General features: G+C 46.5%; 3 pseudogenes; 2 read left to right on the top strand and 1 right to left on the bottom strand.

The window, feature by feature from the left end:
* The first annotated feature begins 257 nt into the window (after nucleotides 1-257).
* Nucleotides 258-1598, top strand: LOC100398732 (heterogeneous nuclear ribonucleoprotein A1 pseudogene; annotated as a pseudogene).
* A 23527-nt stretch (nucleotides 1599-25125) lies between these two features.
* Nucleotides 25126-27605, top strand: LOC100411167 (polyadenylate-binding protein 1 pseudogene; annotated as a pseudogene).
* Nucleotides 27606-28940: 1335 nt separating this feature from the next.
* LOC100396309 (zinc finger CCCH domain-containing protein 15-like) lies at nucleotides 28941-30941 on the bottom strand (annotated as a pseudogene).
* Between the last annotated feature and the right edge of the window lie 30007 nt (nucleotides 30942-60948).

The following is a 60948-nucleotide window of genomic DNA, read 5'->3' as shown; positions in this document are numbered from 1 at the left end:
CCATGCTGACAAAAATCCTGCAGCTTGCAAAGTAAGCCTGGACTCCCAAGTCATCTGCAATCGGTGGCTGAAACACCCTTTTACTTTGTGATGGGTAGAGTTACAGACCCAGGTCTTTTCCTGGGACAGATAAGGAGGAGTGGGGAATTTCACTTCCAGCATGTCAGAAGGCAGTTTTCATGGGGAAAATAGAAGTGCTTTTGTGGGAATTTTGAATGCATGGTGGAAACCATTGACAAAGTTGGATTAATGTACATATGACGTGAGAAACACAAACCAGAGGTGAGCAGGAGCTCTCAGCTTTAAGAAGAGGCTTTTATTGCTTTCTGCCTGTGGACGCCGTGGAAGCAGCATCGTCAAAGTCTGTCTTCTCCCTGTGATCATATCTAAGTCAGAGTCTCCTAAAGAGCTGGAACAGCTGAGAGAGCTCTTCATTGGAGGGTTGAGCTTTGAAACAACCGATGAGAGCCTGAGGAGTCATTGTGAGCAATGGGGAACGCTCACGGACTGTGTGGTCATGAGAGATCCAAACACCAAGTGCTCCAGGGGCTTTGGGTTCGTCATGTGGAGGAGGTGGATGCAGCCACGAATGCAAGGCCACACAAAATGGATGGTAGAGTTGTGGAACCAAAGAGAGCTGCCTCAAGAGAAGATTCTCGAAGACCAGGTGCCCACTTAACTGTGAAAAAAATATTTGTTGGTGATGTTAAAGAAGACACTGAAGAACATCACCTAAGAGATTATTTTGAACAGCATGGAAAAATTGAAGTGATTGAAAGCGTGACCGACTGAGGCAGTGGCAGGAAAAGGGGCTTTGCCTTTGTAACCTTTGAGGACCATGACTCCATGGATAAGATTGTCATTTGGAAATATCATACTGTGAATGGCCACGGCTGTGAAGTTAGGAAACCCTGTCAGAGCAAGAGATGGCGAGTGCTTCATCCAGCCAGAGGTCGAAGTGGTTCTGGAAACTTTGGTGGTGGTTGTGGAGGAAACTTCAGTGGTCGTGGTGGCTTTGGTGGCAGCCGTGGTGGTGGTGGATATGGTGGCAGTGGGGATGGCTACAATGGATTTGGTCATGAGGGAAGCAATTTTGGAGGTGGTGGAAGCTACAATAATTTTGTCAATTACAACAATCAGTCTTCAAAGTTTGGGCCCATGAAGGGAGGAAACTTTGAGGGCAGAAGCTCTGGTCCCTATGGTGGTGGCGGCCAATACTTTGCCAAACCACGAAACCAAGGTGGCTATGGCGGTTCCAGTGGCAGCAGTAGCTATGGCAGCAGCAGAAGATTTTAATTAGGAAACAAAGCTTAGCAGGAGAGGAGAGCCAGATAAGTGATAGGGAAGCTATGGGTTACAAAAGATTTGTGAACTCAGCCAGGCACAGTGATGGCAGGGCCTAGCTGCTACAAAGAAGACATGATTTAGACAAATACTCATGTGTATGGACAAAAAACTCGAGGACTGTATTTGTGACTAATTATATAACAGGTTATTTTAATTTCTGTTCTGTGGAAAGTGTAAAGCATTCCAGCAAAGGGTTTTAATGTAGATTTTTTTGCACCCATTCTGTTGATTGCTAAATGCAATAGTCTGATCATGACGCTGAATAAATGTCTTTTTTTTTTTAAAAGAAGCTTTTATTGCCTTCTACCATGTGTAGCAAATATTTAACAGTTGCCTATTACTGAGGTCCTTCACCACTGATACAGTTCTGTGCGTCCAAAGAGCTCAGACTCTGGGGTCTGACACAAGCTAATTTTGACCCATCTCCTGCTGAATTTCACCAGCTGCCCCAGGTGGAACAGGGTGTGGATTTTGCTTCTCAGGAGAGGTATGTGCATCTGGCAGTGGGAGAGTGGCCAGAGAACAAAGCCAGCAGCCGTTTTATTCTATTTAGATTATTTAAAGTGTTTTTCCTCTGGTGGAAAATAATCTGTTTCTGGTTTAACTTGATTTAAAATCACTGCCATGTTATTGTAAATAATGTGACACCTCACTTCTTGAAAGAAGCTTGGAATGTGGTTGTGGAATCCCAAGTATACGAATGACAAATTGGCTTTGTGAATTTAATTCTTCTCCATGACAAAAGATAATGTAATTTTTTGTATACTTTAAAAAGCAAAGTAATAGTTGGTATAGAGAACTTCTAGGAACCACCCACTAGGTGGCAGTATACCTTTAGGTTTTTAACATGCAGCCAGTAGTTCTCATAATGTGGTCCCTGGAAGAGCAGCACCCGGGGAATTTGCTAAAAACGTGAATTCTCTGGCCTCCATCCAGACGTACTGAGTCAGAAGCTCTGGGATTGAGGCCCAGCAATCTGTATTTTTTTCTTTTTTTGAGACAAGGTCTCACTCTGTCTTCTAGGCTGGAGTGCAGCGGCGCAATGTCGGCTCACTGCAACCTCTTCTCCCAGGTTCAAGCGATTCTCCTGCTTCAGCCTCCGAGTAGCTGGGATTATAGGCATGTGCCACCATGCCTGGCTAATTTTGTATTTTTAGTAGAGGTGGAGGTTTCACCACGTTGGCCATGCTGGTCTCGAACTCCTGACGTTGTGATCTGCCTGCCTTGGCTTCCCACAGTGCTGGGATTACAGGGGTGAGCCATCATGCCCGGCTTGTACATAAAATTTTATTGTCACACAGCCACACTTATTTGCACATTGTCTGTGGCTGCTTTCAGCTTACAGTGGCAGAGTTGACAGAGATGTCCTAAAATATTTACTATCTGGTCCTTTACAGAAAAAAGGTTAGATGGATGAGATTATTTAGCAACACCTTGAGGAATTGGGTCATTAGCTCCAGGACAGTTGAGGGACCCAAGATGGGTCAACCTTGAGTAGTGAAGTGGCCAAGAGCGTTTTTGGGGAGGTGGTGGAGAGAGTAGGAGCAGTGTGGGAGGGACAAGAGGCTTGGGTGAGGTATGGAGAGAGGGTATTGAGATGCTTTCCATTAATATGCTAATGCCCACAAACACAAATACCAACCAGCAAACCCGCTAATTAGAATCACCTTGACTCATCTGTAAATAACAACTATTTATCCATCTGTAATCAACAAAGATGAGTCCTGTTGGGATTTTAATTTACATCTGTTTTAAATTTTTATGCACTTGCTTTCAAAAGACTTGTGATGAGTGTGCAGATTAAAAGTTCAGAGAAAAAGAAGACATTTGCCAATAAAACAGGATGGAGCACATTCGACAAAGCTCCTTGCATTTATTCATTTATTTCCATCCTTAGGACCAGCTACTGCACTGAAATTTCTTCTTTTTTTTTTTTTTTTTTTTTTTTTGAGACAGGGTCTCACTCTTTTGTCCAGGCTGGAGTGCAGTGATGTGATCTTGGCTCACTGCAACCTCTGCCTCCTGGCATCAAATGATTCTCCTGCCTCAGCCTCCTCAGTAGTTGGGACTATGGGCATGCATCACCATTTTTGTATTTTTAATAGAGACAAAATTTTGCCTTGTTGGTAAGGCTGGTCTTGAACTTCTGATGTCAGGTGATCCGCCTGTCTCAGCCTCACAAAGTGCTGGGATTACAGGTGTGAGCCACTGCACCTGGTCTGGAATTTCTTAAGCAATATTTTCCAGCTGTTTTGAGCCTATTTTGTGCAGGGCAATTTTCATACATTGCATTTATCAAATTTCTACAACACCCTGGCAAATACACATTAATTCTTCTATCTATCAGAAGAAGGCAACAACTTGGAGAAGTCAGGTAACTCTCGGCTGGGTACAGTGGCTCATGCCTATAATCCCAGTGCTTTGGGAGGCCAAGGCGGGTGGATCACCTGAGGTTGGGAGTTAAATACCAACCTGACCAACACGGAGAAAACCTGTTTCTACTAAAATTAGCCAGGTGTGGTGGCGCTTACCTGTAATCCCAGCTACTTGGGAGGCTGAGGCAGCAGAATTGCTTGAAGTCGGGAAGTGAAGGTTGCAGTGAGTGAAGTTTGAGCCATTTCACTCCAGCCTGGGCAACAAGAGTGAAACTCCATCTTAAAAAAGAAAAGAGAGAAGTCGGGTAACTCTAAGGCAGGCCAGCTGGACCCTGAATTTGAACTCCATGAACCAAACTTGGCATTAGTCAGAGCTGAGTCTACTGCTCCTAGCTCCCTCGTCTTGCATGTCCTCCTAATGGTGCTATTCTTGGTGTTCTTTTTATAGACTAGCAGCTGGGCCTTGCAGTCTTACTTACGTTATCATATTGTTATCCTTCCTAGTTGGACCCTGATTAATTAATCATATAGAAATGGTTCCCTACTTAGTCCATTAAGTTAAATGGAGGCCTTGAGTGAGAGGAGCCAGAAGCCTCGGGCCAAGTGTAGCATCCCAGGCCGTGGGACTAAACATCTGAGAGACACCGGCAGAGTGACCAAGGTGGCGGGAGGCTGCGATTCAGAACAGATGAACCTGCAGCGTGCCATTGTCGGGCCATGGGAAGGAAACGAGACGAAAACAAACTGTGTCAGGACTTTTTTTCTGGGACGGAGTCTCACTGTGTTGCCCAGGCTGGAGTACAATGGTGTGATCTCAGCTCACTGCAACCTCTGCCTCCTGGGTTCAACCTATTCTCCTGCCTCAGCCTCCTGGGTAGCTGGGACTACAGGCATGCACCACCATGCCCAGCTAATTTTTTGGATTTTTAGTAGAGACGGGGTTTCACCAGGTTATCCAGGATGGTCTCGATCTCCTGACCTCGTGATCTGCCCACTTTGGCCTCCCAAAGTGCTGGGATTACAGGTGTGACGCACATCGCCTGGCCATGAACCTGTGTGAGTTTTTTCGTTTCTTTCTTTCTTTTTTTTTTTTTTTGAGATGGAGTCTCGCTCTGTAGCTCAGGCTGGAGTACAATGGCACGATCATAGCAATTCTCCTACCTCAGCTTCCCAAGTAGCTAGTATTACAGGCAGGAGCCACCATGCCCAGCTAATTTTTGTATTTTTTAGTAGAGACAGTGTTTCACCATATTGGCTAGTCTGGTCTCAAACTCCTGACCTCATGATCCACCTGCCTCGGCCTCCCAAAGTGCTGGGATTACAGGCATGAGCCACCACACCCAGCCTCCTGTGTGTTTTTATTTTTGTTTTTGTTTTTTTTTTGAGATGGAGTTTTGCTCTTGTTACCCAGGCTGGAGTGCAATGGCGCGATCTCGGCTCACTGCAACCTCCGCCTCCTGGGTTCAGGCAATTCTCCTGCCTCAGCGTCCTGAGTAGCTGGGATTACAGGCATGCGCCACTATGCCCAGCTAATTTTTTGTATTTTTTTTGGTAGAGACAGGGTTTCACCATGTTGACTGGGATGATCTCAATCTCTTGACCTCGTGATCCACCTGCCTCAGCCTCCAAAGTGCTGGGATTACAGGCGTGAGCCACCTCGCCCGGCCTGTGTGAGTTTTTAACTCTCAGTGTTGTCCTGTAGAGGAACACATTACCCTGTCTAGGAGTGGGCTCATGATTCCACCCCGAGAGTGACTTTGGCAGCTGGAAAAAGGTTCGTTTTGTAAGCAGAGTCACACTAGGGCTGGGGCACATTGATGTTTTATTCCCCAGCATTTTATGTTTGTTGTCTTGGGAGGTGTCGACAGGTGCACAAGGCGGAAATACAAGAAAAGTGTGTGTGGGTGCTCTGGGGGATGGGTGTGCTACGCCGTGTTTTCTTTGGAGACAGACTCTTGCTGTGTCGCTCAGGCTGGGGTGCAGTGGCGCGATCTTGGCTCACTGGAACCTCTGTCTCCCAGGTTCAAGCGATTCTCCTGCCTCAGCCTCCTGAGTAACTGGGATTACAGGTGGCTGCCACCATGCCTGGCTATTTTTTTTTTTGGATTTTTAGTAGAGATGGAGTTTTGCCATGTCGCCCAGGCTGGTCTCAAACTCCAGAGCTCAGGCAATCTGCTCGCCCTGGCCCCCCAAAGTGCTACAGGCATGAGCCACCGCACATGCCAGGCCAGCTGTTTTTGCATTGCTATAAATGAATCCTTGAGGGCGGGTCATTTATGAGAAGAGGTTTAATTGGTTCATGGTTGTGTGGGCTGTATGAGAAGCATGGTGCCAACATTTGCTTGGCTTCTGGTGAGGGCCTCAGGAGGCTTCCAATCATAGCGGAAGGTGAAGGGGGAGCAGGCATGAGAGTGGGAGCAAAAGAGTGAGGGGGTCCAGACTTTTTTTTTGGAACAGAGTCTTGCTCTGTTGCCCAGGCTGGAGTGCAATGGCTGAATCTTGGCTCATTGCAACCTCTGTCTCCCGTGTTCAACAATTGTCCTGCTGCAGCCTCCTGAGTAGCTGGGATTACAGGGACCCGCTACTGTAAGCCTGCCACCATATCTGGCTAATCTTTTGTATTTTTAGTAGAGACAGAGTTTCACTGTGTTGGCCAGGCTGGTCTTGAACTCTGACCTCATGATCTGCCCACCTCAGCCTCCCAAAGTGTTGAGACTATGGGCGTGAGCCACTGCGCCCGGCTGGTTCCAGACTTTTAAACAACCAGATCTCCTGTGAACTCACGGGCAAGAACTCACTTATCACCAAGGGGATGTGGTTCACCGGTTCATGAAGGATCTGGCCCCAGGGCTCAGTCATCTCCCACCAGGCCCCACCCTGGACATTAGGAATCATATTTCGGTTTGAGATTTGGGGGAACAAACATCCAAACGGTGTAGAAAGACATGCCTTGGGTCTCAACACCCCCACTCTCATTTTTGCAGGAAGCGCAGAAGGTGGTGTAGGGTCATGGCTTACGAGCATATGGTGTTGGGAATTAGATCCTTTCTTGGCCTGAAGTCCTCTCCATGTCTCAATTAGCCACACTGTGGGAGAACAAAGGTGTGGCACAGGCCCTTAGAATCACATTACCAAGGGGGAGGAGGCAGTTTCAGAGGACGCATTCCCTGGGATTTGTTTACCTGTTGATGGGATCTCTTGGAGGGCTCCAGAGAGCCTGTTCCCCACAGGCGGCCTCCAGCGCTGTGGGTGAAGGGTGAACGTGGAAGCGGACACCCTTGACTGTCAGGGGAGCTGTGGCGGCCCACGTCGGATGGAATGAAGCTCAAGGGAGTGGCAAGTCCAGAAACAACTGGAACACGGGATGGACTAACTACGATGGGGTGGGAGGACCAGGAAATGTAGAAAAGCTGCAGAGGGGCAAGGCATGGCAGCTCATACCTATAATCCCAGTGCTTTGGGAGGCTAAGGCAGGAGGATGGCGGGGATTACAGGCATGGGCCTCCACGCCTGGCTAGTTTTGTGTTTTCAGAAGAGATGGGGTTTTACCATGTTGGTCAGGCCGGTCTCGAACTCCCAACCTCAGGTGATCTGCCCCCCTTGGCCTCCCAAAGTGCTGGGATTACAGGCGTGAGCCACCACGCCCAGCCACCACACTTCTCAGCCCTGCCTGCTCATTAAGGTTCTTCTTGGAAGCCCCAGGCACCTGCATACCCTCTCCCAGTGCCCCTGACATCTGTCCTGACTTCCTGCCTGTCAGAGCTTAGATACCACGTGGTATTTGGCCTTCTCCTCTAGATGCTTATCCCCTACAGACCTGGCTCAGATTGGCAGACCTTTGTCAGCCTGGCCGTGCCCGGCTCGGGTGAACGTTGACTTGTGTCGTCCTGTGAACACGCTGTCCTGGGCACAGTGCTGGATGCCTCCGTAGAACAAAGAAACTGGGCCAGGGTCCTTGAGGGCTGGGACTGGAGCGGGGCCCTCACACCGCTGCTGCCTCCCAGCACTGTCTCCAAATGCCTGTCAGGTTGTAAAGGCGAAGAGTTGTGCATAACAGCTGCAGAAATTGAGCTGGCTCAGAAGGGCTCAGACAGCAGATAGAAGAAAACAACTTCAGCAAGAAACAGGCCGCAAGTAACCAGAGCCGGGCCCTGCCGTCTTTGCTCTGGGTTTGGTGAAATGTCTTCAGATAATTTTCCAAAGCCCTGGATTTGGCCAAACTGAAAACGTCCTTTGCCAAAGGCTTCCTTTGCCTTGATTGTTAAATCAAGACTGTTTGGAGGGCAATCTCCTTTGCCGTTTCACATTCATTTACTCTTGACACATCACAAGGAGCCTGCTGGGCAAGAGCTGTTTATAGGAGCAGATTTTAGGAATCAGAGGCTAGAGCAAGAAAGGTTTGGTCCATCCAGTCAAGCACACCTCCCCATCCTCCACGCGGGGAGGAAGCCCTGGAAACAAGCGACCCAGGCTTGGGATCCCTGGTGGAGGTCAGGGAGTGCCTCCTCTGTCACTGCTGGGCACCTCAGAGATGGCCAAAGGGGCACCTAAAGGGGCATCTCTGGTCCCCCAAAGCCTCCTCACTTTTCTCTTCTCTTGGATTCTAGAAATGCTGCAGAACCCAAAGCCACAGACCCCAGAGACCTACAAGGCAGTGTAGGTCTCATGAGCCTTGGTCTCACATTGCTGAGGGGGGTCTTCCCTTCCTCTGGGCTCCTCCCAGCTTCTCCTCCTGCACCGCCCCTTGGGAGGGCCTTGTGAGTGGCTTCTGTGGCACTGACCCAGGACCCCAGGCTCTGTAATTAGGCCCAGAGCTTCAGGTCTTTCAGCTCTGCCCAGGACGCAGAAATAAAATCCCGAAGGCTTTCTGCTCCCGATTTCTAGCCTGTCCCCGCCCAGGGCTCTGCCTCACCCTCTGCGGGGCTCTGAGGCCCTGGTGGAGGCGCAGACAGTGTGTGGCTGGCTACGCTACTCACTGCAATGGCTAGGAGGTGAGCATGGGGTCAACACTGCCAGGTTTGCTCCCTCCCAGTAATGCAGGGCTTGGAGAGCAGCGTTTTGGACACACCCAGCCTCTGTATTTTGGCTTCATGTTGGAAAATCTGCAGCAATGCCTTCTGAGTCAATTCCACTGGGGCTCTGGTGACAAACCACTTTGGTGGTGTCTGGTGGTTTACATGCTCCCCAGAGCCCTTTGATAGAATTACAGCTGCTCCTCTGTGCTGTTGCTGTCTCTCTGCCTCTGTCTCGCTCAGCCTCTGTTTCTCTTTCTCTCTGTCAACAGGGAAGGAGCTGGAACCAAACTGGAATGTGTGCTTGGGCAGCCTCGGTCCTGAGTGCCCGTGAGCTGCTGTGTCTTGGCAGCGGTGGCCCCCAGCGCCCTGGCAGAGACAAACAGATGAATGGGTCATTAAACCAAGTGTTTCCCTACTGATGCTTATTTCCCTGGTTCCAAATTTATTACTTAATTAAAGGGTATTCACAGCCTGCCAAGAGACGCCAGATCTTTCTTTCCTGTGCCAACAAATAGTTCCTATGATACCCCTCTTTTGCCCTCAATTCGGTCTGTCTCTTTTTGTCTATTTCTGTCGCTGTCTGTTTCTCTCTTTCTCTCGCACATACCCACATCCACACCCACACCCACAGAGTCTTAGATCAAATAAGAGCATTAGTTGCTGGTAATTTCCTTGGTTAAACTCTGACAGTTTTTGCCCCAGGACACAGCAAAGAGTTAGTCCCAGCTCTTTCCTCCCATGGCTGTTCAGTCCTGTGGGCTTGAGGTTTGGGTCCAGGGAGAGAGGAGTCGAAGGAGTGGCGGGCTGAGACCATGCTAAGGCTGGCAGGACTGGTGGGGACACGAGCGCTGCTGACATCCCTATCGTTGCTTCCAGGTGGGCACTGCCCCCGGATGGGCTTCTCTCCTTCTTTGCCCCCTCGGCCGCTGCTCCCCCGAGACTTCCCCATTCCTTCTGCTTTGCCCCATCTAAGAGGAGCCTGTGTGCTTTGGAACACAGCAGACTATTGTTCCTAAGACAATAAAAAAAGACTGAGAAATGAGTGGCTGTCACTCCCCAGTGCCCTCAAGTTAGAATTCAACGTGTGTGTTCAGAGGGCTGTGGTGAGATTGCGCCTGCCAAGGTACAACAAACACAAAGGCATAGGAGAGAAGAAAGACAGAAGCTGGGATTAAGCACCCCAAAAAGAAGATAAAATAAGCACCTCCTCCCTTAACCTCCCGGGACAGACTTAAAGCTTCATTAGTGGCCCACAAGGGGTTCTCAAGCAGCTACTGCCTCATCATCATGGCCATTAACTGGCGCGCAAATGACCCGCCCAGGGCCCTCGACCTGTCATGGCGCTGTCACTAGCGTGGTTTATGGCTTTTGAGCACCAGGTCCCCGATGCAACATGATGCTTTGCTTCCCTCATCGGAGCAAATCTGGACTTTGGAACTCGTAAATTCAGCAGGGTGTCCCAGAGCTGGCTGACATCTTGGAGGTGCCAGTGAGGATTTATGGGCCCAGTCATAGCTTTGGGGGAGCCACAGGTTACCAGCACAGGCATTAAAAGATGCAGAGTTAGCCGGACATGGTTGTGGGCACCTGAAATCTCAGCTACTCGAGAGGCTGAGGCAGGAGAATCACTTGAACCCAGGAGGTGGAGGTTGCAGTGAGCCAATATTGTGCCACTGCACTCCAGCCTAGGCGACAGGGACTCCGTGTCAAATAAATAAATAAATAAAAAAAGATACGAAGTCCCAACACAGCCAACGATGGCCACACTGGTGGCTCTAAGAGAGTGAGGCTTTGTCAGCATGAGAGAGGGTGTGTGGTCCCTTGATGGAACTGGTGGCCGCTGCTGTTGCCCTAGGCATCAGGCTGGGAGTGCTCTATGCACTGCTTTCCTGCCCTCCACACCCAGGCAGTGGGCTGAGTGGGGATCCTGATCTCCCGGGCTGACCAGCAGGGTGGAGCGAGTCCTCATTGCCAGAAGCTCTTCCCGGCTGTTCCATTCCTGGGCTGCCTCCACCTCCCCCCACACCCAACCCCAGCCCGGGCTGGCTTTGCCTACTTAGAACAACCTCAGGCTTGGTGCTGTTAGCAGAGACATGGATCTTTAGGGCTCCGAAACAGCAGATCTCAGGGCTGGGAGCAAAGGCACCACCTCTCCACCCAGATTCCACCTGCTCCATGGAAGCCTCTCAGGTGCCCTGGCTGGTCCCCACCACCAGCCCTCCAAATCCCCATCCCTGCTGGTGTTTATTCATCGTCTGGAGCCAGGCTGCCGGGTTCAGCTTCCTGCTCTGTCACTTACCCCTCTGTGCTCTTGGACACATGACTTAACCACCCTGGGGCTCAGTCTCTCATCTGTAAAAGACAGATTTTTATAGAAGTGCCTACATGAGATACCCCTTGTGAGTGCCTGGCCCGTAGCAAATGGTTAATACATGTGAACTTTTAATTGATGTTTTCACCACTGTGCCAGCTCATCAGACACTACCTGCCAGTCCTTTCAGTGAGATGGCCTGTCTGGTGTCACACTTAATGTGTGTGTCTAGCTCCTTCCTTCCTCCCTCCCTTCCTCCCCCTCCTCTCCCCTCCCCTCCTCTTCCTTTCCTTTCCTTTCTTTCCTTGATGGAGTCTTGCTCGCTGGAGTGCAGTGATGCAGTCTTGGCTCACTGCAACCTCTGCCTCCCGGGTTTAAGCAATTCTCCTGCCTCAGCCTCCCAAGTAATCTGGGATTATAGGCGCCTCCAATGTCACCTGGTTAATTTTTGTAATATCTGTAGAGATGGGGTTTTGCCGTTTTTGCCAGGTTGGTCTCGAACTCCTGGCCTCAAGTGATCCACCTGCTTCAGCCTCCCAAACTGCTTGGATTGCAGGTGTGAGCCACCGTGCCTGGCCATGTAGCTCATTTCTGGGAGCCCTTAAAGAACTTTGTGTTCCTTAGACATTGCATGTAGGAGGAGCACAGATAAGCCTTCAGTGTCAAATTGACCTGGGTGTTGGTCCCCACACCCCCAGGTCCCCAGGTTCCTGAGTCATGTAGCGTGGGAGGGGCAGGCAGGATTTCTTGGGGACTTGGGGCCGCATAGGAAAGGGTTTTCCTGGTACTCTTTCCTGGTTGTTTGCGGGTGGGAGGGCTGTGCCCTGGTGGTCTGAAAGGCGTCTCTCCGGCCTGTCCTTCTGGGGCACCTGGGTGTTTTCCCTGAGGCCTGTGCTCAATGCTGTCATGCTACCTGATATTACCACCTGCTTAGAACCTGCCCCTCCCCTGCCCCCACTGTCCGCAGGAATGAGTGTGGCTGCATGGCACCAGAGGTATGCCAAACTCTCTGGTTGGGGGTGGCCGGGTTGTGCCTTTGCTTCCGGCCTGCTTGCATGCATTGTTTATGTAGACAAAAGAGAATGGATTTCTGGTTTCAAGGTGTGATCCTGCCCAGCCCATCCATCAGGCCCGGCAGCCCCCTCTTTCTTCTTCTCCCCTTCTCATTTCCGCCCTGGGCTGTGGAGGGGAAACAGCAATTGTGAAAGGGCCACTTGTCAAGATAAAAATCACACTGCCCAACAATGCTGCTGCCCCTGCCGCTGACAGCCTCAGGGATGTGCCAGGGGGCAGTGCCAAGGCTTACCACCCAGGGCGGAGGACGGAGCTGCCCTGCCTGGCTGTAAAGCGCAGCCCTGCCTCCTGTTGGCTGTGCTACTTAATCATGCTGTGTGTCAGTTTCCTCATCTGTCAAATGGAGATGATAACAATTCCTACACTGCTGGGCTGTGAGGGGGCTCCAGTGAGTACTGTCACAGAAAGTGTCCAGGACCGTGCCTGGCATAGAGGAAGCCAGTACTGGATGTTTGCCTTTTTCTTAGGAATCCGGACAGGGGCTGGGTGGATGGGTCCCATTTTTGTGGGAGAGTCCAGTGCCCACTGGAAGCTTGGGCGGGACCATTTGCCATCTGGGATGGAAATTTCCTCTGAATCGCCCAGGGAACTTCAAAAAATGCATCCCACAGAAATTAATTGAGTGTCCACTCTCTCATCTGTAGGCAAGGTATAGAGCAGCTCGGGCATCGGGCAGGGCTGGCCCGCACCCAACTCCAGTCTCCACCTGCAGGCTGATTACTGGACAAGTGATTCCACTTCGCTGAGTCTCAGTTTCCTTATCTGCAAAATGGGAGCATTCCCAGCCCCTCCTCTTGCGGGTGCTGTTAGAATGAAATGAGAGGTTGCAGCTGAGCTCTGAGCCATGGTTCTTCCCTTGGCTCTTCCGCTGGGTGCAGAGGCTGCACCAGCACCTGCTCTGGAGCTGAGTGAGGACGGGCAGCTGGCAGGGCACCAGGACACAGCCCGGCCTCACTGCCTCCTGTGGAATGGAAGTTTTACTGGTGCTGTTTCTCTAGAGGCCTGACTAGGCCTGACCTTATGACATCTCATGAGGCTGGCATTTGTGTAGAGCTGCCGTGGCATTTGCTAAGTTGCCTTGACATTTCCCCCTACACAAGGAGCCAGCCCATGGCTCCTGCATTGCTCACTGACCACAGCAGCAGCCTGAGCTGTCACATGGCCACTGCAGCCCTGGGGTGGACGTCTGTGGGCATGTATATGAGTACATGCAGATGAGGGCATCTGTGGACACGCAGGGGCAGGGCCCTGGCTGACAGGACAGCTCCATTCCCTGTTGACATCCCTTTGTTCCCTGGCCAGACCTGACACAGATAGTGACTGAAATGTCAAATCAGGGTTCCTCGTTACGCCAGCAGGGATGCATCTGAACCAGGTTAGACCCAGGCAGGAGGGGCTGATTTGGGGCGCAGCTGGTGTAGCTGTGAGGATGTGCCTGGGGTGTCTTGGTGGAAAGACTTTGGAGTAGTGTGTGTGTGAATGTGAGTGTGGAGTGTACCTAATTGTGGGTGTAAGGGAGTGGGTGGGAGTGTGTGTGAGCATGGGGGTGTGTGCCATGGGTGCCTGAGTGTGTGTCAGTGAGTGTGGAGAGTGTGCACCTGATTGTGGGTGTGAGGGTGTGGGTGGGAGTGTGTATGAGTGTGGAGGTGTGTGCCATGGTGTCTGAGTGTGTCAGTATGAGTGTGTGTGGAGAGTGTACCTGACTGTGGGTGTGAGGGTGTTGGGAGTATGTATGAGCATGGGGGTGTGTGTCTAAGTGTGTGTCAGCGTGTGTGTGGAGACTGTGTGAATATATGAGTGAGAACGTGTCCCAAGACTGGGTGAATGAGTGTGACTGTGTGTTAGCATGAGAGTGTGCATATGAGTGAGAATGTGTTATATGACTAAGAATGTGTCCAATACGTGTGACTGAGTGTGTTGGCCAGGCGCAATGATTCACACCTGTGATCCCAGCACTTTGGGAGGCTGAGGTGGGTGGATCACTTGAGATCAGGGAATCGAGACCAGCCTGGCCAATATGCTGGAACCCCGTTTCTAGTAAAAAATACACAAATTAGTTGGGCATGGTGGTGGGTGCCTGCAGTCCCAGCTACTTGGGAGGCTGAGGCAGGAGAATCGCTTGAACCCAGGAAACAGAGGTTGCAGTGAGCCGAGATCGTGTCACTGCATTCCAGCCCGGGTGACAGAGTGAGATTCCACCAAAAAAAAAATTATTTTAAAAAAAAGATTTTCCAAAGGATCATAAAAAAAATGAAAAAATAAGTGAGCGTGAGAACGTGAGACTGTGAGTGTGTGCACCAGTGAGTGTGGCAGTGAGTGTGTGTGTACTGTGAGTGTATGAGTACATCAGTGTGTGTGTGAATATATGCATGAGGGTGTGTGATGAGAGTGAATATGAGTGGATATGTGTGTGCTTGTGTGAGTGTGTGTGCTTGTGTGTGGCAGTGTGTGTGAGCATTGTGTGCTGTGTGTGCATGAGTGCATCAGTGTGTATGTGAATATATGTGTGAGGGTGTGTTGAGTGTGAATATGAGTGGATGTGTATGTGTGCTTTTGTGTCAGTGTGCCAGTGTGTGAGTGTGTATAGTATATGTCAGTGTGTGCTAGTGTGAATGTGTGTGCTGGTATGTCAGTGTGTGTGTTTGTGTGCAGTGGGTGTATATGTGTGAATATATGTGTGAGGATGTGATATGAGTGTGAATATGAGAGTGGATGTGTGTGTCAGTGAGTGTGTGCCAGTGTGGAATGTGTGTGAATATGTCAGTGTGTGTGAGCATGTGTGTGAGTGTATGAGTGCATCAGTATGAATGTGTGACTATGCATGAGGGTGTGCTATGAGAGTGTGTGTGATTGTGTGCTGGTGAGTGTGTGCTAGTGTAAGGTGTCAGTAAGTGTGTTAGTATGTCAGTAGGTGTGCTTGTGTCAGTGAGTGTGCTTGTGTGTGCCAGTATGTGCTACTGTGTGTGTGCTACTGTGTGTATACTGTAGGTGTATGAGTGTGTCAGAGTGAGTGTGTGAATATGTGTGAGAATGTGTTGTTTGTGTGCATATGAGAGTACGTGTGTCAGTGTGAGTGGATATGAGTGAGAATGTGTGTGAGGAGTGTGAGCATGTGTGCTGTGGGTTTATGAGTGTGTCAGCGTGTGTGAATATATGCATGAGGGTGTGTTATGAATGTTCATATGAGTGTGTGTCAGTGTGTATGACTGTGAGTGAATATGAGTGAGAATGTGTGTGTGAGGAGTGTGTGTGCTGTAAATGTATGAGTGTGTCAGCGTGTGTGAATATATGCATGAGGGTGTGTTATGAATGTTCATATGAGAGTGTGTCAGTGTGTATGACTGTGAGTGAATATGAGTGAGAATGTGTGTGTGAGGAGTGTGTGTGCTGTAAATGTATGAGTGTGTCAGTGTGTGTGAATATATGCATGAGGGTGTGTTATGAATGTTCATATGAGTGTGTGTCAGTGTGTATGACTGTGAGTGAATATGAGTGAGAATGTGTGAGGAGTGTGTGTGTGTGCTGTGGATGTATGAGTGTGTCAGTGTGTGTGAATATATGCATGGGGGTGTGTTATGAGTGTGTGCATGGGAGGGTGGGTGTGAATGTGTCAGTGTGAGTGTGTGAACATACATGTGAGGGTGTGTTGTGACTGTGTGCATGAGGGTGTGTGAGTGTGTCTGTGTATGAGTGTGACAGTGGATATGAAAGTGTAGTGTGTGTGTGTGAGGAGTGTGAGCATGTGCACACATCTGAGAGTGTCTGAGGGGACGGTATGAGAAGGAGAGAGGAATTCTGTGTGCTCCCCCAGTTGGGGCGGAAGGCAAGCCCCTCTGTGGACCTTATCCCGGACTCCTGTGGACCCCAGAGCTGTCCTCCACCCTCCCTGGCCCCACTGCCTGGGTCCTGGCAGCAGCATCTACCTTGATCTCTTCCTCTCGCCCTTGTGCGGAGCTCTGGGAATGCAGGTTTTTAGGCCAAGCTCTCCAGAACACCCCCACCATGCAGTCCTTCCAGGGGGAAGCCCTACTTCTGCTTCCCCTGCCAGTGGCAGTGGGGCTCCTCTGGGCCAACCTGTCAGCTGGGCCCGCAGGGCGCCTACCGAGGAGCAAGGGTTCTGTCCTAGGTGGGTCAGTGGAGCCCCAGAGCTCTTTTACAAATGGGTCAGTGGTGGGGGATGGGAGTGATTCTCTTTGGAATTCTTGGGAGGGATGTGAGGCTGAGCCACCCCACAGTAGACACCGAAGAGGCAGGAGTCCTCCATGAGACCATCCCACTGGTGCCGGGACCTCAGTGGACTTTCAGGGAGGGTCCCAGCCAAGTCCCTGGCCTTTGGGCATTCACGGATTCGTAAAAATCCACCTTTCTCAATCTTGGGACAAGTTGAGGTGATATCCTGTTTATTTTGCCAGTTGAGGCATCATGTCATAAAAGGAAGGACATTAAAAAAAAAAAAAGGGCCAGGTGTGGCTCACGTCTGTAATCCCAGCACTTTGGGAGGCCAAGTCAGGCGGATCACCTGAGGTCAGGAGTTTGAGACCAGCCTGACCAACATGGGGAAACCCTGTCTCTACTAAAAATTCAAAAAATTAGCTGGGCATAGTGACGAATGCCTCTAATCCTAGTTACTCCAGAGGCTGAGGCAGGAGAATGACTTGAACCTCAGAGGTGGAGGTTGCAGTGAGCTGAGATTGTGCCACTGCACTCCGGCCTGGGCAACAAGAGTGAAACACTGTCTCAAAAAAAAAAAAAAAAAGCAAGCAAGCAACACATGCCAGGTTAAAGAACAGTATTTTCCAAGAAAGAAAAGTTGGTAATTTTTCTAGAACATTTTTTTGCCTTCAGCCAGTGAAAATGTTCTCAGGGCAGAGAGTCAGAGGAGGCATCACTCCGGGACCTAGGGATTGGGGGCCACGGTGGGGTGAGGTCAGCAATGGGGAGGGACCATCAGCACTGTGCTTTCCACACTGGGGGTGCTGGGACCCTGCGTGGAGCAGTGGGTACTGTTCTGGGGCAGGGGGAAGGGGATAGAAGCTGGGTGGGTGTGGTACCTGACATTGCTTCAGGAGGAGAGGATGTTGGGCTGGAGTCTGCTTCCCCTGCAGGTAAGTCCTGAGGACACCACTAAATTCCTTGCTGTGTGACTTTGAAAAGTGACTCAATCTCTCTTAGCCTTCATTTTTTTCATTTGCATAATGATAGTAGCTATCTCCCATGGTTGTTGAAATCATTCAGCATTTTAACACAGAGAGCCTCAAGAACAGTCGCTGGCACACTGGATTCATCTCTCGTAGTTATTATTACTATTATTATTTAGAGGGCTGCTTCCGTCCCTGGCACACAGGATTCCAGCTCCCTCTGTTAGTTATCATTACTATTATTATTTAGAGGGTTGCTCCACTTTTTGGAGGGATCACATGTACAGAAGGAACCACACTTTGTGTGGCTTTGAAGGGCAGAACAAGGCCCCTGACAACACTCACTGTGACCCAGACCCTGCTCCAGACATTGCTTTCTTTTTTTTGAGATGGTGCCTCATTCTGTTGCCCAGGCTGGAGCGCAGTGGTGCCATCTCTGCTCACTGCAACTTCCGCCTCCTGGGTTCAAGTGATTTTCTTGCCTCAGTCTCCCAAGTAGCTGGGACTACAGGTGCCACCATACCTGGCTAATTTTTTGTCTTTTTAGTAGAGATGGGGGTTTCTGCCATGTTGGCCAGGCTGGTCTCGATCTCCTGATCTCAGGTAATCTGCCCACCTCAGCATCCCGAAGTGCTGGGATTGCAGGTGTGAGCCACTGCGCCCGTCCCATACCAGCCATTTCTAACATTATTTGCAGCAGGGTCCATCAGCCTCCTTCCACAGGTGAAGACACAGATTCAGAAGGTGAGCGACTTCCCAGGGTTGCATAGCTAGGAGGAAATGGAGCTGAGAGACGGTCTGGGGTGACTCTGACTCTCCAGACCGCAGCGTCATTCTGTAACAGCTGGACGAGACTTTAAGTTTCCCTGTATGGAGGGTCACCACTCTCTGGTCAGTGCTAAGACAGTGCCTGGTGCAAGTGGGCACTTGAGAAATTCACTCAGAGAATGAATGATGGGAAGCAGTGAGGTCCCCAGCAGTGGAAGTTGGAAGTTTCCAAATGAAGAGCTACCAATAGACAGCACGCATGCATTAGGGACTCACTGGGCTGTCCTTGGAAGTCCCTGCCTGCCCCGGATTCTGTGAGTCTATGTCTAGATATGCAGAGAAACTTCCTGTGGCTGAGGGCATTTCTGAAGCACGTGTTCATCTGGGAGCCCCTGACTTAATCCTAAGAGGTTGCTGGTCTGTTGCTCTCTGAGAGCCCACTGAGCAGCTGACTAGCTGCACAGCCAGGGGCGCCTGCCTTAGTACCACGTACAGCACCATGTCCACCTGTGTCTAACAGGTGGCTTCTGTCACCTACCTTGCCACCCAGCTGGGATCGCCACATCCCACTACAGGACCCTGGGACATGTGGGGACCTTGGATTTGTCGACAGCCTCTAAGTTGGTGTGCCAGTGCTGGCTGGTAGTAGAGTATGAGATCCAATCGTTCAATCTTCAGGCATCTCATGAGCCACCAACATTACAAATCAATTATAGGCCAGGCACGGTGGCTTCACGCCTGTCATCCCAGCACTTTGGGAGGCTGAGGTGGTCAGATGGCTTGAGTCCAGGAGTTTGGGACCAGCTTGGGCAACAGGTCAAAACCCTGTCTCTACAAAAAAATACAAAAATAACCAGCCTTAGTTGGGTCCCAGCTACTCGGGAGGCTGAGGTGAGAGGATTGCTTGAGCCTGGGAGGTTGAGGCTGCAGTTAGCTGTGACAGTGACATTGTGTTCCAGTCTGGGTGACAGAGTGAGACCCTGTCTAGACAAAACAAAACAAAATAACCCCCAAAATCAAATTATGTAAGCTTACAATTGGATTATATTTAAAAAGACAACAAGTATTCAAAACTCCCCACTTCCTAATGGCTTTACTACATTTTGCTGTTATTATACTCTTGAGGTTATTTTACCTAGTGTTCAGTGACTGCACATAAATAGCTTGAAATTGGTTGTGGTGGGAGTATTTACACCACAGCGCCTGCACATCACCCCTCCACACCGTGACATTTACCAGCACGCCACAGCTTCTGCCTGCACTCAGTTTTAGGAATCTTGTTGACAATGGTGTGTACTATTCCGGGGAATTATGAGACCAACAGTCCCTGGCACACAGAATTCCTCATGTGTCTCACTGCTCGGGATTGGGCCTTCCTAAACAACTGACTTCATTTCTAGCTCCTGGACACCATGAATCGTGTTAATATCCCTCCTCTTCTTCGCCTTCACTGCCAGAAAACGTAGAAACAAATCTGAGTCCCACCTCTAGCAAGTAGCATGGCTTGCGTTCTGCATCGTGACTCCATTTCTAGCACCTTATTTTCCTCCTTGTGTTTCTTCTTTTACTTGTCATCCCCTCCCCTTTAAAATTCTTTTTGATTCTTTGGCTGTGACAGCAGAAGAGATGATTTAGTGTATATGTGTTATACTCAGCCCCCACTGAGAACAGAACTAGTCCAGGCTGTCCCAGGTCCAGGGCAGAGGACCGAAGGGACTGCTTTGGTGACCAAGGCAGATCTCTTAGAGATGCTCTTGGTGATCAGATGGCGATGGATGTTCTGGATCCATTGAAAGACACGTTGGAGCCAGTAGCACGCAGTCCAACGGTCATTCAGGGTCCCTAGCCTCTGGCTCTCCATGCTTCTGCTCCTCCTGTCTCCATGCACCTCTGCCCTGTCTTTCTTTTGCCCTTTAGCCTGTGTTTGGCTCTCATGGCACGGAGGTTTCTAAGAAAATGCCACTAAGACTAAGAGAACTTTTAAAACATTTTATTTATTTATTTATTTGAGAGAGAGAGTCTTACTCTGCCACCCAGGCTAGAGTGCAGTGGCGGAATCTTTGCTCACTGCAACCTCTGTCCCCCGGATAAGTGATTCTCCTGCCTCAGCCTCCCGAGTAGCTGGGACTACAGGTGCAAGCCACCATGCCCGGCTAATTTTTTGTATTTTTAGTAGAGATGGGGTTTTACCATGTTGCCCAGGCTTGTGTCAAACTCCTGAGCTCAGGTGATTCATCTGCCTCAGCCTCGCAAAGTGCTAGAATTACAGGCGTGGCCACTGTGCCTGGCCCTTTATTTTTATTTTGAGAGTTAGGGTCTCACTAAGTTGCCCAGGCTGGTCTCTCTTTGGCTCAAGCAATCCTCCCATCTCAGCCTCCCAAAGTGCTGGGATTACAGGTGTGAGCCACCACACCTGGGCTAATTCATTCTTTTTATTGCTGAATAGTATTCCAGCCTAGGAGTATATCCCAATTTGCTTATCCACTCACCTGTTGATGGATATTTGAGCTATTTTTAGTTTTTGGCTGTTATGGATAAAACTGCTATAAATATCTGGGTACAAGCCTTTATGGGCACATGTGCTTTCATTTATCTTGGATCAATAGCTAGGAGTGGGATGCCTGGGTTTCATGTTAGATGCACGTTTAACTTTTAAGAAACTGCCAATTTCAGTTTTTTTATAAATCATACAGTATGACCTTGGACAAAAGTGACCCAGCATGACCTTTAACCTCTCTGGGCCTCAACTTTGCTAGGAACTCAATGCTGTCGTTTCTGTGGTTCTGTAGTTTCTACCTTCACAGAACTGTCGCAGCACAAGTAAGACTGTCTTTGAGAACATGCCGAGGGCTCTCAGGAAGGACAGGGACCCCCAGAGAGCCAGGAGATAATTACTGCCACCATCATCGCACCTCAGAACCTTTTAATTAGATTGGTCGTTCTCCCCTGTGGACCTGAGGAGGGTGCTAGGGTGGGGTGGGGGCCACTCTAGATTCCCTCCAGAGGTTATGCTGTCCAACCTCCCTGGCTTCTGAACGGTGCTGACGCTGCCATGGGGGGTATGGCCTTTGAAAACAGACGTGAATACTTGCCAGCTGGCGCAGCCCTTGCTCAGCTGATCCGCTCCTCCTGTGGTATGTGAAATGTCCCAGTCAGGTTCCTATGCCCCCCAATCAGCTGGTGACCGCTGTCCCTGACCCAAAAGCAACAGGCAATGTGAAATGACAGAAACCACCCAGCGCCTTCCTTCAACACACCAAACCCCTCCGGCATCTAAACAACTTGCTTAGATAGTGAGCATTTTTTTTTGAGACGGAATCTTGCTCTGTGGCCGAGGCTAGATTGCAGTGTCACAATCTCGGCTCACTGCAACCTCTGCCTCCTGGGTTCAAGCGATTCTCCTGTCTTAGCCTCCCTAGTAGCTGGGATTACAGGTGTAAGCCGCCGTGCCCGGCCCCTATAGTGAGCATTTTTGCAGAGAACTTGAGACAGGGGATGGGGACTTTCTTGCTTTGAGAGGACTCTGTGGCTCCGTGGCTTTGCTCTGAGGTTTTGCTGCTTTTGACATTTCTGTGCCCTGGGTGATGGTGGGACTGTCCTCGGTGAGTCTGTGTGGGTGGAAGGAGACAGGGGAGCTTTCTCACTTGATGCGCAGCAAATGCATCTGACTCGGGTCATAGTGGGATTTGGGGAGAACGCAGTGGGGAAGGTGTGGGGAGGCTCCGTGGCCACGCGGGTTGTAGGGGATTCCACAGCAGGCTTTCACTCCTTAAGAAGGGCACAGGGCCTGCAGATTTTGTTTCACTCTGCTGAGCCTCTCAGAGCGAGTGATCCTGCTGGGTGCGGAGCAAAGGCAAGCCAGGCAGCTAGGAAATGCCTCCTCCTGCCCTTGACGTGTGATAAGCAATGTACGCACCACCGGGGCTGCAGCTTCAGAGAGAAGATTATGTTCAAGCTGAGTCAGTTTGTCTGATCTCTTTGCCTGAACGACTGCAACTTTTCAGTTTTGTACTGGTGATTGGGGTGGAAGGATGGGCGGGGAAGGAAGGCACCGTGGAGGGAGGAAGAACGGGGGAAAAAAAAGAAAAAAAGAAAAGAAAAAGATTTGTGTCAGCAAAATGACAGAGCCAAGTTTTTCATGTGTTTCTGTGGAAATATAATTTGCAGAGCTTACGCTTGACTGTAAATCAAGGCGTCTGCTCCAAGCTGCTGTCGGCTCTGTGTTTGCTCTGGGGGCGCTGGGACTTAGGTGGGACTCGGAGCCAGTGGGTCTGTCCTGGCACTGAGCTGTAGATGTGAAAACTGTCCCAGGTACAAGGCCTGAAAGAAAACAGAAACTGGCTAAAGAAAATCAGGCCAGAGGTGGGGGTTGTGGTGTAGGGCAAAGCTGTTTGCTAAACCTAGGTAGTCCCCTCTCACACCAAATCTAAACTCAAGTTCAATTTCTTTGCTGTAGGCTGCAAATGCTTGAGCCTCTGTGGGAAGAGGTTGGTGAAACCCGGGGGCTAGATGGAATGAAAGGCGGAGCAATTTTAGAGAGCACTGGTAGGGCCAGGGGAAATTTGGCAAGCAAAATTAGATTGCTGCAGGGCTTAATGAGTTTGGAAATGTTTCGCAGAGCTGCTCCAGTTGGAAGAGCTCTCCGGGAGGTGCTGAGATGGGAACTGGACAGCATCTTGCTTCTGTGGAGCAAGAGGTGGGGGCTTTCTAGCTTTCAATTGGATGAATTATCTTATCAAGTTTGACTGGAAGGAACTAGCAGCCTCTGCCCCACTTCTCTTACCTGATTAAAACTCCACCCATCCCGTCCTTGAGGGGTCCCTCCCCTCCCCTCCATGATATCAGAGATGTTTGGTGTCTGTCAGTACTGACATATGTATTTGGATTTCAGTCTGGCTTTCCAGACCAGCATGACCTTTAACCTCTCTGGGCCTCAACTTTGCTAGGAACTCAATGCTATAGTTTCTTTCTTATCTTTTTTTTGAGACAGAATCTCACTCTGTCGCCGAGGCTGGAGTGGAGTGCAGTGGTGAGATCTCGGCTCAGTGCACCCTCTGCCTCCCAGGTTCAAGTGATTCTCCTGCCTCAGCCTCCCAAGTAGCTGGGATTACAGGGGCCCACCACCATGCCCAGCTAATAGAGACGGGATTTTGCCGTGTTGTCTAGGCTGGTCTCAAACTCCTGATCTCAGGTGATCCATCTGCCTCGGCCTCCCAAGGTGCTGGAATTACAGGCGTGAGCCACCGCACGTGGCGTCATTTCTCAGTTCCCCTCAGGAAAGGGATGTCGTAGGATATCAGTACTTGGCACCCAGTCAGCACTGCATCACCTTTTAACCATCAATGATACTAAGACTAAGGACAAACTGAGTCCCAGAGCAGCTGAGGCCTTGCTCTAGGTCACACAGCAAGCTGCTATGTCCTGAGTCTCGGGCAGCCAGTCCATGGTGCCCAGGCACTGGAGGCCCAGGGGTGTGCACTGTGTGCTCAGGAGGGTGTGTGTGTGTGGAAGAGAGGCTAGGATGTAGCCCTCATTCTCCAGTTTCTCCATTTATCAAGTGAAGACAATGGGCTACGTCCACCTCCGACCCCGGGCCAGACACTGTTGACTGCTCAGGTGGGAAAGCAGACGTTTTCATGTTTAGGGGCCCTCCAGGTGGCCCTGGACCCTTTCAGAAGCAGCAGTAGAAGGAGCCTACCCCCATCATATCCCTCTTCTCGAATTGCTCTGGGCACAGCACCAGGAGGCCTTGGGAACCACACGCGCATGCACACACACACTTCTCCCTTTCTGGTTTCCATGAAACACATCTCTAATGGCACGGCTGGCTGAGGGTGTGTGGCTTCATCCCTGGGTCTGCCTCCCTAAGGGAACCTGCCAGGGAAAGGGACATGGCTCACCCTTGTGGCTGGGAGGCTTGAGGAGGCCGCTTGAGAGCCCAGAGCTTTTCCTTTGCTGGCTGGTTGTGGAGTGAGGGCAGCATGCTTGCTGGGCAGTCATTAGTAGCTAGGCTATGGATGAGAAAAGGCGCAGCACAGCCTGGACTGGGCAGAGAGGCAGGACAGGCCTGGGCTGGAGCAGGAGGCCCATGGGCAGGGCTGCGGGGCTGCGCTGCCTGTGAGGAGGCTGCAGCTTGGGTGAGGGCAGCCCTGACCACGTGAAGACCCTCGTGGAGAGCCCCGGCCCGGAAGCTGCCTCCAATAAAGCTGCTTTTGTGTTAAGATAACTGGAACCCTGTTTCGGGAGAGGAAGCTGACTCTGCGGCAGGAAAGGGTGGAGAGATGAAGGAGGGGTGCAGGAAGGCCCGGGAAGGCCTTTGCACGGTGAGGGTGGTGAGGGCGGTGAGGGCGGTGAGGACGGTGAGGACCATGGGAGCACGTTGTGCCTGCAGCTGGGGTGGCCCTCAGGGGCCTGCCAGGCTTTGAGGCCACATGCCCGTGGCCAAAGGCACTTCACTTCGCTGGGCCTCAGTTTCCTCTTTTGCAAAACAGGAAAATAAAATACTGACCTAATGCGGTGTTGTGAGGGTTCATGAAATGATGAGGGCCAAGACTTAGCTTGGTGCCTGGAGGGAGGAAACACCGCACCAGATCGGCCCCACGTGTGGAGACCGTGCAGTGCGGCAAGTCCTCCGCTGAGACCCAAACCTGGGTAATGGCATTACATCCTCACAGCAGCCCAGGGAGAACCATGTAATTATCACCAACTGTGCTTTACACATAAGGAAACTGAGGCATAGGTCACTGGCTCAGGGTCTTGTGAGGCCAGACAGAGATGGGCTCCTGACCTTGTCCTCTGCTGCTCCGTCTCCCTGGTGAGTGGTTGAAGGATGAAACTATTGTTTTTTTGCAAAGGCGAGAGGTGGAGGATCAGCTGGAATCGGTTCTCTGGCTTCAGTAGGTGTCCATATATCTTCCTCTTGTCACATCTCATTAGATGGCATATTTTACCGCCTTCTGGAAATGCGGTGAGGGCTTGAGGTCCCGTTTCCTTCTGCCAGTGAGCTCGGCCCTCAGCGGGAAGGGTGGGTAGATGACTGTGTTTTATACCAAGTGATGGTGGGTTGACCTCACTTGTGCTTAAAAATTTATAATGTCCCCCTTCTCCCCGGCGGTTAGTGCTGAGAGTGCGGAGTGTGTGCTCCGGGCTCGGAACACACATTTATTATTAAAAAATCCAAAAAAAATCTAAAAAAATCTTTTAAAAAACCCAAAAAAATTTACAAAAAATCCGCGTCTCCCCCGCCGGAGACTTTTATTTTTTTTTCTTCCTCTTTTATAAAATAACCCGGTGAAGCAGCGGAGACCGACCCGCCCGCCCGCGGCCCCGCAGCAGCTCCAAGAAGGAACCAAGAGACCGAGGCCTTCCCGCTGCCCGGACCCGACATCGCCACCCTCGCTCCCCGCCCGCAGCCGGCAGTCAGCGGCAGCGGATCGACCCCGTTCTGCGGCCATTGAGTAGTTTTCGATTCTGGTTGATTTTTGTCCCTCTGCGCTTGCCCCCGCTCCCCTCCCCCCGGCTCCGGCCCCCGGCCCCGGCACTCGCTCTCTTCTTCTCACGGAAAGGTCGCGGCCTGTGGCCCTGCGGGCAGCCGTGCCGAGATGAACCCCAGCGCCCCCAGCTACCCCATGGCCTCGCTCTACGTGGGGGACCTCCACCCCGACGTAACCGAGGCGATGCTCTACGAGAAGTTCAGCCCGGCCGGGCCCATCCTTTCCATCCGGGTCTGCAGGGACATGATCACCCGCCGCTCCTTGGGCTACGCGTATGTGAACTTCCAGCAGCCGGCTGACGCGGAGCGTGCTTTGGACACCATGAATTTTGATGTTATAAAGGGCAAGCCAGTACGCATCATGTGGTCTCAGCGTGATCCATCACTTCGAAAAAGTGGAGTGGGCAACATATTCATTAAAAATCTGGACAAATCCATTGATAATAAAGCATTGTATGATACATTTTCTGCTTTTGGTACCATCCTTTCATGTAAGGTGGTTTGTGATGAAAATGGTTCCAAGGGCTATGGATTTGTACACTTTGAGACGCAGGAAGCAGCTGAAAGAGCTATTGAAAAAATGAATGGAATGCTCCTAAATGATCGCAAAGTATTTGTTGACGATTTAAGTCTCGTAAAGAAAGAGAAGCTGAACTTGGAGCTAGGGCAAAAGAGTTCACCAATGTTTACATCAAGAATTTTGGAGAAGACATGGATGATGAGCGCCTTAAGGATCTCTTTGGCAAGTTTGGGCCTGCCTTAAGTGTGAAAGTAATGACTGATGAAAGTGGAAAATCCAAAGGATTTGGATTTGTAAGCTTTGAAAGGCATGAAGATGCACAGAAAGCTGTGGATGAGATGAATGGAAAGGAGCTCAATGGAAAACAAATTTATGTTGGTCGAGCTCAGAAAAAGGTGGAACGGCAGACGGAACTTAAACGCAAATTTGAACAGATGAAGCAAGATAGGATCACCAGATACCAGGGTGTTAATCTTTACGTGAAAAATCTTGATGATGGTATTGATGATGAACGTCTTCGTAAAGAATTTTCTCCATTTGGTACAATCACTAGTGCAAAGGTTATGATGGAGGGTGGTCGCAGCAAAGGGTTTGGTTTTGTATGTTTCTCCTCCCCAGAAGAAGCTACTAAAGCAGTTACAGAAATGAACGGTAGAATTGTGGCCACAAAGCCATTGTATGTAGCTTTAGCTCAGCGCAAAGAAGAGCGCCAGGCTCACCTCACTAACCAGTATATGCAGAGAATGGCAAGTGTACGAGCTGTGCCCAACCCTGTAATCAACCCCTACCAGCCAGCACCTCCTTCAGGTTACTTCATGGCAGCTATCCCACAGACTCAGAACCGTGCTGCATACTATCCTCCTAGCCAAATTGCTCAACTAAGACCAAGTCCTCGCTGGACTGCTCAGGGTGCCAGACCTCATCCATTCCAAAATATGCCCGGTGCTATCCGCCCAGCTGCCCCTAGACCACCATTTAGTACTATGAGACCAGCTTCTTCACAGGTTCCACGAGTCATGTCAACACAGCGTGTTGCTAACACATCAACACAGACAATGGGTCCACGTCCTGCAGCTGCAGCTGCTGCAGCTACTCCTGCTGTCCGCACCGTTCCACAGTATAAATATGCTGCGGGAGTTCGCAATCCTCAGCAACATCTTAATGCACAGCCACAAGTTACAATGCAACAGCCTGCTGTTCATGTACAAGGTCAAGAACCTTTGACTGCTTCCATGTTGGCATCTGCCCCTCCTCAAGAGCAAAAGCAAATGTTGGGTGAACGGCTGTTTCCTCTTATTCAAGCCATGCACCCTTCTCTTGCTGGTAAAATCACTGGTATGTTGTTGGAGATTGATAATTCAGAACTTCTTCATATGCTTGAGTCTCCAGAGTCACTCCGTTCTAAGGTTGATGAAGCTGTAGCTGTACTACAAGCCCACCAAGCTAAAGAGGCTGCCCAGAAAGCCGTTAACAGTGCCACCGGTGTTCCAACTGTTTAAAATTGATCAGGGACCATGAAAAGAAACTTGTGCTTCACCGAAGAAAAATATCTAAACATCGAAAAACTTAAATATTATGGAAAAAAAACATTGCAAAATATAAAATAAATAAAAAAAGGAAAGGAAACTTTGAACCTTATGTACCGAGCAATTGCCAGGTCTAGCAAACATAATGCTAGTCCTAGATTACTTATTGATTTAAAAACAAAACAAAAAAAAAAACAAAAAAAAAATAGTAAAATATAAAAACAAATTAATGTTTTATAGACCCTGGGAAAAAGAATTTTCAGCAAAGTACAAAAATTTAAAGCATTCCTTTCTTTAATTTTGTAATTCTTTACTGTGGAATAGCTCAAAATGTCAGTTCTGTTTTAAGTAACAGAATTGAAAACTGAGCAAGGAAACGTAATTTGGATTATAAAATTCTTGCTTTAATAAAAATTCCTTAAACAGTGAAAAAAAAAAAAAATTTATAATGTTCCCATCCAGATCTTTCCACCAGTGGCACATGCCTTCACTAGACACCGCAGTGTGGTTCTGTAAAAATGACTCTTGCTGCTTTCATGCGACAGGCGAGGAAAAATCTTCCTTAGGACTCCCAAGACCAGTAAGGAAGCAGGCGCAGCTGGGATGCGGCAGTGGGCCCAGCCCTGAGCAGTGGAGGATGCACGTTCCTGCAGATGACTCCTACCTAGCCACGGAGCCCTCTCCTGAGATGGCAGCGAGAGCCACTGGCTTTTCTCCTGCAGTTACCAAAGGGCAGCAGTGAGGCAGTGAAGTCTTTCTTTTCTGAAATGATGTTTTAGATCAAGAATAGAATACCCTAATAGTGGCTGGGCTCGGTGGCTCACGCCTGTAATCCTAGCACTTTGGGAGGCTGAGGCTGACAGATTGCCTGAGCTCAGGAGTTTGAGACCAGCCTGGGCAACACAGTGAAACCCCGTCTCTACTAGAAGACAAAAAAAAAAAAAAAAAAAAAAATTAGCTGGGAGTGGCAGCATGTGCCTGTCTGTAGTCCCAGCTACTCGGAAGGCTGAGGTAGGAGAATCACTTGAAACTGGGAGGCGGAGGTTGCAGGGAGCTGAGACTGTGCCATTGCAATCCAGCCTGGGTGACAAGAGTGAACCTCCATCTTCAAAACAAAACCAAACCACCTACTGGGCCCCTGCTGTGTGCCAGGCTGTAGTCCAAGTGCCTTATTATAAAAGGCATGTTCTATTATTATTATTTCCACTGTACAGATGAGGAAACTAAGGCACAGAGGGGTAAGGTACTCAATAAATGTTTGCTGAGTGAAGAAGTCTTGGAGGGGTCTGCCAGTCTTACAGTACTAGTGGCAATTGTTTGAGACGGCCCCCCCCCTTTTTTATGATAGTCTTTATTTACAACTTTATTGGCAAAAAAGAAAAGGGAAAACTTTTAAACAATTTAACACAGGGCATTGTAGCTGATCCTGTCAGATAAAAGAAGTTCCATTTTAAATGTCCATCTAATTGTCCAAAGATAAACAATACTGAATCTGCATATGCAGTTTCCTTTATGAAATACAGTGCTGATGTTTTAGGCAGTCTTCTAAACATACAAATACCAAGGAAATTAAATCACTCATTAAAAACTCTGTCAAATGAAGGGTATTTTAAATGTAAGTTTGTTGTTTCTGGTAATAGCACGTGCCCAAATGAAAACCAAAAGATGGAAAAGCAGATACACTTCTGACTTGGGTGGACAGTTACAATAATCAATCATTGTCTGCAATGACCATTGTATTTTCAATTTATCATGAACTAGTCTGAACTTACTATGAGAAGAAGCCAAAGTCAGAAGAGAAGATGTAGGAACAATATTCCCTTTTTGTAGGAGGGTAAGTCCTCCAGAATCAGCATGGGAAATAAACATCCTGTTGATTCTAGGTGGAAAAAATTAATGAAGTCAATTTCAACTCATGCTGAGCTGACTTGATTTTTTCATCGACTTGTTTGGTGTCATTCTTCTAAATCAAGTGTATTTAATTCTTCTTCTAGTTCATCCAAATCCTCTCAGTGAAAAGATTTTCATCAACAGGATCAGCATCAATAGCTCCATTTCTGGTCCCTCTCTTTCGTTGTCCTTTTCCAAGTCACTTCTTTCACCATTTTCAGCCCTGCCTCCAGAAGCTTCATTTAATTAGTTTTCATCTTTATCAGAAGTATATGTGCTGAATCTTTCAAGACTGGCTACAGTAATACCTGTTTCATCTACATCTCTTGGGATGTACTGGCTTAAATCTATGTCATTTATGCTCACTGAATCATCAACCTCATCACCACCTGGGTGTAGTGGGTGTCATCTGCTTCCTCATCATCATCATTGACCAGTTCAGGACGAAATTCAAACACTTCACGACCACTGATCGCTAGTGCTTTCCCTGCTTTGAAGTCAGCTTTCCTTCTTTCCATGTCTTGTTCAAGTTTATCAATCTTTTCTTGTCTTTTCCTTTTCTTCCATGCAAGAAAAGATTCTAGAGTGATTTTGGTAACCTTTGGACCTAGGGCAGAATGCTCTCTTTCAATTAGATCTTCTAATGAAATTTCATCTTCTTTCTCTTCTTCCTTTTTATCTTTTTTCAACACAGATCCAGGAGGAAGTGCATGATGATACATGCAAATATCACCCCTCCAGGGCATACCCCAAACCAGCCATACTTGTTGTTTTCAACAGCTTCAAGGAAATGCTTGCACACTATTTGAGCTTTTGGTTTTTTCTTCTCCGCCTCGCCGTGCTTCTTGTTCACTACTTCTTCCAGCTTTTTCTCATCCCAATTATCCACAGTATTTTTTTCAAGTTCTTCATCTCTTGCATCAATGTAAACACTTCGCTTTTCACATTTTCTCTCCAGAGTCAAGTCCGGAGAGAACGTACACTTATCTCCTTTAGCGCACTGTCCTTGCTTGAAGAATGCACACACCGCAGACTGGGGATCTGCACCTTTACTGATTTTTGAGCAGCAACAACAGGTCTGAACAGTTCATTCAGCTCCTGCAATTCTTCCTTCTTGTCATCCTTCTTCAATTTCTTTTCAGCTTCACTCTGTGCTACCTAATATGATTAGAGGATTCATCCAAACATTATATGTCAGGTCCTGACGTGGATTTTGTTGACCAAATTTAACCTGATGTGTAACAGCCTTGATAAACTTCTGTTGCTTTGCTCCTTTCTTATTCTTCAAACAAAAGTTTTGTCTTCGATAATCTTCTCCTTCTTTTTCTGCTCTCCTTTTTTGCTGCCCCTGGCCTGAGCCTGTTTCTTGGGGGGCATTGCGGAGACAGGTGACACTGGACAGACTTCAGTGCAGCTGTATACTGTCAGGGGTTCTGGCCCTGCGGCAGGAGGAGGAGGACCGGGGCCTCACTAGCCGCACTGCACGGAAAGTGAGTCCGGCCCCTTTTTTTTTTTTTTTGAGATGGAGTCTCGCTCTGTCGGCAGGCTGGAGTGCAGTGATGCAGCCTCAGCTCACTGCAACCTCCGCCTTCTGGGTTCAAGCAATTCTCCTGCCTCAGCCTCCTGAGTAGATGAGACTGCAGGTGTAAGCCACCATGCCCAGCTGATTTTTTTTTTTTTTTGTATTTTTAGTAGAGATGGGGTTTCACCATGTTGGCCAGGATGGCCTCAGTCTCTTGACCTCATGATCTGCCCACCTTGGCCTCCCAAAGTGCTGGTATTACAGCGTGGGCCACAGCGCCTGGCCTGAGACGTACCTTTTTCATAGCATGAATTTCCAGCTCCTCAGTGTTAGAAAAGAAATGCTGCTTATTGATCGCTTAAACGGTTCCCTGTCTTCTGGACGCACCATGTGAGAGTTAAAAGGACGGGGTCTAGAATCAAACTATGTGGGCCCAAACGCGGCTCAGCCATTTACTAGCTATGTGGCCTCAGGGGTAAAACCCTCTGGGCCCCAGTTTTTTTAAGCTGTAAAATGGGGATAGTAATAGTACCTTCCTGTGAGGGTTGCTGTGAAGATTTAACTATATGTGTAGTGCTTAAAGAAGGGCCTTGCAGTGTTCAGAGTAAAACACGGTGGCTTATAATTACACTCTCTGTGGAAGCTGAAGCACAGAGAAATGTGGTACTGATTAGTGGGTTATTTGCCCTGTTATAATTAAAATTCCTAGTTTACCCCAATGCCTTCAGACTTGAAGACTCTGGTCTCAGGATGAGAGGTCTGCTTGATCACGGTAACATTTATCTCGGGAGGGTGCTTCTAGCCAGTGGCTCCCTCTCCCTTCCCATCCTCCCATCATCATCTTCCTCTTTTTTTTTTTGAGATGGAGTCTCGCTCTGTCACCCAGGCTGGTGTGCAGTGGCGTGATCTCAGCTCATTGCGACATCTGCCTCCTGGGTTCAAGCAATTCTCCTGCCTCAGCCTCCCGAATAGCTGGAATTACAGGTGCACACCACCGCACCTGGCTAATTTTTGTATTTTTAGTAGAGACCGGGTTTCACCAGATTGGCCAGGCTGGTCTTGAACTCCTGACCTCAGGTGATTTGCCCGCCTCAGCCTCCCAAAGTACTGGGATTACAGGCATGAGCCACTGTGCCTGGCCCTTTCTCTTTTTCTTCCTTCCATAAAAATTTAGTGAGTGCTTGTTAGGCCCTGCAGTAGGACAGCTGGGGACGTGGCAGTGAAGAGAAAGTGGCCTGATCCCTGGCTGCAGGAGCTTGCCTTCCAGCAGGAAAGAGAGCCATTGTTTTCACAATCACACAACAGCAGTGACATCACAGATGCAGGGCTGCCATCAATGACACATGTTGGGGCAGTGGGAGTCCCCTCCCTGCCAGTTCTCTGCTTACCAAAGGAGTGAGGTGCACAGCCTGGAAGCTGGCAGCAGCAGCAGGGCCATCCTGGAGGCTATGCTGGGGAAAAGGCCGGGCTTACAGAGCAATGGTCAGAGCTGGCCCTTGGCCATGTGCCCAACTCTGTTCTAAGCAGTTTCTGTATATTTACTCATGTAGTCCTTACATTAAGCCTATGAGATTCCTGAGATTATCATGCCCATTTTACAGGTGAAGAAACTGAGGCCCACATTCAGCAACTTATTCTTACGGCCAGCAAATAGCAGAGCTCAGAGGCAAACACAGATAGGAGAGTGCCAGGGTCAGTGCTTGTGACAGCTAGGGAGGCTGCCCCCTGCCTGGAGACTTCACCCCCAGAGTTGGAGGTGGGTTGGTGATGGAGGAAGGTGAGATTCCAGAGTGGGGATGCTATAAAGTGTAGCTATGCAGGCAGAAGTGGAGGGTGGCTATCATAGCAGAGGCAAGAATACTGAGCATACTGTGGGGTGGAACCCTCACTCCTTCCTGGGTTGGAATCTGTAAGCTCCTTGAAGGCAGAGGCAGTGTCTTCTAGGCCTTTCTGCCTCCCTCCTCACCTAGCAAATGGAAGATGCTCAAAGAACAATGCATAGTCGAATTTCTTTCTTTTTTTATTTAAAATTTAAATATTTTTAACTTATTTTTTGGCTAGTTGATCCGGCAGGTGAGTTGTTACACACTCCTTATCAGATTCCGACTTCCATGGCCACGGTCCTGGCATAGTTGAATTTCTAATCAGTTCACACTGACAATAGCCCTTTATAGGTGTTTCATGTGCTGAACATCCTGAGTGCTGGTGGTGATTGTAAAAGGTCCATTGTAACCCCCTTGATGTTCTTTGGATGTTTGTCCCCTCCAAATCTCATGTTGGAAGATGATCCCAGTGTTGCAGGTGGGGCCTGGTAGGAGGTTTCTGGGTCATGAGGGCGGATCCCTCATGAATGCCTTGGTGCTGTCCCCATGGCAATGAATGAGTTCTCCCTCTAGTAGTTCATGTGAGAGCTGCTTGTTGACTAAAAGAGCTTGGAACCTCCCCTCTCTCTTGCTCCCTTTCTTGCCTGTGACATGCCTGCTCCCGCTTCACCTTCTACCATGAGTAAAAGCTCCCTGAGGCCTCACCAGGAGCCAAGCAGATGCCAGCACCATGCTTTCTTTTTATTTTATTATTGTTATTTTGAGATGAAGTCTCGTTCTGTCACCCAGGCTGGAGTGCAGTGGTGCAATCTCAGCTCACCGCAACCTCCGCCTCCTGGATTTAAGTGATTCTCCTCCCTCAGTATCCTGAGCAGCTGGGACTACAGGTGCATGCCACCATGCCTGGCTAATTTTTGTATTTTTAGTAGAGACGGGATTTCGCCATGTTGGCCAGGCTGGTCTTGAACTCCTGACCTCAGGGTGAGCCGCCCTCCTCAGCCTCAAGTGCTGGGATTACAGGCGTAAGCCATCGTGTCCAGCCATCACCATGCTTTCTATACAGCCTGCAGAATCATGAGCCAATTGAATGTCTTTTCATCATAAATTACCCAGCCCTGAGTATTCCTTTATAGTGTTGCAAAATGGACTAACACATCCCTGACGTCTTTCCTCTTCCAGGAGAACTTTCCCAACGAAAGAATACGAATGAATTATAAACCATGCGTGCTGTCATTCCCAGCTTCATGCTAGATAATTTACATCAGTGTCTCATACAATGACACAGACATGTGTATTACATGACTTTTCAGTATCAACAAAACTTTGTGATATGGTTTGGCTCTGTGGTCCTACCCAAATCTTGTGTTGAATTTTAATCCCTAATGTTGGACCTGGGGTCTGGTGGATCATGGGGGTGGTGTTTAATGTTCAACCCCATCTCCCTAATGCTGTCTCAGGATAGAGTTCTCATGAGATCAGGTTGTTTAAAAGTGTGTAGCACCTCCCCCTTTGCCCTCTTCCTCCTTCTCTGGCCATGTAAGATGTATCTGCTTACCATTTGTCTTTTGCCATGATTGTGTTTCCTGAGGCCTTCCAGCCATGCTTCCTGTACAATCTGCAGAACTGGGAGTCAAATTAAACCTCTTTTCTTTATAAATTACTCAGTCTCATGTAGTTCTTTATAGCAATGTGAGAATGGACTAATACAAATTGTAACCCTCCCTTGGCAAAACTAACAAACTCAAATGCAACTATGGTAGTGTATCAGTCCACTTTCATGCTGCTGATGAAGACATACCTAAGATGGGGTAATTTACAAAATAAAGAGGTTTATTGGACTTACCGTTCCACATGGCTGCGGAGGCCTCACAATCATGGTGGAAGGCAAGGAGGAGCAGATCCCATCTTAGGTGGATGGCAGCAGGCAAAGAGAGTGTGTGCAGGGGAATTCTCATTTTTAAAACCATCAGCTCTCGTGAGACTTACTCACTATCATGAGAACAGCACAGGAAAGACCTGCCCCATGATTCAATTATCTCCCACTGGGTCCCTCCCACAACCTGTGGGAATTATGGGAGCTACAAGATGAGATTTGGGTGGGGACACAGAGCCAAACCAGATCAGGTAGACACTGTCTCTGTAAGTGGAGGTTCCAGCCTCTCTTATTCTCTCTTTTAAAGTAACTTCATTGAGGCAAAATTTACATTCCACACAATTTACTCATTATACTTCAATGCTTTTTAGTAAATTTACTGAGTCGTGCAGCCATCATCACAATTCAGCTTAAAACATTTTCACCACACTAATAAGATCCCTTGTGCCCATTTATTATCCCTGCTTCAATTCTCAGCCCCAGGTAACCACAGATCCACATTCTGACTCTATAGATTTGCCTGTTCTGGATATTTCATGGACATGGAATCATATATTTTTTTTGTGTCTGGCTTCTTTCACTTAGCATAATGGTTTGAGGCTCATCCACATTGTAGCAGGTATCAGTGTTTTGTTCCTTTTTATCACTACCTAATATTCCATTGCATGGACATGCCATACTTTTTTATCCATTCACCTGTCCACAGACGTCTGGGTTGTTTCCAGTTTTCAAGTATTATGGATAAAACAGCTATGAACATTTGTGTACGAGTCTTTGTGTGGGCACATGCTTTCATTTCTCTTGGGAAAATACACAGGAGCGAAATTGCTGGGTGGTACGGCAGATGCATATTTAACTTTTTAAGAAACTGCCAAACTGTTTCCAAAGTGTCTGCACCATCTTACATCCCTGCCAGCATCCTACGAGGGCTTCTGTTTCTCCCCATCCTTGCTAGCACTGGTTCTTCTCTGTCCTTGCCAGCTTCTCTTCTTAAGGTAAATGAGTACAGTTGATTTTTAAAATTTTTTATTTTATTTAATTTTTTTGAGATGGGGTCTCACTTTTTCACCCAGGCTGGAGTGCTGTTGGCATGATCATGGCTCACTGCAGCCTCCACCTCCCTGGCTCAAGCTATTCTCTTATCTCAGCCTCCTGAGTAGTGGGGACCACAGGCATGTGCCACCATGCTAGCTATATGGTTGACATTTGTTGAAGACTTACTGTGTGCCAGGCACAGGTGGCTGTTCCCCAGGCTTTGTCCTCACTATCCTATGAACAGGTGTTCTCGTCACAACCATTCAGCAGATGAGGGGACTGGGGTGTGGAGATGTGAGGTGTCTGCAAAGCATGATGAAAAGCTGAGTCTGAGGCCAGGCATGGTGGCTCACACTTGTAATCCCAGCACTTTGGGAGGCCAAGGTGGGTGGATCACAAGGTCAGGAGTTCGAGACCAGCCTGGCCAATATGGTGAAACCCCGTCTCTACTAAAAATACAAAAAGTAGCTGAGCGCGGTGGCAGGGGCCTGTAGTCCCAGCTACTCAGGAGGCTCAGGGAGGAGAATCACTTGAATCTGGGAGGCGGAGATTGCAGTGAACCGAGATTGTGCCACTGCACTTCAGCGTTTTCTCAAAAACAAATAAACCAAAACAAACAAATAAGAAAAGCTGAGTGTGTAGGCGTCAGGCCCAATGAGAGCAGAGGGGAGCAGAAGATGGGTCTGAAGTGGGGCAGAGTCCCTGGGCCTGTCTTGGAGAAGTCTGAGGCCTGGGCCAGGAGGAGATGGGAAAATAAGGCCAGGAAATGTTCCCTGGACAACATTTAGGAAGGTCATACTTTCTAGGGAATGGGCATGACTCGGAATGACCAGCAATACCAAGGCCAGTGCCCAGGAGCCTTCCTGAGTTTCTGCTCCATGGAACAAAGAGGCCTTTGCTCTCCCTCACAGGCCTAGAGACAACCACAGAGTTGGGTCCTCAAAAGAGGCAGCAGCCTGTTCCCCCTGGGGACAGCCTCTCGCGCGGCACCTTGCTCAGGACTCTGATCCATTAGTCATGCTAAGATTTAAGGAAGAAAGTTCCCATCCAGCAGCCGGCATGTAGGAGGCGGCTTGCGTTCTGGAGTCCTCCGTAAATCACAGCGCGCAGTTGGCATCTTGCTGGATTGCAATTACAATCCTTCAGGCCTGACACAAAATCATTGGGCTGGAAAGAGAGTATCTGGGTAATGTGTTTAACAAAAATTAACCTGGTTAAGCTCTGACTCTATAGAAAATGAGAAAGTGTGGATGGACCTAATCGATTTGTCCACAGCCCAATTTACTCCAGGGCTGGCTTTGGGTTTCAGTTAAGTGGGTCCACCCGAAAACAGGGATACTCGTTTTATTAAATTACCTCTTTGATGATAGAGGTCAGAGGATGGTGGAGTTTGTTTTTATGTTAGCCTTGGGGGCTGGTGGATGGAGGAGAGGGGATTTTGGTGCACACATATGCTTGCACACGCTTGCACCCGTGCACACACCCCCTTGCCCATATAAGCATGCAAAGAAACCTTTCCAGGGTGAGAAGGGTTAGTAAATATTTACCTCCCCTCCCAATGGGAGTCGAAAGCAGGGATTTGATCAAATACTCGTTTACTCTCTGCCCACCACCACTCCGCATCCCCTGGCCTCTTGGCAGATAAATGATGTTATTCGAAGGTATTCTTGAAATTTCTGATGGAGACTGTTTCTTAAGTGCTTTTAGAGCAGGCCTATACTTTGTAATACTTGTCATATTCTGGCTAGTAAACTCCTGGCCTTTAAAAGCCGGAACCTTACTCTGTTTCCTGAATACAAAGGAATAGGTCATTAACTATGAATTTCAAATGAAGCAGATTTACAGTATACATCACAGAAATATGTTTCTGAGAGACAGCAAGTACTAAGGAATCCATGGAGCAGAACAAGCCAAGAACTCAGGGAAAGATCATCTGCTCTGGGGAGTAGGCTGTTTTTTCTTTCTTTCTTAGGTTTTCGTGGCTTATTTGGCCCAGTCCAGGTCTCTTGTTCCAGGTTCCTGCTAGAAACACCTTTCTGGTTCCCTTTGCTCCCACTCAATGTGGAGCCCCATCCGGTGAGGCCCCTAGAAGACATGATGGTGGACATGACCATGTCTGCAGGTTAACCCTGGGGAGCTGGGGATGGGGAATTGGTTGGGGTAGGGTTAATTAGGGAAATGAGAGAGATAGTAATGGAAATACATTAAGGTTGGGACAGCTGGTTTGCTGATTTGTTTTACATGTCAACTTGGCTAGGCTATACGACCCAGTTATTCAACCAAACACTAACCTAGATGTTAGTGCGAAGGTATTTTGTAGACATGGCTTATGTCTGCAATCAGTTAACGTTAAGGATATTACCCTAAATAATATGGGTGGGTTTCATTCAGCTAGTTGAAGACCCTAAGAGCAGAAACTCAAGTTTTTAGAGTAGAAGAAATTCTGCTTAAGACTTCAGCATCAACTCCTGCCTGAGTTTTCAGACTGCTGGCCTGCCCTGTAGATTTTGGACTTGGTCTCCACAATTCTGTGAGTCAATTTCTTAAAAGCCATCCATCCGGGCCGGGCGCGGTGGCTCAAGCCTGTAATCCCAGCACTTTGGGAGGCCGAGGCGGGTGGATCACGAGGTCAACAGATCGAGACCATCCTGGTCAACATGGTGAAACCCCGTCTCTACTAAAAATTACAAAAAATTAGCTGGGCACGGTGGTGCGTGCCTGTAATCCCAGCTACTCAGGAGGCTGAGGCAGGAGAATTGCCTGAACCCAGGGGGCGGAGGTTGCGGTGAGCCGAGATTGCGCCATTGCACTCCAGCCTGGGTAACAAGAGCGAAACTCCGTCTCAAAAAAAAAAAAAAAAAAAAAAAGCCATCCATCCATCCATCCATCCATCCACTCATCCATCCTCCATCCATCCATCTGTTCATCCATCTGCCCATCCATCCATCCATTCACCCATCTATTCATCCACCACCCATATGTCCACTCATCCACCCATTCATCCACACATCTACCTATCATCATCCATCCATCCATCCACCTACCCACCCACCCATTCATCTATTTATCCACCTATCCATCCTTTTGGTTCTGGTTCTCTGGAGCACCCTGACTGATACAGCTGGCTCCTGGCAATATTTTTTGGACCTCTTTCCCTCATCATTCCTCAGCATCCTTTTTCAGTGACCACCATCTTGAATAGGGGAGCCCCACGTCAGCGCTTTGCACAAAGCCTGGCACATGGCGAGTGCCCAGTGAGCACTGGCAAGTTCTGCTCCTATTGCTTCCTACCTGGGATGACTTTTCAGTGTCTTTCGAACTCTCTGCAGTTGTGGTAGACACTGTTGGCTGCCCACTGAGCCTTCACCTTTTTTTTTTGTAATTGAACCCTGGTTTTGTTCCAGCAATAGAGTGCCCAGCTCCAGGGGCTGGGTCATGACTGTTCTGGGCCAATCATAATACTTCCACCTCTCTTTGCAGGTAATGGGTCTCTGGTGGGCATCTGATCCAGCTGTGGCCCAAGAGATGTTTGGGGAAAGCTGCTGGGGCATTGGGGAACATTTTTGCCCTGATAGAAGAGGCTCAGGAGGCAAATGCACTGGTGTTCCTTTTTCTCTCTTCTGGATGCTTTGATTTAAAATAAAATTTAGATGAAGTACACACATCTCAGTGAGTTTTTGCATGTATGTATACCCAAGTAACTGTTATGCCCATGCATATATGCTACCCAGATCAAGATGTAAATGATTTCCAGCACCCCAGAAGGCTCCCTCCTCCCTCATTCTGATCAATAGCTTCTACCAGAGGTAATCATCCTAACTGCTACTAATCTTTTATCACCATAGATTAGTTTGTTTGCTCCTGAACTTCATATAAATGAAATCACTCAAAATGTCTTCATTTGTGCTTCTTTTGCTGAACATTATGACTGTGAGAGTCACCTATGTTGCTAATGGTAGCAATGCTTCACTCTTATTTATTTTTTAAATTGCTGTGGGCTTTCCATTTTGCAGATACATCCCAATTTATGTATCCATGTTTCTTATTTATTTATTTATTCAAATTTATTTTTAGTTTTCGAGACAGAATCTCACTCTGTCCCCCAGGCTGGGCTGCTGTGGTGCCATTCTAGCTGACTGCAGCCTTGAACTCCTGAGCTCAAGTGATCCTCCTGCCTCAGCCTCCTGAGTAGCTGGGACTACAGGTGCATGCCACCATACCTGGCTAATTTTGTAGTATTTTGCAGAAACAGGGTTTTGCTCTGTTGCCCAGGCTGGTCTTGAACCCTGGCCTCAAATGATCCTCCTACCTCACCAGCTGTGTGGTGGAGCCAGCTGGCTGGAGCTGTGGTGGTGAAGGTGATTGGAAGTCCTTGGAGGGCTGCTTGGTGGAGCGGTGAAACACACAGGCACTGGAGCCACCTGTCCTGCATCTGACCTCAGCCCCATTGCTTTACAGCTACTTAACCTCTGTGTGCCTCAGCCTCCTCATCTGTAAAATGGGGATACAAGTACCTACTTCACAGAGCCACCATGAAGACTGAATGACTTTTTATTTTTTTTGAGACAGGGTCTCTCTCTATTGCCCAGGCTGGAGTGCAGTGGCACGATCGTGGCTCACTGCAGCCTTGACCTCTTGGTCTCAAGCAGTCCTCCACTTTAGCCTCCCCAGTATCTGGGACCATAGGTGCGTGCCACTACACCTGGCTAATTTTTAGATTTATTTTTTGTAGAGACAGGATCTTGCTCTGTTGCCCAGGCTGATCTTGAACTCCTGGCCTCAAGCGATCCTTCAGCCTCAGCCTCCCAAGTATTGGGATTACAGATGTGAGCCATCGTGCCTGGCCAAAGATGGAATGATTTAATGTGGAAAGCGTTAGAACAGTCCCTGGTATGCAGCGTGCCTAACACGTGCTAGCCAATATGCAGAGGTGGGACCAGGAGTGTTGCCAGCAATTAAGTGGGATAGAGAAGAGGGTCAAGGGTGGTTCCGAAGTTTTAGTTCTAACATCTGGAGTAGTCGTGGAGGTGAATTTTAGATGAGTTTGAGATGCCTGCCGTTACCTCCGTGGAAGTGCTCAGGAGCTCAGTGTACAAGTTAGTGGCTCACAGCAGAGGCTGAACACCGACACAGAGCAAGCGCTTTGCTCACTCGAACCTGTAGACTCCTTAGTTCACTAAGTTGTATTGTGTTTCGCCCGTGGTGTATTTTGTCTTATAAACAGTAGTCTCTTTAGTTAGCGGGAAATCTTCTGACTCTCTAGGCCTTGCTTTCTCCCTCAGGCCTGGGGCTTCTAACAGATTCCAACGCAAATACAGTACAGGCCAGGATTCGCGGATAGGCTGCCTGAGGTCCGGCAGGAGTAACGGTCTTCTTAGGGTCACAGGGCGGGGCTTGTCCTTATGCGGAGAGGCAAGAGACAGGTCTTTCTTCGGGAGCCTCTAGTCTATGCCTTTTTGAGGTCTGAGTCTCTGAGTCTTGTAGTGATTCCTGGAGCACCAGCCCCCTAGGGAGCCAGACTTACCTTTCCAACAGCTGGTCCCTGGATGCCCAAAGGACAATCTTCCTTCCCTCCCTCTCTCCGTTCTGACCTCTCTCTTCTCCTCCTTCTCTTCCTTTCTGTTAGCCTTAAAAGAAGATAATAACTGGCCAGGCGCGGTGGCTCACGCCTGTAATCCCAGCACTTTGGGAGGCCAAGGTGGGTGAATAACAAGGTCAGGAAATCGAGACCATCCTGGCTAACATGGTGAAACCCTGTCTCTACTTAAAATACAAAAAATTAACTGGGTGTGGTGGCACGCGCCTGTAGTCCCAGCTACTCGGGAGGCTGAGGCAGGAGAATCACTTGAACCCAGGAGGCAGAGTTTGTGGTGAGCTGAGATTGTGCCATCGCACTCCAGCCAGGGCAAAAGAGTGAGGCTCCATCTCAGAAAAAAAAAAAGAGGATAATAACTAACCAATTCATATGTATGTATATATGTACGTATCTCTCTATCATCTTTCTATTTATATCACCATCATCCATTCATCCATTCATTCATTCATCTGTCCATCCATTCATCCGTCCATCCATTCAGCCATCTCTATCTACCTATCTATTCCTTTCAGGAGGATTTTGGGGATAAAATACATTCATAGGACCTTCATTTTGAAGGGGCCTTCAGTTTCATGGAGTCCAGACTCTCAATTTTATGCTCAGAGAGCAAAGTGACTTTCCCAGAATAACCCATGTCTCCTGTGGCAGAGCAGGGATTGGACCCCAGGTCTCCCGAATCCCCTCACCCATCCTGTGGCTCTGATTGCGCTCCGTCACCACACAGCTGGCGAGCCTGGGGGGTGAGGCTGGAGGTCTCTCTTCGAGGGTCCTCCATGAGGCCTGAGGCAGCCCGCCGCACCGGGGGCTGTCCCTGAGGTGCCCTGCCCCCTGCTGCCCTCACCTCCTTGTGTTTCAATCCAGGCCACCCGTTGTAGGTGAGTTTGCTGTCAGGTGACACCTCTCCAGTGGGCTGTTTCTAGGACATCACAGTGAGAGGAGCTACCATTTGTTGAATATTCACCATGCACCAGACACTGCACTTGGTACCCTTGAGGGGTCAAGGTCAGGGAGGTCATTGACTGCCTGGAGAGCCCAGCTACTCAGTGGTGCAGGTGGGAGGCCTAGCCCTGCTGTCTTCATAAACCATCTGCAGCTGCTGATGTGGAAGCCACCCTGTATACCAGGAAAGACACTAGGCAGGGGACTCGAGAGCCTGGGCTCTCTAGCTGGCCGTGTGACCTGGGTACACTCATACAATTTTCTCATCTGCCGTGAACCTCTCCGTTCCAGCCCTGCCTTCCACGTGCTGTGCTGCAAATTGTAAAGCGCTGCACTCCCTGGAGATGATGCTGTCCCTTGGCCTGGCTCCTCTCCTGATGGTCATTCAGTTCAGCTGGTGCTGGCCACATACTGCTCGTATCCTGCCTCCGTGTCCCTCCTCCTCTGCGAGAGGTGAAATGTACCACAAGAGAGCTCCCTCTGGGAGCAGGGATGGGCTGTGTTCTCCAGCGCCTGCAGGAGCTTTGATTGCTTCTCTTTGATGTGGGTGCTGGAGGATGGGGTGAGGATCCTGCTCTACCGAGCCAGACAATACTGCCTTTGTGAGCCCTGGCCTGGGGCATCTGCCCACAGAAACCTGCCCGCTCAGAGCTGCCTCTTGGGGAAAAACAGCCCTTGGAAATAGGGGAACAATGAACTTGTCATGTTCAGGAGAGAGCAGAGTCTGGGCCAGGGGTGGTACTGGGTGATTTAGGAGGCAGACTCAGGGGACCTGTTAGCACTTGAGAAAGGCATGGCACTAGACTGGCAGGGATGGGAGCCTCTGGAATGTGTGGGAAGGGTGTGGTCTTCTGCGGCTGCAGGATCACATCCCCACCTACTTCCCTCATCCTGTGCCACCTTGTCCCTTGCTCCCTCTCTCCAGCCCACAGTGGCGGCACTTCCTCCTCCCTCAGGGCCTTAGGGCATGCAGGGCCTTTGCTTGAGATTCTAATCTCTCAAACATGCAGAAAATTACAGCACATAATTATTCATATACATCTGGGTGCCTGTATCTGGACAGATGTGAGCATTTTGTCACTTTTGCTTCAGAATACTGCTTTTCAAACCATTTTTATTCAAAATTCACAGGGTGGAAAAGGATCTGCCGTGTCCTCGATCCATGGACCTGCAAACAGCCCCTCTCAGAGGCCTCTGACACCATGCTCACTCCTTCACCTCCTGGGTTTAAGCAATTCTCCTGCCTCAGTCTCCTGAGTAGCTGGAATTACAGGCGCGCGCCACCACACCTGGCTAATTTTTGTAATTTTAGTAGAGACCAGGTTTCGCCATGTTGGCCAGGCTGGTCTTGAACTCCTGACCTCAGGTGATCTGCCCTAAACTTTGTATTTTAGAATCATTTCAGATTTATAGAAAAGTTGCAAGAATAGTACAGACAGTCCAGGTGTGGCGGCTGATGCTTATAATCCCAGCACTTTGGGAGGCTGAGGTAGGCAATCCACACTTAAGGGGTGGAGAGTTCATCTCCACTTCCTGGCCAGGTGCGGAGGTTACCATCTGTAATCCAGCACTTTGGGAGGCCAAGGTGGGTAAATCACTGAGATCAGGAGTTTGAGACCAGCCTGGCGAACACAGTGAAACTCCTTCTCTACTAAAAATACAAAAATTAGCCAGGCTTGGTGGCACAGGCCTGTAGTACTTGGGAGGTTGAGGTAGGAGAATCACTTGAACCTGGGAGGTGGAGGTTGCAGTGAGCCAAGACTGGGCCACTGCACTCCAGACTGGGCTATAGAGCTAGACTTTGTCTCAAAACAAAACAAAACACAACAAAACAAAACAAAAAAACTCCACTTCCTTGAGGTGGGGGAGTGTCTACATATATTTTTGAAATTATTTTGCATGGGAAATTCCTCCCTCCTTCCCTCCCTGCCTGCCTGCCTCCCTGCCTCCCTCCCTCCCTCCCTCCCTCCCTCCCTCCCTCCCTCCCTCCCTTCCTTCCTTCCTTCCTTCCTTCCTTCCTTCCTTCCTTCCTTCCTTCCTCCCTTCATCTATTGGTGTCAGTATGGACACACAAATATTTATTTTACACTTTGGGTTATAATCCAAAAGTTCATAGGGACTTTTTAATATAGGGAGAAGATGAAGTCAGGGAAGGAAACTAGTAGTTTGTTTTTTTAAAAAATTGAGGTAAAATTCACAGAATATAAAGCTAACCAATTTAAAGTGGACAATTCAGTGGCATTTAGTCCATTTACAATGTTATGCAACTACTGCTTTTGTCTATTTCCAGGACATTGCTGTCATCCCATCAGGCGGTTACCCCCTGTTCCTCCTCTCCCACCCCTTCTCCTACAATCTGCTTTCTGTCTTTATGAATTTGCCTATTCTGGGTATTTCACATAAATGGAACCATACAATATGTGACATTTTGTGTCTTATTTTCTTCACTTAGCATAATGTTTTTGAGGTTCACCCATGACGTAGCATGTCTCAAGCACTTTATTCCTTTTTATGGTTGAAGAATATTCCATTGTAGGTATATATCACTATTTGTTTATCCATTCATTCCTGCTGGAGCATTGCTTCCCAGTGTATCATGCTGCTATGAACATACATGCACATGTGTTTGTTTGCAATTTTTTTTGGTTATGTATCTAGCAGTGGAATTGCTGGGCCATATGGTATCGTTTTGAAGAACTGCCAAACTGCTTTCCAAAGTGGCTGCATTGGCTGGGTGCTGTGGCTCAGGCCTGTAATCCCAGCACTTAGGGAGACTGAGGCGGGCAGATCATTTGAGGTCAGGAGTTTAAGATCATCCTGGCTAATACGGTGAAACCCTGTCTCTACTAAAAAAAATACCAAAAATAAAAAAATTGCTGGGCATGGTGGTGCATGCCTGTAATCCCAGCAACTCAAGAAACTATAGTAGGAGAATCACTTGAACCTAGGAGATGGAGGCTGCAGTGAGCCGAGAGAGCCTGGGTGACAGGGTGAGATTTTTGGCTCAAAAAAAAAAAAAAAGAAAGTGGCTGCACTATTTTATATTTCAACCAGCAAAATAATATGAAGTTTCCAATCTCCCTCACCCTTGTCAACACTTGTTATTTTCTGTTTTTTTTTTTAAATTATAGTCATGACAGTGGGCGTGACTGTGATTTTTAAAAAATATTCTTCAACTGATAAATAAAAATTATACATATTTATGTGTACAACATGATGTTTTGAAATATGTATACCTTGTAGAATAGCTAGCATGTTCATTACTTTGCATACTTATTTTTTGTGGCAAGAACACCTAAAACATCTAGTCTTTTCACGGTTTTCAAGTGTATAATGCACTCTTATTAATTACAGGTGCCACGTTGTACGGTAGATCTCTTGAACTTATTCCTCTCTAACTGAAATTTTGTGTCTTTTGACCAACACCTGCCACCTCACCTCCCCTCACTGTGGTTTTGATTTTTATTTCCCTATGCTCATTGGCCATTTGTGTGTCTTCTTTTGATAAATGTTTATTCAAATCCTTTGCCCGTTTTTCATTGAGTTACTTGTCTTTTTGTTGTTGGATTGCAAGAGTTTGTTATGTGTTCTGGCTACTAGACCCTTATAAGATACATGATTTGCAAATATTTTATCACATTCTGTATGTTGCCTTTTCACTTTTTTGTTGCACAAAAGTTTTTAATTTAATTAAGTCCTATTTGTCCATTTTTTCTTTTGCTGCCTGTACTTTTGGTGTCATACTTAAGATTTTATTTCTAAATTCAAGGTCATGAAGATTTACCCTTATGTTCTAAGAGTTTTATGGCTTTAGCTCTTATATTTAAGTTGTTGATCCTTTTGAGTTAATTTCTTTATATGGTATGAGGTTGGGGTCCAAATTCATTCTTTAGCATGTGAATATCCTATAAAATAAACTCTAAAAAATTTAAAAAATTAAAACAATCTCAAAATTGCAAGAACAGTATAAAAAACCTTTGTTCCTGCTATCATTTGATAGTAGGTTGCCAACATGGTACAACTAGCAGTTTTTTAAAGAGGTTCTCTTTTTTTTTTTTTTGGGATGGAGTTTCGCTCTTTTTTTTCTTTTTTTTGAGATGGAGTTTTGCTCTTGTTACCCAGGCTGGAGTGCAATGGCGCGATCTCGGCTCACCGCAACCTCCGCCTCCTGGGTTCAGGCAATTCTCCTGCCTCAGCCTCCTGAGTAGCTGGGATTACAGGCACGCACCACCGTGCCCAGCTAATTTTTTGTATTTTTAGTAGAGACAGGGTTTCACCATGTTGACCAGGATGGTCTCCGATCTCTTGACCTCGTGATCCACCTGCCTCGGCCTCCCAGAGTGCTGGGATTTTTTTGTTGCCCAGGCTGGAGTGCAATGGCAGCATGATCTGGGCTCACTGCAACCTCCACCTCCTGGGTTCAAGCAATTCTCCTGCCTCGGCCTCTGGAGTAGCTGGGATTGCAGGGATGTGCCACCATACCCAGCCAATTTTGTATTTTTAGTAGAGACAGGGTTTCTCCATGTTGGTTAGGCTGGTCTCGAACTCCCTATTTCAGGCAGGTGATCTGCCTGCCCTGGCCTCCCAAAGTGCTGGGATTACAGGTGTGAGCCACCATACCTGGCCTTTAAGAGGTTCTTTTTAAAAAATTTTGCATGAAATTATTTTATCTTCTCCACACCTCCATCATTCCCCATCCTGCTTGGCTCAGCACATGCCTGACAGCAAGTCAGAGGCAGGCAGAAGCTCAGGTTTAGGCTGCCTGAGATGCCTCAAGCACAGTGGGCCATGAAGACAGTCAACAAGTGACTCTGGTTTCCAGGACCAGAATGAGTCTGGTCACATCTGATCATGGCTGTAAGTAGGAGTCTGGCACCAGGAGCAGGCCCTGTCAACAGAGAATCTGTGAATGTCAGCTCCCAAAGGTGGCCCAGTGTTGTAGGGGTGGGACAGGGAGAGGGCAGGAAGAGCACAGTCTCTGGGTGTCACACTCACCCTCACCTGCTTGTCTGCCTTTACTGATCGGGGTGGTCCTGGAAGAGGGGTTACCCCTCGAAACCACCTGCCTAGCCAGCCCTTGGCCTACAAGTTGGAGGCATGCATCTGGCCACTCTCTGCTTAGCCGTGGCCTTGGGCTTAGCAAGCAATGGGTGGATCATGGCTGGGTCAGCAGTTTGGATGAATTTTGTCCAGCGACCGAGCCCACCGATGTCCTTACCACACCTTTGCTGTGACAGAGCTCTGGTCTGGCCCTCTTGGGCTGTTTCTAACCCAGGATGGCATTCAGCTGAAATAGTGAAGCCACCTGATATGTTAGTATTGGGCACCATTGAAACTTTAGCTGCATTTCTTACAAACAAGGTAGGTCTACAGAACCATCGAAATCAGGACATGGACATGGGTTTGTTCCTGTCGTCTAATCTTCAGACCCCATTCGAGGTCCTCCAGTTGTCCCCCCATAAGGTGCTTTATAGCAAAGGATGCAATTCAGAATCAGACAGCTGTCATGTCTCCTTAGTTCCCTTCAGCCTGGAATAGCTCCTCAGCCTTTCCTCAATTTCCATGACCTTGATGCTTTTGAGGATTACAGGCTAGTTTTTTTGTAGTTTGCATTTCAGTTTGGGTTCATCTGCTGTTTCTTCGTATTAGACTCAGTTTATAGTGTTGGTGGGAATCCCACAGCAGTGGCACTGTGGCTCTTCACACTGCTTCCTGCCACGTGGGGTGGTGTGATTCTGATTTGTCCCATGACCGATAAAGTTCTTCTGTTAAGATGGTGTCTGCCTGTATTTCTCCACTGTCAGGTAATATTTTTTCTCCTTTCAATTAATAAGTGTTTTGGCTGGGCAAGGTGGCTCACACCTTTAATCCTAGTACTTTGGGAGGCCAAGGTGGACATATCACTTGAGGTTGGGGGTTCGAAACTAGCCTGGCCAACATGGTGAAACGTCATCTCTAATAAAAATAGAAAAATTAGCTGGGCATGGTGGTGCATACTTGTAATCCCAGCTTCTTGTGAGGCTGAGGCAGGATAATCACTTGAACCTGGAAGATGGAGGTTACAGTGAGCCGAGATCATGCCACTGCACTCCAGCATGGGCGACAGAGTGACATTCCATCTAAGAAAAAAAAACCAAAAAAAAACCAGTAAGTGTTTTGGAGAAGGTACTTGGAAACCAGATATCTCATTCCTCATTGAACTTTCTATTTATTTACTCATACCATAGTTTCCTTTTTTCTCAGTGGATTAAAATCTATTATTATTATTATTTTGAGACAGGGTCTTGCTCTGTCACCCAGGCTGGAGTGCCGTGATGCGATCCTGGCTCACTGTAACTTCAACTTCCTGGGCTTCAGCAATCCTCCCATCTCAGCCTCCCAAGTATCTGGGACTGCAGGCATTTGTCCCAGCTAATTTTTGTATTTTTGTTAGAGATGGGGTCTCCCTATGTTACCTAAGCTGGTCTCGACCTCCTGAGCTCAAGCAGTCCACCTGTCTTGGCCTCCCAAAGTGTTGGGATTACAGGTGTGAGCCACTGCACCTAGCCTACTTTTTTTTTTTTTAATAGGCTTTATTTTTCAGAACAGTTTTTGGTTCACAGAAAAATTGAGTGGGAGTTACAGAGATTTGCCATCTGCCACCTCCCCCTACGTATATAGAACCTCTCCACTATCAACGTTCCATGAGAGAGTGGTTCATTTTCTATAATCAGTGAGTAACCAAAAGTCTATACTTTACATTAGGATTCACTCTTGGTGCTGTACACTCTATGGGTTTTGACAAATGTACAATGACATGTATCTACCATTATAGTATCATATAGGATAGTTTTGCTGTCCTAAAAATCCTCTGTGCTCTTCCTTTCATTCCCCACCATCCAATCTCTGACAACCACTGATCCTTTTACTGTCTCCATATTTTTGCCTTTTCTGGGATGTCATAGAGTTGGAATTAGAAATGTATAGCCTTTTCGGATTGGCTTTTTTCACTTAATAATGTGCATTCAAATGTTCATGGCTTGATTGTTTTTAATGCTGAATAATATTCCATCGTCTGGATGTGCCACAGTTTATTTATTCAGTCACCTACTGAAGGACATCTTGGTTGCTTCCAGATTTTTTTTTTTTTTTTTTTGAGACAGAGTCCCTCTCTGTTGCTCAGGCTGGAGTGCAGTGGTGCGATCTTGGCTCACTGCAACCTCCGCCTCCTGGGTTCAAGCGATTCTCCTGCCTCAGCCTCCCAAGTAGCTGAGATTACAGGCACATGCCATCACAGCCTGCTAATTTTTTGTAGTTTTAGTAGAGATGGGATTTCACTGTGTTAGCTAGGATGGTCTCAATCTCCTGACCTCGTGATCCGCCTGCCTTGGCCTCCCAAAGTGCTGGGATGACAGGCATGAGTCACCACACCTGGCCTGCTTCCAAGTTTTGGCAATAATAATGTTATAAACATTGTGTGTAAGTTTTTTTGTGGACATGTTTTCAACTGATTTGGGTAAATACCAAGAAATGTGATTGCTAGATCATATGTTTAGCTTTGAGTATGTTAGGAAGAAACTTTCAAATTGTTTTCCAAAGGGACTGTACCATTTTGCACTCCCACAAGCAATGAATGACAGTTCCTGTTGGATTTTGGACATTCTAACGGGTATATAGTGATATCTCATTGTTGTTTTAATTTACAATTCCATAATGACATACAATGTTGAGTATCTTTTCATATACTTATTTGCCCTCTGTATATTATCTTTAGTGAACCAAGAGTCTGTTTAGGTCTTTTGCTCATTTTAAAATCAGGTTGTTCATTTTTTTATTGTTGAGTTTTCTGAGTTATTTGTATTTTTTTCCTTCTGAGTTGGGATCTTGCTACGTTGCACAGGCTGGAGTGCAGTGGCTATTCACAGGAATGATTATAGCACACTACAGCCTTAAACTCCTAGCCTCAAGTATTTCTCCTGCCCCAGCTTTCTGAGTAGTTGGAACTACAGGTGTGTGGCATGGTGCCCGGCTGTATGTTTTGGGTAACCGTCCTTTATCGAATATGACTTTTGCAAATAATTTCTCCCATTCTGTGGCTGGTCTTGTCCTTCTCTTGGCAACGTTTTTCCCGGAGCAGATGTTTTAAATTTTAATGAAGTCCAGCTTATCAATTATTTCTTCATGGATTTTGCCTTTGATGTTGTATCTAAAAAGTCATTGCCTCACACAAGGTTAACTAGATTTATCCTATATTATCTTCTGGGAGTTTTACATTTAGATCTCTGACTCATTTTGAATTAATTTTTGTGAAGGTTGTAGTCTGTTTTTAGATTTATTTTTTTTGGTATGTGAATGTCCAGCTATTCCAGCACCACTTTTTCTTTTTAATCAACAAAATAGTTTTTGTTGATTAAAAAACTGTTTTTGGTCCATTGTATTGCCCGTGCTCCTTTGTCAAAGATCAGTTGACTGTATTTATGTGGATCTATTTCCGGGTTAGCTATTAGGTTCTATTGATCTATTTGCTCAACACTGTCTTGGTGACGGTAGCTTTATAGTGAGTATTGAAGTTGAATAGTGTTAGTCCTTTCACTTTGCTCTCTTTCAGTGTTGGCTATTCTGGGTCATATGCTAGTCCATAGAAAACTAGTTTGCCACTATCTACAAAATAATTGTCAGGATTTTGATTGAGATTGTATTGAATCTATAGATCAAGTTGAGAACTGGCATCTGTCCAGTTCATGGTCCATGAACAAGGACTATCTCTTCATTTATTTAGTGTTTGATTTAATTCATCAGCAATTTGTAGTTTTCCTTATATAGATCTTGTACTTACTTTGTTAGATTTATAATTAGGTATCTCATTTTGGGGGTGCTAATGGCATTGTGTTTTTGATGTCACATTCCGCTTGTTCATTGCTGGAGCATAGGGAAGTGACTGACTTTTGCATATTGACCTTGTGTTCTGTGACATTGCTATAATTGCTATTCACTCCAGAAGTTTCTTTTTTCTTGATTCTTTCAGATTTTCTACATAGATGCTCCTGTCATCTGTGAACAAAGATGTTCCATCTCGACCTACATGTCTTTTATTTTCTTTTCTTCTGGCATTAGCTAGGACTTCTAATATGCTGAAAAGGAATGTTGTGAAGGGACGTCTTTGCCTTGTTTCTGACCGTAGCAGAAAAGGTTCTAGTTTCCCACCATTAAGTATGATGTTATCTATAGCCTCTCAGCCTTTTGGCCAAGATCAAGTGAAGTATGATGTCATCTGCAGGTTTATTTGGTAGATGGTTTTTAAGAAGTTGAGGCAGTTCCTCTCTATTTCTAGTTTGCTGAGAGTTTTTACTTATTTTTTTCTTTTTTATCATGAATTGGTATTGGATTTTGTCTAATGCTTTTTCTGCATCTATTGACATGACCATGTGATTTTTCTTCTTTAGCTGTTGATGTGATGGATAACATTTACATTATTATTATTATTATTATTTTGTAAGACTCAAATTGTCCCTGAGTTAGCCAGCCGGAGCCCTTTTAGGCTGCTTTCTGTCCTTTTGAAAGAACAGCGCTTCCTTTCTTTCTGGTACAATAAGATGTTCCAGGTCCATCTTGTACTTCCATGCCTCAGCCCTGGAAAAAGCCCATTCTCTAAGGATCTGTGGTTCTTTTTAGTAGAGAATGTAATTAGAAACCAAGAACTGGGCACTAGGTGTGCTCGTTACTATTGTGGGTGGGGGTGGTGGCAGCTGCTCCCAGGCATCTCATTACTTTTCTATTTATTTCACCCTACTGAGGGCTGACCTCCTGTACACACATCCTCCCCACTATGCTTGGGGCTTGGTGCTTTGTCCCTGAGAAAAACCAAGCATTTCCATTCGATGTGTTAGATTTGGGATGCTGATTAGACATCCACATGTGGACATTGAGCAGGCTCCCAGAGCTGGTAGGGAGGTTCAGTTAGAGATAATCAATGTGAGGGTCTTTGGTGGACAGGTGGCATTAAAAGCTGTGGACTGGGTGAGTTCCTAGAAACCCGAGATGAAACTTGGGCATTTCAGGGTTAGAAGAGGAGTCAGCCAAGTAGCCTGAGAATATCGGTTTCCTCATCTGTAAAATGAGTACAGTGTCTCTCTCATTGGATCATAAGGATTAATGAGTTGATATTTAGTAAAGACGGGCCCCTTTCCATCCTCCGCAATTTCTGCCCTGCTCTTTCCATTATCCCCAGACTCTGCTATCTGTCTTACTTGGTTGTCTCTCCCAATTTTCCTCATCTCTGCTTTCTAACACACTCAATGAAGGGTACATGGGGCCCATCTTCCCTCCTTTCAGTGAAGACTGACTTGGAAGACCTCACTCAATGAATTAACATTGAACCCTCTCTTCCTCCCCATCACTCACCACCTTTTGTAAGAAAACAACTTTACCATTACATTTGAGGTCTTGCGTACCTCCTTTTCCATCTTATCCCCTAACCTTTCCACCTCAGAGGTATTTTAACTGTATGATTGTGTTTCTGAGAAGAAATATGGTTTAGTTTTTGCGTTTTTGAAGTTTATAAGCATGGAATCTTGCATTCTTCCGTGACTTGCTTTTAGTAGTTGGCCTTTCGTTCCTGAGATACATCCCTGTTGCTGTAGGTAGTTGGAATTCATTTATTTTCTCTGCCATATTATCTCACATTCTACATGCATTTATTGATGCACCCCATTTGTTTTATGCATTCTCTAGTTGATTGTCTTTCTAATTGTTTCCAGTTTTTGCTGTTACAAACAGTGCTACTCTGAGCATTTTGTCTACATTTTCTACTGTGTGTGTGTATGGAGTTTCCCCAGAGTGCGTACCTAGAAGGGGAAGAGAACGTACATTGTCAACTTTTCCATATAACATAAAATTGTTTTTTAAGGGGCTTGTATCAATTTACACTCCCACCAGCAGCATATGTATTCCCTTTAAGATCTGAATCAAACACTATGATCGACTTTGTTCAACGAATTTTGGATTTGTTCCACTATCCTTGATTACGCTCAATATGATTAGACTTTGTGATTCTGCAGATTATAGTTTTAATTTGCATTTCCTGAATACTAATGAGGTTGGATGTCTTTACATGTCTATTAGTTATTTGGGTTTTCTCTTCTGTGAACTGCTTGCTTTAAGTCTTCTGTTAGATTGTTTTATTTTTTACTTCTTGGTTTGTAAGAGTTCTTGAGGTTAATCTGATTATGGATGGCAAATGTCTTTTCCCAGTTTGTGGTTTGTTTGTTCACTTTGTTTATGATGCATTTTGATAAAAGTTCACATTTTATGTGATACACACACACACACACACGCACAATGGAATACTACTCAGTCATAAAAAGGAATGAATGGCACTCACAGTAACCTGGATAAGATTGGCGACTATTATTCTCAGTGAGGTACTCAGGAATAGAAAGCCAGACAATGTATGTTCTCACTCATAAGTGGGAGCTAAGCTATGAGGATGCAAAGACATAAGAATGACACAATGGACTTTGAGGACTCGGGGGAAGGGTGGGAAGGGGGTGAGAGATAAAAGACTACAAATTGGGAGCAGTGTATGCTGCTTCGGTGATAGGTGAACCAAAATCTCACAAATCACCATTAAAAAACTTACTCATGCTACAAAACACCACCTATTCCCCAATAACCTCTGGAAATAAAAAATTAAAAAAAAAAGAAGTTCACATTTTGATGAATCAATTTTATCATTTTCTTTTGTGGTAAGTTCTTTTATCTCTTGTTTAAGACGTCTTTTTCCTACCCCAAAGTCATAAAAAATTATTCTTTTTCATCTACTAACAAGCTTTTTAAGTCCTTAATCTATGTCAGACTCATTTCTATGTATGGTGTGAGGTAAGACTCTAATGTCACCCCTTTCCCCTATGTTTAACCAATTGTCATCTTTGAGGAGTCCATCCTTTCTCATTGATCTTTAATGCCAAGTTGGTCATTTTTTTTTGAGACAGAGTCTCCCTCTGTCACCCAGGCTGTAATGCAGTGGTGTGATCTTGGCTCACTGCAAACTCCGCCTTCCAGGTTCAAACGATTCTCCTGTCTCAGACACCCAAGTAGCTTGGATTACAGGCGCCTGCCACCATGCCTCACTATTTTTTGTATTTTTAGTAGAGACAGGGTTTTGCCATGTTGGTCAGGCTAGTCTGAGCCTCCTGACCTCAGGTGATCTGCCCACTTTGGCCTCCCAAAGTGCTGGGATTGCAGGTGTGAGCCACCACACCTGGCCTGGTCATAACTCTTATGTTGATATATTTCTATTTCTGGCCTCTCTGTTCTTTCTGTTGATCAATTCGTCTATTCCATGCCAATATTTCATTGTCTTAATAATTAATAGCTTTAAAATAATCTTTGGCTGGGCATGGTGGCTCACACCTGTAATCCCAACACTTTGAGGGGCTGAGGTGGGCAGATCAGGAGATCAGGAGTTTGAGACCAGGCTGACCAACATGGTGAAAACCCCATCTCTACTAAAAATACAAAAATTAGTGGCACATGCCTGTAATCCCAGCACTTTGAGAGGCAGAGGCAGGCAGATCACTTGAGCCCAGCCTAGGCAACATGGTGAAACCCCATGTCTCCAAAAAATTAAAACATTAGCCAGGCATGGTGGCACACGCCTGTAGTCCCAGCTATTTGGGAGGCTGAGGTGGGAGAATTGCTTGAACTGGGTCCCCAGAGGCGGAGGTTGCAGTGAGCCAAGATCACACCACTGCACTCCAGCCTGGGCTACAGAGTGAGACTCCATCTCAAAAAAAAAGAAACCAAAACAAAAAGAAAAATTTGATATTTTAAAAGACAAATCGCATTTTGTTTCTTTTTTGAAGTATTTTCATGTTTTGAACTTCAACATATATTGTAGAATGAAACTGAATGTTCCACAAAATAAATACTGCTGAGGGTTTTATTGGAATTAAATGGAATTAAATTGAATTTCTAGATCAGTGGAGGGAAAACTGTTGTGTTTATTTTGTTGTGTCTTTTTATTCATGGTATCTTTCTGCATTTATTTGAAGAGATATTTATTTTCTCTACAAACACCTAGCACAATTTTTGTTTAATTTGATCCCGGGTACTCTATATTTTTTTGATGCTACTGCAAATTTTGTTTATACTACATCGTATTTTTAAACTTTCATTTTCAAATTTTATTGCCGGTGTTTAGAAATGCAATGAATTCCTGGCAGGAAACTACTCAGAGACAACCTGCTTCTGGGTCGGGGTTTTGTACTTAGCAGAGCCACTCTCTCGCTGCAGTCTATTGAAAGCTCTCAACACAAGGGTTTGCAGATTAAAATAAGGACAAGAAAATATTTACAAAAAAAATATTTTTAAAAAAGATTTAAGTACAAAAGTTAAAACAGGCTGGGTGCGGTGGCTCACACCTGTAATCCCAGCACTTTGGGAGGCCGAAGTGGGTGGATCAGTTGAGGTCAGCAGTTCAAGACCAGCCTGGCCAATATGGTGAAACCATGTCTCTACTAAAAGTACAAAAATTAGCCCGGTGTGGTGGCAGGTGCTTGTAGTCCCAGTTGCTCAGGCGGCTGAGGCAGGAGAATCACCTGAACCCAGGAGGTGGAGGTTGCGGTGAGCCGAGATCGTGCCGCTGCACTTCAGCCTGGGTGACAGTGAGACTCGGTCTCAAAAAAAGAAAAGAAAAGAAAAGAAAAACAAATAACAAAAAAAGTTAAAACAAGAAATTTCAAAAGAGAAATGCAACGGATTCCTGTAGACTTACTCTGCATTCTATAATCATTCTTCATATGTTTATTAATTCTAATAATTTTGATGTACATTTTGTTTCTATACATAATAATGGCATCTTTTTTTTTTTTTTGCTCATGTGTATACCTCTTGTTTGTATGTATTGTGTAGCAACATTAACTAGGAACTTCAGTTTCTAGCTAATGTTTCTCTGTCATCCAGCCTGGAGTGCAGTGGTGCAATCTCAGCTCACTGCAGCCTTGACTTCCTCCTCATGAGCTCAAGCAATCCTCCTACCTCAGACTCCCAAGTAGCTGGGACCATAGACATGCACAACCATGGCCTGGCTTATTATTACATTTTTTTGTAGAGACTGTGTTTCACCATGTTGCCCAGGAACCCCTGACCTTGTGATCTGCCTGCCTCAGCCTACCAAAGTGCTGGGATTATAGGCGTGAGCAAACATGCCTGGCCTCTGGCCTATTTTTCCTCTCCCTTTCTCCCTCCCTCCCTCCCTCCCTCTCTCCCTCCCTTTTTTCCTTCCTTCCTTCCTTCCTTCCCTCCCTCCCTCCCTCCTTCCTTCCTTCCGTTTTTCCTTCCTTCCTTCCTTCCTTCCCTCCCTTCCTTCCTCCCTCCCCTGGCCCTTTCTCTCTTTCTCTTGTCCTTTCTTGAGTTTTGCTCTTGCTGTCCAGGCTAGAGTGCAGTGGTGTGATTTCAGCTCACTGGAACCTCCGCCTCCTGGATTCAAGTGAGTCTCCTGCCTCAGCCTCCCGAATAGCTGGGATTACAGGTGTTTACCATCATGCCTAGCTAATTTTTTGTATTTTTGGTAGAGACGGGGTTTCACTATGTTGGCCAGGCTGGTCTAGAACTCCTGACCTCAGGATCTACTTGCCTCAGCCTCCCAAAGTGCTGACATTACAGGCGTGAGCCACCGTGCCTGGCCTATTTTTCTTCTTTAATCTGTTAATGTGGTGAAGTATATTAAGTGAGTTTGTAATGTTAAGCCAATCTTGGGTTCCAAAATAATAACCACAACTTGGTTATGATGTATTTATCACTCTTTTTGATATCCATTGCTGGGGTTAGTTTTTTAGTATTTTACTGAGGATTTTTGCATCTGTGTTCATGAGTGCATTGACATGTAATTTTTCTTCATCATGCTGCCCTTAATAGGCTTTAGAATCAAGGTTAAGCATAATGAAATGAATTGAAAGTGTTCCTTCTTTTTCTTGATTCTGAAATAGTTTGTGTAAATTGGGAAATATTTATTCCCAATTTTTTTTTGGGATAAAATCATCTTTGTTGACCCTTTCTTTGTGAGAAGGTTTATGTGGAAGCAAACATTTTAAATAGTTTTAGGGTTATTTGGAGTTTCTATTTCTTCCTGAGTCAGTTTTGGTAATTTATACTTTTTCCTTGGAATTCATCCAATTTGTCTAAGCATTCAAATTGTTTGTAATATCTGCTCATTATCTTTTCGATCTCCACAGCACCTGCAGTTATGCCCTCTTTTTCATTCCTATTATTCGAATTTTCTATTTTAAAAATCAGTTTTGTCAGAACATCTTTCACTTTTGTTAATCTTGCCTCTTTCAGCATAAATTTTGCCACGACATATTTTGAAAAATTTCAAACCTATCAAAACTCGCAAGACTTATTCATCATTTACATAAATTCATCAAATGTTAACATTTTGCCACATCTCTCTCTTCTCTTTTTTTTTGTCTCTCTCCTCCTCCTCTCTTCTCTACTCCCTCTGCCCTCTCTCTCTCATTGATTTCAGAACTATTTTAGGGTAAGTTAGAAATCTCATGACACTTTAGTCTTAAACAATTAAGCATCTATTTCCCAAAAAAAAAGACATTCTCAGCCGGGTGTGGTGGTGCACACCTGTAATCCCAGCTACTCCGGAGGATAAGGAAGAATTGCTTGAACTTGGGAGGCAGAGATTGCGGTGAGCCGAGAGTATGCCATTGCACTCCAGCCTGGGGGAGGGAGTGAGACTCCGTCTCAAAAAAAAAAAAAAAAAAGAAAAGAAAAGAAAAGACATTCTCCAATGTCATCACAATATGATGATCACACTTGGGGACTTTAACATTGGTAAAATACTATGATCTAACATGTAGTCCAAACTCAAATTTCCCTATTGTCAAAATAATACACTTTATAGTTGTTTTATCTCTTTTAATCCAGGATTTAATCAAGTATTACATATTTCATTCGTCATACTTCTTTACTCTCATTTAGTCTACAACAGTTTACCAGCCTTTGTGTTTCTTTAACCTTTTATGTCACTGGCATTTTTGAAAGGTTCAGACAGTTAACAGAATGCCCCTCTACAGGCAGAAAAATGGCCTTGCAAAGATATTCATGATCTAATTTCAGGAATTTGTGGTTATGTTACCTTATATGGCAAAAGAGACTTTGGAGATATGATTAAGGGCCCTTGAAATGGTAAGAAAATTCTAGATTATCAAGTGGGCTCCATCTAATCACATGGGTCCTTCAAAGTAGAGAACCCTTACAGTCTGGGTCAGAGAGATGAGGTGGAAGGAGGAGTTTCAAAGCGTGAGAGGGACTCAACCTGCTGTTGCTGGCTTTGAAGATTCCATCTTCCGAGGGGATGTGAGCCAAGAAATGGAGGTGGATTCTTGAAGCTGGAAATGGCCCTAAGCTGACAGTCAGCAAGGAAATGAGATTTCAGTCTTTTTTTTTTGGAAACAGAGTCTCACACTGTGCCTGGGCTGGAGTGTAATGGCTGGATCTTGGCTCACTGCAACTTCTGCCTCCTGGATTCAAGTGATTCTCCTGCCTTAGCCTCCCGAGTGGCTGGGATTACAGGTGTTCACCACCACCATGCCTGGCTAATTTTTTGTATTTTTAGTAGAGATGGGGTTCCACTGTGTCAGCCAGGCTGGTCTTGAACTCCTGATCACATGATCTGCCTGCCTCAGACTCCCAAAGTGCTGGAATTACAGGCATGAGCTACTGTGCCTGCCAATAATTGGAATGAGGAAGAAAACAAGTTTTGATATATTTTCATTATGATCCAATTCTAAATATCTAAATTTCTATTGTGATTTTGTTTTTGATCAAGGAGTCAATTAGAAATTTTTTACATTATAAATTAGGAAACATATGGAGTTTCTCCAATTAGGTTTTTGTCATTGATTTTCTAACTCACTTGCACTGTGCTTAGAGAATCTGATCTGCATGACACCAAATCCTTTAAATATTTATGAAAATTATTTCATTTATGCTTGAAAGTATGCTTAGTGCAATAGTCTATCTACCTATCTATCTATCTATCTATCTATCTATCTATGTCCATCACATCAAGCTTCTTATTTACTTCAGTCAAATTTTTTGCATGCTTGATTCTTTTTGGTCTGTGTTAATTTTTAGTTTGTCAATTACTGAGAAAAGTGTGTTAAAATCTCTACTATGATGGTGGATTTGTCAATTTTCTGTCACATTTCCTCTAAACGTTTATTGGTTATATTATCACTTGCATATAGGTTTAGAATTATTGTATCTTCCTGGTAAAATCAATATTTTATTATTACTTTGTGACCTTCTCTATCCTTAGAGACACATTTTGTGTTAAATTAACTGATAATATAACTATCCAATCTTTTCTCATCTTGTTAGTATTTGCCTAGGATATATTTTTCTATTCTTTCCCTTTTAGCCCCTCTGGGTACTTACGTTTTCATTGTAACTCTCATAAATGGTACTTAACTCGTTTTTTAAAAACCTACCCTGATAACTGGGATTTTAGGTAATCTACGATTTATTTGGATTTTTTTCTTTGTATTTTGCTATTCCTGCTTTTTTCTCACTGTCTTTTCTAGCCATTTTGAGGAGAGTGACTATTTTTCTAATTCTATCCTAATCATCTCCTTGAAAGTTGTGTACTTTATTGCAATTCTTGTATTCATTATTCTATGCCCAATTACTTAATCAGATTCTAAAATTAATCACCATTATCCTCTCCCCCCAGATACAAGCATCTTCTAAAACTCCATCATCCTCGCTGATTCTATTGTTGCCATGTATTTAAATTCTACTTTTAAAAAATTTTATTTTAATAGACAGGGTCTCACTCTGTCACCCAGGCTGGAGTGCAGTGGTATGATCACGGTTCACTTTGGTCTCTATCTCCTGGGCTCAAGTGATCCTCCTGCCTCAGCCTCCTGAGTAGCTGGGATTACAGGCATGCCCCATTATGTTTGACTAATTTTTTAAAAAGATTTTTGCAGAGGCGGGGGTCTCTCTGTGTTGCTCCTGGTCTTAGACTCCTGGGCTCAAGTGATTCTCCTTCCCTGGCCTCCTAAAGTGCTGGGATTATAGGTGTGAGCTGCTGTGCCTGGCCACCCCCTTGGGTTTTTAATCCTCATAGTATTAATGGTATGGTCAATCTGTTGCTTGGAACTTCTTACATAGTCGCCATCTTCCTTGCTCTCTGTTCTTTTTGTCTCTTTGACTTCCATCTGACTTCCATCTGGGATCAGTTTTCTCCTGCTGAAGGAATACGTTAGCACTAAAAAAAGGGGGCGGGGGGGATCTGTTTATGGCAGACTTGCTCAGTTTTTATTTGTTTGAAAATGTCTTTGTTTCAGTCTCATTTTAAAAGATATTTTTTTCTAGATATAGAATACTAGTTATGTTTTTTTTCCCCAACACATTGAAGACATTATTCCACTGAGTTTTGGCAACTCTTATTGCCGTTGAGAAGTCAGCTGTTAATCTAATTGTCGTTGACTTAGAGGCCATCTGTCTCATCTCCTTGGCTGCTTTTATAAATTTCTCTTTTTTCTTTGGTGTTTTGCAGTTTCACTGTGCTATGTCTGGGTGTTAGCGTTGCCAGAAAAAATACAGAATGCTCAGCTAACTTCAAATTTCAGACAAACAACAAATATGCTTTTAGTACTAGTATGTACCCATCATTGCATAAGACATATTTATACTGAGAAGATTCT

Source organism: Callithrix jacchus, chromosome 7 (assembly GCF_049354715.1).
Source record: "Callithrix jacchus isolate 240 chromosome 7, calJac240_pri, whole genome shotgun sequence".
NCBI lineage: Eukaryota > Metazoa > Chordata > Mammalia > Primates > Cebidae > Callithrix > Callithrix jacchus.
Note: the sequence above shows the minus strand (reverse complement) of the source record. Positions and strands in the feature narration are given on the sequence as shown.